The 67,645-nt window shown below is 47.7% G+C and overlaps 3 protein-coding genes and 1 pseudogene across 3 annotated transcripts; 2 read left to right on the forward strand and 2 right to left on the reverse strand.

Moving 5' to 3' along the window:
* Window positions 1-9,302: 9,302 nt before the first annotated feature.
* Window positions 9,303-9,755, forward strand: LOC102560581 (olfactory receptor 14A16-like; the record flags this gene model as incomplete). The annotated part of the gene is made up of 1 exon (XM_014607762.3): window positions 9,303-9,755. A coding segment is annotated over one exon (453 nt), but the record flags the coding sequence as incomplete, so codon positions are not given.
* A 44,980-nt stretch (window positions 9,756-54,735) lies between these two features.
* On the forward strand, window positions 54,736-55,440 carry LOC132251307 (olfactory receptor 14C36-like; the record flags this gene model as incomplete). The annotated part of the gene is made up of 1 exon (XM_059730357.1): window positions 54,736-55,440. A coding segment is annotated over one exon (705 nt), but the record flags the coding sequence as incomplete, so codon positions are not given.
* A 4,234-nt stretch (window positions 55,441-59,674) lies between these two features.
* LOC132251684 (olfactory receptor 13H1-like) lies at window positions 59,675-60,611 on the reverse strand (annotated as a pseudogene).
* A 1,674-nt stretch (window positions 60,612-62,285) lies between these two features.
* Window positions 62,286-63,215, reverse strand: LOC132251832 (olfactory receptor 6F1-like). The gene has a single exon (XM_059731754.1). It carries the CDS (start codon window positions 63,213-63,215, stop codon window positions 62,286-62,288), a length of 930 nt encoding a protein of 309 aa, XP_059587737.1.
* Window positions 63,216-67,645: the final 4,430 nt, after the last annotated feature.

Genomic DNA, 67,645 nt, shown 5'->3' on the forward strand with positions numbered 1-67,645 from the left:
AAAGAAACTGGTTACAGATCCAACCCCTGTAGCCACTCCACTTGATACTGGCTGCCAGACTGACATGGAGGAAGGGGTGCGGGGTGGGGAGAAACCTCGTTCTTACCTATCTAACCATGAGTTGAAATTCCTTCCTGATCCCAAGTACAGGGTTTTGTCTGACCTAGAGTGGTGGGCCAAGACTCCCTAGCTCATGATCTTGGGAGTTTAGTCTGACAGGAGCTTTGGCATATCAGTCAGAATCCCCAACCTTGATTTCAGTTAACACCCAATGCCTTTAAAGGTAGAAGAAACCTCCCCACCCCATGATTCATGTAGCAAAAGGAGAGGGGAGAAAATCCTTTTTTAGCCTGGGCAGCAAACAGCAAAGACCAGAGGAATTGGAAATAACCAGAGATGAACATGGATTTAGCTATTCCTAGATCATGCCTGACCAATGCTCATCCATTCCCTTGAACACCTCCAATGATGGAGATCGCACAACATCCCTAATCAGTCTAGTCCACTACCCCATTGGTCCATCAGAGAAGACATTCTCCTCATAACGAATCTAAAACTATTTTATTGGGGTTTTGGATTTTCTCTCTTCTCCCTGTCTCTGCTCCCCTCTGTCCTTCTTCCCTCTGGCCCTTGCTCCCATTTCTTCAGACCTCCGATGTTAAAGTGTATGTGGAAATCATTGCACTTTTCCCCCAAGGTAAAGTCAGTATGTGTCAGCCTCATCTGCTCATCTACCGCTTGTTACCATGTCATTTGTCCCTCTCTTTCTACCCATGCACCAACCTGGGCTGGTGTACTCTCCTTCATTGCAGTACTTAGGAAGAAAGAGCAGACAGGACTCTAAAGAGGAATAGGATCTTGCTTCCTAGGGAAGTCTTAGTTACAGTTCAAACCTGGGAGCTGAGCAGGGGATGGGCCCACGTACAAGAAAGAGAAAACAGAAGTGTAAACAGGAACACCATTTGGCTCCATGGGAAAGTCCTAGTTAGTCTGTCATTTATCACACTTGCCTTGAGCATGGGACTTTTCCCCAGTCAGTTGCTCGGTTTGGACTCGAATAGAAAAGTAGGACCGGAAGTAGCTTCTGGAGGTCCAGACTCCTGCTCAGGGCACGATCTCACCTCTCCAAACTATCACGTATGCAACCTTGTTTAAACTGGTTCTAAAACTGTGCAGTCACCCCATCCCACTATATTGCCCACTGGAATGGCTGCTTGAGCACTCTTGGTGCTCGAGTCAGGTCCCAGAGGACTGGAAAAGGGCCAATGTCGGGCACAGTTATCACATGAAAGGATAGGGATCAAATCCAGGTGGATCTGGACAGGTTGGGAAAGTGGGTGGAACAGAAGAGGATGCAGTGCAATAAGGACAAATGCAAAGTGCTGCACCTAGGGAAAAGGATTCACCAACATGCTTACTGGCTTGGGGGTGACCTTTGCAGCAGCAGAAAGGGATCTCGGAGCTGTTGTTGATACCAAGATGAACATGAGTTGTCAATGTGATGAAGCAATCAATTAAGTTAACCGCACTTTATCATGCATTAGCAGATGCATGACAAACAGGTCCAGGGAGGTGATACTTTCCCTTTATGCAGCATTGGTTAGGCTGCATTTGGAGTATTGGGTCCAGTGTTGGGCACCAAGTCACATGGACCTGCCATGAACCTACACCTCGTGTGAACTGACATGGCCTCTTGGACTAGAAAGGAGCTAGCCTAGTGTATGCCAGTGTGATAGTGCACTGATAATTTCTCCATTTTCACAGACATGGGAAATGTATAAGGTTTACTCAGGCATAGAAAAAAGGTCTCTGGAAAAGTACTGACAAAATACTTTTCCTGTCTGCTTTTTAGATGAAATGGCTCACTATTTGATTTTTTCAAAAAGGTTCACAAAAAATGTCATCACTTTAGGAACCCTGCTTTTTCATGATTTTCTTTTTTAGAGAGCCACCTTATTTTTCATTGAAAGGCAGTTTTCACAAGTCATGTATTAGTGTGGGCAGAAATGGTGGGGTTTTTCTCTTGCGTGCTCTTCTCCTGACACAGTCATTCCCTTTCCCTTCACAGGCATCCCAAAAGGCACTGTGGATGATGACGTCCAATTGCACCGCCGTGACTGAGTTCCTGCTCCTGGGGTTCTCCGATGCCCTGGGATTGGAGATCTTGCACTTGGCCACTTTTCTAACAATATACCTGGCAGCCCTGATTGGCAATCTCCTTGTTATCATGCTCATAACCGTTGACAGCCACCTCCATACCCCGATGTACTTCTTCCTCCTCAATCTGTCCATCCTCGACATCGGATCCATCTCTGTCATTGTCCCCAAATCCATGGCCAATGCCATACTGAACACCAGGCTAATTTCCGATTCTGGAAACCCAAGTTTTTTTAGCCCTTTTCTTCATTCCAGCAGACCTCGCCATCCTCACTGTCATGGCTTACGACCGATACATCGCCATCTGCAAACCACTGCACTATGCAACAGTGATGAACAGGACAGCTTGTCTGCTAATGCCAGCGGCGGTCTGGAGCGCTGCTGTTCTGTACTGTCTGCAAACGGGGAACACCTTTAGGCTGCCCTTCTGCCACTCCAACATCATCAACCAGTTCTTCTGTGAAGTCCCCAGCTCCTTAGGATCTCTGGCTCGGATGTGTTTACTAGTGAAATTCAGATTATTATCTTTAGTGCATGTTTAAGTGCTGGTTGCATTGTGTTTATATTTGTGTCTTATTTTCAGATATTCACTACTATACTGAGAATCCCCTCTGAGCAGGCCGGCATAAAGCAGTTTCCACCTGTCTTCCCCACTTCATTGTTGTCACCTTGCTGGGAAGCACTGGGATGATTGCCTATACGAAGCCCACATCTGGGTCCCCATCAGCTCTGGACCTCATGGTGTCTGTTCTCTATTCCATGATCCCACCAATGATGAATCCAGTCATCTACAGCATGAGAAACAAGGACATCAAAGTAGCTCTGTGGAAACTGGTGAGATGGAGGTGGTTTATTCTTCAGAAAAACTCAGTTATTCTCCAGTGACTGTGGTTTTACAGACCATTTTTATAGAAACAGAGTTATTAATATAAAGTTACTCCACCAATGTCAGTAGTGGAGCTTTAATAGAAACAATCAACTGCGTTATTAATAAAGATTTATTGAACCAATGACAGTTGTGCTTCATCCCACCAGTGATGAATCCGGTCATCTACAGCATGAGAAACAAGGACATCAAAGCAGCACTGTGGAAACTGGTGAGATGGAAGTGCTTTATTGTGATGAAGATATCAGTTATTCTGCAGGGATTGTGGTTCCACTCAACATTTTTATAGAAACTGAGCTGTTTTAATACTAATTAACTCTACCAGTGTCAGTAGTGGAGTTTTTTATAGAAACAATCAACTGTGTTATTCATACAGATCTAGTTAACTAATGTCATTTGTGTTTCATTAGGTTTAAATTATTTTAAATAACCTCTCTAATTTTTACCCTATATCTCACTGAACTAGTTAGTCTCTAAGATACTACTTTGATCTCGGTAATCTTTTTGTATCTCTTATATTTTGTCTTTGATGCTGATATTGTCATATGTTAGTGCACTGTTGCAACGGTTTTTACGTACCTTGAATATTAATTAGATGCCTTGGTGGAGAATATCACTGGATCTTTGTCTTGTCTGGGTTAAACAGTTTTCTTGCGTTCTAATAATTTAAGATCTAGAAGGAGGGTATGCGAAGGTTTAAAAGGGAGTGATAATGGTTTTTAGATAGTAGGTGTCAGTCATTACTCAGGGGCTGGTTCTTTCAGTCATGCTTTCCTTGTATGGGTTTTGCAAGAGTGCTAATGGTTTTCTTCCCCACAACACTGAAGAGATGGAAATGATTTCCTGTAAGTGTGTAGACACTAGAGCTCCTGTGCACGTCATGACTGCAGTGATGTTGCATTTTGGCTGTCCTTGTATTCCACTATAGGGAACCTATAGATAGGTAAACCTGGGGATTTAGGCAGCTGATTTAAGTATGTCAAGCCCAAATGATCTTCACGCTGCTAGTTCCTAAATCCTTTCAGGACATGTAGCATCTACTTTCGCCTTCCCAACAAGCAGCCTATGCCAAGAACTTCAGTAAAGCAAATAGTGTGGCCTTGTTTAGAATGGATGTGAAAGGAAACTCAGTAGAGACCCCAATCTGTTACTGTACAACTGTATTGAAATTGGGACTTGTATTCCTTGGGAGATCCAGTCAAGGTATGAAATGTGTTTTTCTTTCAAATCAATAAGAGTAATCAACATTTCCCAGAATGCCCCAGAGGACAGCATCCTCCAAAAGAAAGAAAAATAATAGCTGAAGTTTAGATAACTGTCCAGAACTGACACCCAAAAGGTAATTTTGAGAGGTATGAATTGGTTAGTTTGAGTGATAGTGACTCATACTGTTGGGCAATTTGAAGCTAGTTCAGGCAACGTGGTTTTCATACAAGAAACAGAAGCAAGGAGAAGTCTGCGTCGAGCTGAAAGGCCAAGAGGTGGCACAATCTCCTTCCTTGGAGGGTCTTAAGACTGGGCTAGACCAAGCCATGGTTGGCATAAGCCAACTGGAGACAGTCTTTCTTTGACTGCAGGTATAGGGATTTGTCTGACCCAGAGTGGTGGGGCAAGACTCCCTAGCTCATGATCTTGGGGCTTCAGTTTGAGCAGGAGCTTCGGCATATCATTCAAAATCCCCAACCTTGATTTCACCCAACACCCAATGCTGGACTAGATGACACCCTGAAGTCCCATCCATCCCTAATTTTCTATGCTTCTATCATTGTATGAGAGGAGTGGTGTTGTAACACTCTGAGGGATGTTTTCCCTGTAGCTAACACTGCTCTAAACCAATGACTAATCTTAGGGTCATAGAAAATAAGGGTTGGAACGGACCTCGGGAGATCACCTTGTCCAACACACTCCTCGAAGTAGGGCTGATCTAAACTTGATCATGTCACTCGAGGCTTTGTCTATCTGGGTGTTCAAAACCTCCAAGGATGGAGCTTCCACCACCCCTCTGGGTAGCCTGTTCCAGTGCTTTACCACCTTTCTGATAAGATTTTTTTTCCTAATATCTAAACTGAACTTGAGCCCATTGCTCCTTGTTCAATCATCTGCTACCATGGAGAACAATGGCGCTCCATCCTCTTTGTAACCACCCCTGAGGGAGTTGCAGGCTGGTATTAAACACCATCTTGGTCTTCTCTTCACCAAACTAAATGAGCCCAGTTCCTTCAGCCTCTCCTTATAACTCATGTAACCTGGCACCTTAACCATTTTTCCTGCCCTCCAGTAGACTCTCTCCAGTCTGTCTGCATCCTTTCAGTAGTGGGATGCCGAAAGCTGGACACAGTACTCCAGATGTGCTCTCACCAGTGCCAAACATGGGGGAAGAATCACTTCCTTTGATCTTGTGGTTATGCTCCTGCTAATGCAGCACAACTGCCATTGGCCTTCTTTGCAACAAGGGCACAGCATTGGCTCATATTCACCTTCTGATCCACTTTAAAAACTAGGTCCTGCTCCTTAGCCAGTCAGTCCCCGGTCTGTACCAGTGCATAGGATTGTTCCATGCTACATGCATGATTTTGCACTTGTTGTTACTGCAGCTCATGAGATTGCATTTGGTCCAGTCGTCCAATTTATCGAGGTCCCTCTGAATCAGCCCTGCCCTCAAGCATATCTATTACTGCCCCCAGCTTGGTGTCATTTGCAGACTTGCTCAGGGTGCGCTCTATGCCATCGTCCCAATTGTCAACAACAATATTGAAAATAAACTGGTTCTGGACCCAACCCCTGTCGCCACTCCACTTGATACTGGCTGCCAGATAGACATGGAGGAAGGGGTGGGGGGTGGGGAGAAACCTGGTTCTTACATCTCTAACCATAAGTTGAAATTCCTTCCTGATCCCAAGTACAGGGTTTTGTCTGACCTAGAGTGGTAGGGCAGACTCTCTAGCTCATGATCTTGGGGGTTTAGTCTGACAGGAGCTTTGGCATATCAGTCAAAATCCCCAACCTTGATTTCAATTACCACCCAATGCTTCTAAAGGTAGAAGGAAGCCTCCACCCCATGACACATGTAGCAAAAGGAGTGGGGAGAAAATCCTTCCTTATCCCGGACAGAAAACAGCAAAGACCAGAGGAATTGGAAATAACCAGAGACGAACATGGATGTAGCGATTCCTAGATCATGCCTAACCAATGCTCATCCATCCCCTTGAACACCTCCAATGATGGAGATTGTACAACATTCCTAATCAGTCTAGTCCACTGCCCCATTGGTTCATCACTGAAGACGTTCTCCTGGTAACTAATCTGAACCTACTTTATTGGTGTTTTGGATTTTCTCTCTTCTCCCCATCTCTACTCCCCTCTGTCCTTCTTCCCTCTGGCCCTTGCCCCCATTTCTATAGACCTCCTATGTTAACACGTATGTGGAAATCATTGCACTTTCCCCCCAAGCTAAGGTCAGTATGTGTCAGCCTCATCTGCTCATCTATCATTTGCTACCATGTCCTTGGTCCCTCTCTTTCTACCCATGCACCAACCTGGGCTGGTGTCCTCTCCTCCATGGCAGTACTTAGGAAGAAAGAGCAGACAGGACTCTAAAGAGAAATACCGTCTCACTTCCCAGGGAGTCTTAGTTAGAGTCCAAACCTGGGAGCTGACCAGGGGATGGTCCCATGTACAAGGCAAGAGTGATAAATCACAGACTAATACAAAAGTAGGACTGGAAGCAGCTCTGGAGATCAGCCCCCTAGTCAATGCATCATCTTACCTATGCAAGCTATCCCTTATGAAACCTTGTTTAAACTGTTTCTAAAACGATGCAGACACCCTGTCACACCACTACAAGGTATATTGCCCACAGTCACTAAAACTACCAAAATTTCCTGCAGGGAAAAGAGGGAGATGAAGACTGTCAGCATCCTGCTCCTGCAAGTGTTTTTAATCACATTCAGGATATAGAAATAAGCCACCAGCCCACTCCACCCCATTACAGAGAAAGGACCCTCCTTTTCCCATAAGTCTCTACCCATCTGTCTCTACAGTAAACTTCCTTCCTGCTCCCAAATGTGGTGATTGGTAGGTCCATGGGTAGACAGGGAAAACCCTTTAGCCTGGGCAGCAGCCAACCCCCAGTGCTGCTGAGGAAAGCAGGGTTGTTGGGAGAGAGGGGTCCTGACACTGTTAGCAACAAGAGAGGGGAAAAATTATTCCCAACCCAACATTGCAAAGCCTAGACACATTGGCCCACTGATAGATGCAGCCTGTTACAAGCCACAGCGAGATCCTCTGACATGTGGTCAGCAGTAGGTCCAATGGGAGACTACGGACAGTCCTTCTGGCTTCAAGATCTCTGAATCCAGCGTGTTTGCCCATGGGCTCTGCTTCTGAGCTGTGCAGGGCTCTAGGGAAACAGTCCCACAAGACCTCCCAACATACACATAGACAACTCACTGACTGCGATTTCAGTCCCTTCATTGCAGTACAGCTCCAAGGCAGCTGCACGTCCAGCTCTTCTTCAGGGACTCATCGTTTTGGATCAACTCCTCTCAGTTCTCCTGCACAGCGAGGAGTGCACGCACCCAAAAAACCTTCACCCCTGGCATCTAGATAGCACAGTGATGGGGACACAAGAGATTGGAGGCAGGAGTTAGATAGTCAGTAATCAAGCTGCCCTAGGATTTAATGTGGGAAACTGAAGACAAAAACATTAAAACAAACACAGTAAGTAATTATTAAATTCCATAATGTTTGGATTTTAGTAGAGAGGATCTTTTATAAAAATTATAATGAATTATTTAAAATTATTTTAGAACTTTATTCTCCATTTGATAACATCTCTACAGTTGTTAGAAAAAGTAAGCAGAGAAATATTCTCATGATAAATAGCAGACTTCTGTCCTGAAATGTTTACCTATTCTACAGTAATGTAAGTGAGCGGGGAAGCAGGGCAACAGCCCATGCCCTGTGCATCACAACCTGCCCTGGGCTTGGAGCTGCCCTTCTAGCATGTCTCCAGCTTTATCAGTAACCCCTGAAGTACCAAGAGTCATCTAGTTTGCTGGCCATTGAAGATTTTCAGAATAAACTAATAAAGGTCAAATATCTTTGAAATACATGACTTACAAAATATAGAGACCATGCAGGAATGTTGATAGCCCATGCTTATATATATTTCTGAGATTTGAAGCCAGTTTGAACACACAGCCTTGTGCACATCCTGCCAGCCATTTGATTGCAATCTTTCCAAATGTCTTAGACCATAAGATGCTGGCTGTGTCTAGGCTCTATGTCCCTAGGAAAATGGAAATACTATGGGATGACCTTTTTGATTTCATAATTTCATGCTCAGCTGCCCATGGGCAAGATTCAGGCACCGACATTCATGAAATGATAGGATCTGGGGTTCTAATTATTTCCTTTTCCCAAGTCACATGGACTTGCAATGGACCTGCGCCTCACGTCAACAGACATGGCCTCTTGGACTAGAAAGGAGCTGGAGCAGTTTATGCCAGTGTGACAGTGCACTGACAACTTCTCCACTTTCACAGACATGGGAAATGTCACTGCCACTCACTAGTGCTCATACAAGGTGTCTGCAAAAGTTCTGATAAAATACTTTACCTGTTTGCTTTTTGGCTGCAATGCCTCTATAATCTGATTTTTTTTTTTTAAAGTATCATGAAAAATATTGTCACTTTGGGAACCCTGATTTTTATCACATAACTCCCTTTGAACAGAAAATAAAGCAGACCTCTAAAAAAACTCAAGTCATAGAAAACTATGGATAAGAAATATGGTTCTTTTTGTCTTTCTTCCTCTTGTCCTGACACAGTCATACCCTTTCCCTCTACAGGCATCCCAAAAGGCACTGTGGATGATGACGTCCAATTGCACCGTGGTGACTGAGTTCCTGCTCCTGGGGTTCTCCGATGCCCTGGGATTGCAGATCTTGCACTTGGCCACTTTTCTAACAATATACCTGGCAGCCCTGATTGGCAATCTCCTTGTTATCACGGTCATAGCCGTTGACAGCCACCTAAACTCCCCGATGTACTTCTTCCTCCTCAACCTGTCCATCCTCGACATCGGATCCATCTCTGTCATTGTCCCCAAATCCATGGCCAATGCCATACTGAACACCAGGCTGATTTCCTATTCTGGATGCATCACCCAAGTTTTTCTCGTACTCTTTTTCATTGCAGCAGACCTCTCCATCCTCACCGTCATGGCTTATGACCGATACATCGCCATCTGCAAACCACTGCACTATGCGACAGTGATGAACAGGAGAGCTTGTCTGCAAATGGCTGCCATGGCCTGGAGCACTGCTCTTCTGTACTCTGCCCTGCACACGGGGAACACCTTTAGGCTGCCCTTCTGCCACTCCAACATGGTCAACCAGTTCTTCTGTGAAATCCCCCAGCTCCTTAGGATCTCTGGCTTGGAAGTGTTTACTAGTGAAATTCAGATTATTATCTTTGGTGTATGTTTAAGTGCTGGTTGCATCGCATTTATATTTGTGTCTTACATTCAGATATTCACTACTGTACTGAGACTCCCCTCTGAGCAGGGCCGGCATAAAGCAGTTTCCACCTGTCTTCCCCACCTCTTTGTTGTCACCTTGCTGCTTAGCACTGGGATGATTGCCCATATGAAGCCCACATCTGGGTCCCCGTCAGCTCTGGACCTCGTGGTGTCTGTTCTCTATTCCATGATCCCACCAATGATGAATCCGGTCATCTACAGCATGAGAAACAAGGACATCAAAGCAGCTCTGTGGAAACTGGTGAGATGGAAGTGGTTTATTGTGACAAAGATGTCACTTATTCTCCAGTGACTGTGGTTCCACTGAACATCTTTATAGAAATAACCAACTGTGTTATTAATACAAATTAATTTCACCGATTCCCATTTTGTTGCTTTAGCACTACACTATTTAAAATAATCTCTGTATTTAATTTGAAGCTTATGTCTCCCTGAACTAGTTAGTCTCTGAGATGCTGCTCAGCCCTAGCTACTGTCTTGGTGTCTGTTGAAATTCAGCTTTGATGCTGATAGTGTCATTTGTTACTGCACTATTGCAACACCTTGTACATAACTTATATATCTCAAAAAATCCCTCTTGGAGAATATCGTGAGATCTTTCTCCTTTATGTGTTACAATATTTTCTTGAGGTTCGCTTATCTGAGATCTGGAAGGAGGGTCGGAGAATGTTTAAAGGGGAGTGATAACAGTTTTTAGATAGGAGGTGTCAGTGAGCACTCTGGTGCTGGGAGTCTTAATCATGATTTCCTTGTACAGGTTTTGCAAGGGAGCTAATGGTCTTCCACACCATGCTGAAGGGTTGGAAATGATTTCTTCTAAGTGTCTACTCACTTGAGCTTCTATACAAATCATGACTGTAGTGATGCTGGATTTAGGTTGTCCTTCGATTTCACCACCTGGAAACAGTAGATAGGTGAGCCTGGGGATTTTGGAAGGTGATTTAACTATGTCAAGCCAAAATGGCTTTCAAGCCACCAGTCCCTCAATCCATTATCCCTTCCAACAAGCAGCCTATCCTATGAAGTCCACTAATTCCAGGAGCGTGGCCTTTCTTAGAAATGATGAAGCAGCAAACTCGGTGGAGACCAGAATCTGGTACTGTATAACTCCATGGAAATTGGGATTGCTGTTCCACCCCAAATCCTGCAAAATATGAACTGTGTTTTGCTTTCAAATCAGATAGAATAATCAACATTCCCCAGTGAAAAAAGAATTTCTAACAAAAAAAAGTACAAGAAAAAGTTTCTTCTCCAAGAAAATACTGCTAGCAATTTAGAAAACTGTCCAGAATTGACACTCAAAAGGGCAATTTTCAGAGTAAGGAATTGAATTGTTTTGACTGATATGGAGACACAGTTTCATAGTTTAATAGTAGGTAGGGGCAGGAGGGACCTGAGCAGATCATCTCGCCTGACCCCCTGCCACAGGCAGGAATGAATGCTGGGTTCACAAGACCCCAGACAGGTGAACATCCAACCTCCTCTTGAATTTGCCCAAGGTAGGGGCGAGGACCACGTCCCTGGGAAGTTGGTTCCAGATTGTGACCACCCTTCTGATCTCCAACCTCAACCTATTTTCCATCAGCTTATGACCATTGTTCCTCATCAACTTGGGTGGTGCTGGGGAGAACAGGGCTCTGCCTATTTGCTGTTGATCCCCCCTGATGAGCTTGTAGGCAGCCACCAGGTCTCCCCTTAGACTCCTCTTGCCGAGGCTACACAGGTTCAGGTCCCTCAGTCTCTCCTCATAGGGCCTGTCCTGCTGCCCTCTCACCAAGTGGGTGGCCCTCCTCTGAACCCTCTCCAGGCTGGCCTGAAGTATGGTGCCCAGTACTGGACGCAGTACTCCACCTGTGGCCTGACCAAAGTGGCATAGAGGGGGAGCATCACCTCTCTGGACCGGCTTGAGATGCACCTTTGGATGCATGACAAGGTATGGCTGGCCTTGCTGGCTGTGGTCTGGCATCGGCGCCTCATGTTCGTCTTGGAGTCAATAATGACTCCAAGATCCCTTTCCACCTCTGTGCTTTCAAGAAGGGAACTCCCCAGCCTGTGTGTATGCTGTGGACTCCTCCTCCTGAGGTGCAGCACCCTGCATTTGTCTACGTTGAACCCCATCCTATTCTCATCTGTCCACTTTTGTAGTCTGTCTAAATCTAGTTGCAGCCTCTCTCTCCCTTCAAGTGTGTCCACCTCGCCCCACATCTTAGTGTCATCAGCAAACTTGGACAGTGTGCTTTCCACCCCCTCGTCCAATTTGGGCAATTTGCAGCTAGTTTTGGCAATGTAGTTTACATACAAGAAATAGAAGAAAGGGAACTCCTATCGAGAGGTGAAATGGAGTTAGGCTGTGGAATTGCCATCCTTGAAGGTTTTTAACACCTGGATGGACAAAGTCATGGTTGGCACGATCCAATTGGAGATGGTTCTTCTTTCAGCAGGGGGTTGAACTAGAAGACCTCCTCAACTTCCTTCCAAGCATAATTTTCTATGTTGTCCTTCTGTGCACTTGTCCTTACTGAACCTCATGATATTTCTTTTGGTCCAATCCTCCAGTTTGTCGAGGTGTCTCTGAATCCTTGCCTACCCTCCAGCATCTCTACGACTCCCCCCAGCTTGGTGTCACCTTCAAACCTTATGAGGAGTGACTCCATCACATCTTTCAGGTCTTTGATGAAAATATTGAACTAGGCCCCGGGCCCAACCCTAGGGACAGTCCACTGGATATCACCTGCCACCTAGACAGTGACCCATTGATTCCTACCCTCTGAGCTGAACCAATCAGCCATTTTCAATCCACCTCACAATCCATTCAACCCATACTTCCTTGGCTTGCTTGTAACAATATTGTTGGAGACTGTATCCAAAGGCTTGCTGAAGTCCAGGTATAGAGCATTTGGAGCTCTCCCTACATCCATAGGGGCAGTCATCTCTTCCCTCAGGTTGGTCAGGCATGATTTGCCCTTAGCGAATCCATGCTGACTGTTCCTCATTACCTTTGTCTCCTCCAAGTGCTTACAAACAGATTCCTGAAGGACCCGCTCCATGATTTCTCCAGGGATGAGGTGAGGACAACTGTTCTGTATTTCCCCAGATCCTTCTTCTTCCCTTTCTTAAAGATGGGCACTATACTTGCCCTTTTCCAAATATCCAGGACTAAAACCCAAAAAGAAACTTAAAAGAAGTGGAAATGTGGACAAATGGCAAGGGAGGAGGATAAGAGTATTACTCAGGCAGCTGGGATGAAATCAGGAAGGGCAAAGTGCTGTTGGAGTTGCAGGTAGCCAGGAATGAGGAAGGAAACAAGAAGATTTTCGACAAGTATGTCAGCAACCAGAGGAAGATCAGGGAAAGCGTTGGTGCCCTGTTGAGTGGTGGAAGCAACTTAGTGACCGATGATGTGGAAATGGCTGAAGTGCTCAATGCCTTTTTTGACTTCAGTCTTCACAGGCAAGGTCAGCTCCCAGACTGTTGCACTTGGCAGCACATTTTGGGGAGAAGATGAGCAGCCAATACTGGCAAAAGTTCAGTTTAGGGTCTATTTAGAAAAGCTGGACCTGTACAAGTCCATGGGGCCAGAAAGAAATGCACCTGAGGGTGGGGACGGGGTTGGCTGATGTGCACAGCTGTGCAAAGAAAAAGACTTCCTTGGGTATTTGAATGAAGAGGTGGCGGTCCTAAACGTGTAGTTGTAGAAAGCACCCAAACCGCAGGTGTTGGAAGCTGGAGAAGGAGACAGCCCTCCTGAGTTCCCCTAGAATCAGAGAAAAATAGAGCTGGAAGGGACCCCTGGATGTCATCTACTCCAACCCTCTGCTTGAAGAAGGAGCATCGCTATCCAAAGCCAAACCCTGTCTACATTTTTACTAAAAGTGCACAGGCAATCCCCTTCCATTGGAGGATGGGAAACCCTGCCATGGTCCTCCCCATTGGACCATAAATTGAAATTAATCCCTGATGCCAAATACAGGGATTGGTCTGACCCTGAGTGGAGGGTCCTGATACCCAATCTAAACCTACTTTTACCTGTGTTTTGGATTCACTCTCTTCTCCCCTTCTCTTCTCCCCTCTGTCCTGCTTCCCCCAGCCCTTGCCCCCATGCCTTCAGATCTCCCATAGTAACATGTATGTGGACATCATCCCACCTTTCCCCCCAGCTCCAGTCATTACGTGTCACCCTCATCTGCTCGTCTACCAAATGCTGCCATGCCATTGTACCCTCTCTTTCCACACCTGCATCCTCCTGGGCTTGTGGGCTCTCCTCCATTGCAGTCCTTAGGAAGAAAAAGCAAAGAGAACTGGAAAGATGAACACCATCTCGCTCCCAGGAGAAGTCTTAGTTAGAGTCCACATTGGACAATAGACCCGGGGATGGTCCCATGTACAAGTCAAATGTGATAAATCACAGACTAGCACAAACGTAGGACTGGAAGCAGCTCTGGAGGGAGGTCCAGCCTCCTGCTCAAGGCAGCATCTTCCCTATCCAAACTATCACATATGTAACCTTATTTAAAATGTTTTTAAAACCGTGCAGTCTCCCTGTCACACCACTACAAGGTATATTGCCCACAGACACTAAAACCACTGAAATCTGCCACAGGTAAAAGAGGGAGATGAAGATTGTCCGTGTCCAGCTGCTGCAAGGGGTTTAAAACACCTTCAGGAGATGCACGTAAGGCAGCCATGCCCTGTAGTACAGAGCAAGGACCCCCGTCTCCCCACAAGTCCCCACCAATCCCACTCTGCAGTAAAATGCCCTCCTGCTCCCAAATGTGGTGACTGGCATGACTATGAGTGGACCAGGGGCAGGGAGGGTAGACCTTTTAGGTATGGCTAAATACTGCCAATTAGCAGCCAGTACTGACTGCTTGTGAGAAAAGCAGGGCTGTGGGGTGAGGTGAAGCCCAGCACTTGTAGCAACGGGAGGGAGGAAAAATCCTTACCAGCCCCATGCGGCTATTAGCAAAGCCCAGAAACATTGGCCCACTAATAGACACGGCCTAAGTTAGAAGCCAGAGTGAAGTCCTCTGACGTGTGATCAGCAATAGGTCAAATGAGAGAATCGTGACACTCCTGGCTTCAGAATTACAGATTTCATAGACGTTAGGGCTGGAAGGGACCTTGTCAGATCATCGGGTCCAGCTCCTTGCCCAAGGGGCAAAGGTAGGGGCAATGGATCCCAGCATGAGAAGCATCCAAATGTTTCTTAAAGGTGGTCAGAGCTGGTGCTTGCACCACCTCAGGGGGAGTCTATTCCAGTGACTCGGTGAATCCGTGTCTAATCAGTGAATCCAAGGGTGTTTGTCCCTAGCCTCTGCTTGTGAGCTGTGCAAGGCTCTAGGGACCAAGTCCCACGAGGTCTTAGGAAAGATGCATAGAGAAATCACTGCACTGAAGCTTTGGTCCTTTTATTCCAGCAAGGCTTCATGTGAGCTACACCCAGAGCTCTTTCTCAGAGAGAAATCATGTTGATCTCCCCCTCTCCGTTCTCTCATGGAGTGAGGGGTGGATGACTGCGAATCCCGTGCCCCTGGGATCTCGATAGTGCAGTGATAGGGGGACAAGGGATTAGATACAGTAGAAGACAGTCAGTAACCAAACCGTCCTGGCGTTCAAGGATCTAATATAGAAAACCAAAGGCAAAACCATTAAGACGAGCACAGTAAGTAAAATATTCAATTCAATAAAGTTTGGGTATTGAGACAGAGGAGCATTTGGAACAGAAATATAAATTACAATTAAGAATTGTTTGAGAGTTTTATTCTCCATGTAATCACATTTCTTCAGTTTGTCAGACAAGTAAAGATGTTTTTACAAAAAGAAAAATGCAGATTTTCCATTTTCTACACTAGTATAACTGAGGTGAGCGACCAGGACAGGAGCCCCAGGCAATGCCTTTGCAGAAGGGTGCAGAATTAGAGCTCTCATCTGCATCTCAACTTCCCTGGGCTTGGAGCAGCCTTGCTAACATGTCTTCCTTTTTATCAATAATCCCAGAAGTACTAAGGATAATTTAGTTTCTTGCCCACAGAGGGATTTCAGCTTCAGCAAATAAAGAAAAGATGATCTTTTCATATGATCAATCATGATCATTTTTTTTTTTTAAATAGATGAGTTACAATACTTAAAGCAAAACAGGGGATCTTGATAGCCCATGCATATACAGTATTTGTGAGACTGGAAGCCAGTTTGCAATCAAGTGGCTGGCAGGATGTGAACAAAGCTGTGTGCAATCTTCCCAGATGACTCATAGCTTAAGACATGGGCTGTGTCTATACTATATGTGCCTAGGAAAATGGAAATACAATGGCATGGCCTTTTTGACTTCATACCTTCATGAGCAGCTCCTTGTGGGTAAGACTCGGGCACCAGCATTCATGATATGGGCTTGTAATTGTTCTCTTTTCCAAAGCTATATCATGGAACGGACCTGAACCTGATGGGGACTAACACAGCTCCTCGGACTGCGGAGGAGCTAGGCCAGTTTATGCCAGTGAGACAGTGTGTCAGTGCACTGACAAATGCCAGTGTGACAGTTTATGCCAGTGTGTCAGTGCACTGACAAATTCTGCATTTTCACAGACATGGGAAATGTGCCCGCTCTAGTCGGTGCCAGTGACAGGGTCTCCACAACAGCACTGGCAAAATACCTTTCCTGCCCACTTTTTGGATGAAATGCCACAATATTCTGAAGTGACAAAAACAGTTTCTTAACAATTTTGTTACTTTAGGGGCCCTAATTTTTCTTTTAAACCCCCCCCCAAAACTGTCTTTCAACTGAAAATAAGGTGGCACTATAAAAGAAATAAGACATGCATGATTGTGGAAGGAAAGGTGGGGTTATTCTCTTGTCTGCTTGTGTCCTCACCACAGTCATTCCCTTTCCCTCCACAGACATCCCAAAAGACTCTGTGGATGAGGATGTCCAATTGCTCCACGGTGACTGAGTTCCTGCTCCTGGGGTTCTCCGATGCCCTGGGATTGCACATCTTGCACTTGGCCACTTTTCTAACAATATACCTGGCAGCCCTGATTGGCAATCTCCTTGTTATCACGCTCATAGTCATTGAGAGTCACCTCCACACCCCGATGTACTTCTTCCTCCTCAATCTGTCCATCCTCGACATCGGATCCATCTCTGTCATTGTCCCCAAATCCATGGCCAATGCCATACTGAACACCAGGCTGATTTCCTATTCTGGATGTGTCACCCAAGTTTTTTTTGTCACCTTTTTCATTCCAGCAGACCTCTTCATCCTCACTGTCATGGCTTATGACCGATACATCGCCATCTGCAAACCACTGCACTATGCGACAGTGATGAACAGGAGAGCTTGTCTGCAAATGGCAGCCATGGGCTGGAGCGCTGCTCTTCTGAACTCTGCCCTGCACACGGGGAACACCTTTAGGCTGCCCTTCTGCCACTCCAACATCGTCAACCAGTTCTTCTGTGAAATCCCCCAGCTCCTTAGGATCTCTGGCTCGGAGGTGTTTACTAGTGAAATTCAGGTCCTTATCTTTAGTGCATGTTTAAGTGCTGTTTGCATTGTGTTTATATTTGTGTCTTATATTCAGATATTCACTACTGTACTGAGAATCCCTTCTGAGCAGGGCCGGCATAAAGCAGTTTCCACCTGCCTTCCCCACCTCATTGTTGTCTCCTTGTTGGGAAGCACTGGGATGATTGCATATATGAAGCCCACATCTGGGTCCCCATCAGCTCTGGACCTCATGGTGTCTGTTCTCTATTCTATGATCCCACCAGTGATGAATCCGGTCATCTACAGCATGAGAAACAAGGACATCAAAGCAGCTCTGTGGAAACTGGTGAGATGGAAGTGGTTTATTCCAACAAAGATGTCAGTGATTCTCCAGTGACTGTACTTCCACTGAACATCTTTATAGAATCCATCAACTGTGTTATTAATACGGATTAATTGAACCAATGCCAGTTGTGTTCCTTTAGTTTTAAATAGCCTCTGTATCTAATTTTAAGCTTGTGTCTCCCTGAGGTAGTTGGTCTCTAAAATGTTGCTCTGCCCTAGCTACTGTCTTGGTGTCTGTTGAAATTCAGGTTTGATGCTGATATTGTCATTTGTTATTGCACTGTTGCAACATCTTTTACATACCTCCTATATCTCCTTTAATCCCTAGTGGAGAATATGACTGGTTCTTTCTCTGTTCTGGGTTAAAAAGTGGGGCCTGGATGATTGGCCTGTAAGGTGGATAGAAAACTGGCTGTACGGTTCAGTGAAGGCGTAATAATCAATGGCTCAATGTAGCTGGCAGCCAGTATCAAGTGGAGTTCCCCAGATGTTGGGCCTAGAACCAGTTTTGTTCAATGTCATGATTGACAAGTGGGAAGATGGCATAAAATGCACCCTCAGCAAGTTTGCAGAGGACACCGTGCTGTGGGGAGCAGTAGACACACTGCAGTGTAGTGCTAGTGTTCAGAGTGAACTAGACAAATGGGAGGATTGGACCAAAAGAAATCTCCTTAGGTTCAACAAGGATGAGTGCAAACTCCTTCGGACGGAGCAATCCCATGCACCAGTGCAGGCTGGGGCTGACTGGCTGGGCAGCAGCTCTGCAGAAAAGGACCTGGGGGTGACAGCGGACAACAAGCTGAATATGACCTTGCAGTGTGTCCTTGTTGTACAGAGGCTAACAGCATAATGGGCTGCATGGGTAGGTGTGTTGCCAGCAGGTCAAGGGAAGTGATTGTTCTCTATTCAGTACTGGTAAGGCCACATCTGTAGTCCTGTGCCCAGTTTTGGGGCCCCCGCTACAGAAAGGATGTGGACAAATTGGAGAGAGTCCAGCGGAAGGTGACAAAACTGGTGAGGAGGCTGAGGGACATAACTTATGAGGAAAGACTGGTGGAACTGGGCTTATTTAGTCTAGAGAAGAAAACAATAAAAAGGGATTTAATAGCAGCCTTTGACTACCTGAGGCGAGGTTTGAAAGAGGATGGAGCCAGACAGTTCTCAAAATAGTGGCACATGACAGAACAAGGAGCAACCATCTCAAGTTGCAGCGAGGGAAGTTTAGGTTAGATATTGGGAAGCATTTTCTCACTAGAAGGGTAGTAAAAAAACCAACAAAAAACAGGCTACCCAGAGATGGTGGAAGCTCTATCTTTGGAGGTTTTCAAAACCTGGCTAGACAAAGCTTTGCCTGCGATGATCTAGTTGGGGCTGGTGCTGCTTTGAGCAAGGGGTTGAACTAGATGTGACCTCCTGAGGTCCCTGCCAACTCTAACTTTCTATGACTCCATGATTCTGTGACACCATCTTGTGGCAGGACACTGGGTGCCTGTCACTTTAAGAGCCAAACCAAGCAGCCAGCAGGTGCTTAATTGCGGCAGCCATTTTAGATCCTTGGCTGCCTTTATAAACAGGGCAGTTTGCTGCCAGCAGGCAAGGCGGTAACATTGCCTGGTTGCAAGGCTGCTTGGAGCATCTTGGAGATAAGGGAGGAGCTGTAGGGGATGGTTTGGAGGCTCCTGGTCCTGGGTGTGATCTTAAACTGCACCCTGCTGGGAGTGGGTGGCCTGGTGGGGCTCTGAGTGGTGTGGGAGCCCCCAGGAGATACCAGGCTCATTGCCTTTCACTGGGGAGGCGAGTAGGTGTGCCTAAGCCCCAGCCTTCACCTTCAGGTGGGCCATATAGCATCAATGTAGCGTAGGCCAGGGCAGCCTCCCACGTTATTTAAGGATTTAATTAATTAGCAACAAGGCATGGTGGGTGAGACAGGTGGGCAGTGTGCCCAGAGGCAGGTGGGAAATTAGCCCTGTGGCTAGCTAGGCACTCCCACTTTGCCACACATCTATATACACTGCCATATGACTCTGGCGCACAGATACTTGATCCGTAAGGTGCTGGAACATAATGGCTGCCTATGGAGCCCAGATGGCGTGTGTTTGAAACTTAAAGCATCCCTAGGATGTGGCGAACTGTTCTCTTGAGCCTTTCCTCCTAAGGTACTTACCAATAGCCCTTAGAAGAAGGTTAGAGAAAATTGAATAGGACCAGTACGTAGCCACTTTAGATTGATCTAACATGTTCTGACACCTCCAACCCAGGTCACTGGATACAAGTTAAACTTTTTCCAAACATTGCTATTTCATTTTCCCATCTGATGCCTTAAAATAGTATCACTAAGGGAATTAGTATGGAAAACTGTGAATCACAGGTGAGAGAAAATTTTGGGAAAGGCTAGCTGAGTTAGTCTTCCTTATGCTAACTCAACCTAACTTAACACCATTAAAGGCCTGCTAAAATGACTGTGGTACAGGATAAAAGGATTCAAACTTAACAGGAGGTCTACACTGTGTATGGTACCACTATGGGGCCAACCCAAGGTTTTTGGGTTGCCTAACTGGTTATTTTAGTGTGTAACCAAGTGAAATATTTTCGTTGGTCTCTAATGCTAATACTTGTTTTCTCAAGTATGTCATGATTGGTTTTGAGGAAATTAAAACATCCCTTGATGATTGCTGTTTCTCCAGTCACTAATCCATTGTAGAGGTGTCATACATGACAATATAATTATTTTGGAGTTGAGCCTTGTATTTGGAGCAGGGTTTCAGTCTTTGAACTGCGCATGAGGAGCGAATTGTGGACCCCCCCCCCCCCCCCCCCCCTTCCCCAGACCTTTTTTCTGAGTACAAGATTAATTGTTTGAAATGTTTCAAGATAACCAAGCTGAATTTAGGAGTGAAAAAGGAATGGCCCCCTTAAGGCGTGTACTACCCCTCCCAGAGATCATACAACAACCATGCAAGTGTCATTGTGGCAGGTTACTGCATGTGTGTAATTGCCCCTTAGTTGCCCTTTTCCTTTCTCCTCCTTTTTTCTGGCAGAAAGCTAACCTTTTTAGGAGCCCTCTCTAACAGGAAGCCTGATCAGTTGTTAAATGAAGTGTCCCTAATAAAACTATACATGCTTCCTGATTTCCTGAGTTTTTAATATAGAAAAGAGGGTGAGAAAAAAGGAAAGGAAAAAACAAAGAAGGAAATGAATGGAGTAATCACATTGAATACAATGTTGGAATTTTTGTGATTAATATGACAAATAATGATGAGTAGAAAAAAGAGTGCACAAAAGACTAGCTCAGCTACAGTCACTGAGGGTGAACTTCTATTCCCTTCTTGGGTATGCAGGCAACCTGATTTAGTGATATACATGGCAGATGGGGCTGTCTAAGGGCAAAAAATGCCGCTCAGACACAGGTTGGCATTTATTCGTGGATGTGTAGCTCTCCATGCATGGATTACTATGCATGGCCAAATAGTGGAGCAGATTGGACAGGTGCAAGAGTAGCTCAGGCCTATGTGCACACCCCTTGTGCATGCATAATGGCTTCAGACACTTGTCTGTCTTTGAGCCCATAGAGGAGAGGCTCTGGCACTCATCCAGGGAGCTTGAGTTCCTGGTTTCTAGGCCTTCCTTGGTCATGGGGGATTTGGACCCTGGCTTTGCCAGTCTCTCATTGCACTACTGTAACTATTATAAAAGCCATTCCCAATGCTACTTTTCAAGATGAGCTGCTAATACAGTGATTGATAAAGATGGACAGAGGGCACTATATGGGATAAAGCTTCCACCTCAGTGGGAGCAAGGTTGTAGGCTATAATCTAGGGCCTTCCCCACTCAGGCTAGCGGCCATCTCTCCAGATCACGCACTCTGGCTTGTTCTCTTTCTTCTGACTTGAGGTATTTCCTCCATGACTGCCCAAGAGGCCATATTTGAAAAGGAGTATTGGGGAAAGGGCTGGACAGTGTCTGGCCTATGGTGTAGTGGTTAGACTACTGTTGTGGGGGGTCAGCGATGCCCAGATCCAAACACCCTCTTCTTGAGGAGGACCCAAGATCTCTGGCTGCCCTTGTAAGTGCCCTAGCCACTCAAGTATTTAAGTGAAAAGATGGGGGCTCTTGCACACATTTTTTGCTGGTTCATATGCCCAGTTTGTGAGTATATAGTCATGCATTGTCGTCCACACACCCCAGGTACAGCATGCCAGCGTGCACATAAGTGGTATTTTTGGCCTTGGGTGCCCATGTAGGCAACCCAGTTGGTACAATTAGGGTGATGTTAGTATTGTTTTGAAAAACTGAAAGAACTTAGACCTTCAGGAGAGACTATTATTGTCAAACTCCAGATCACTAATTCTAATGTCCCTGATGTATTGCATTCAAGGAGATCGTGCTCTTTCATATAATTGATTCAGTTCAAAGGAAAGTGAGACCTTTCTTTTCTTTCTGACGGATACCAGACACAAGGGACCTAGAACTCAGGACGGGAGCCCATCTTTTACATTTCACTTTGTAATTTTTAGCTTCTGTTACCAAGAAGGTGAAAGAGTGCTTGGGGGGGGGGGGGGGGGGGGGAGGGAGAAACAAGTGTGAATGCGATTGTATGTCAAGCCTTGAACATGTGGGTGTCTGAACAGGGTTTCAGTGTGGATTTTACTTGGCAATCTCTGCCTAAGTTTTGTTTTCACTTGCATGAATGGAAAAGATGAATCTACTTCCATGGCTTTCATGTGGCTTGCTTAGGAGTTGCAACTCTTCAACTAGGATAATGTCTATCCATGTAGGAGAGCAAGTTGACAGAGGGATCTTGTTGATTTTATGTGATGTTGAGATCTTCTCTGTTTCCAGATGTTGGGGATGGATTTGCTTGTGCAAGAAGAACTCGCATCTAACAAATAATTTCTGGAAGCAAGGTTGTTCAATAGAGGGAAAACTGTTTTATTTTGTGGGAACTTTCTCAAACTATCCCCCTTCCCCCTGCCAATAAAGACAGTAGCCAATAGATATTGGAAAACATTTAGTCGCATATGAATGCTCACAATTCCCTTCAAAAAGCGCTGAAATCTGTGTGGACACTGCAGTCTCTTAGAATTGAACCCCACCATGTTATTTTTAAAGTGGATATTTTAGGGAACAAAGGGATGCTTCTTGACAATGTAACTTGGACACGGCCCCTGTTCTTTGTATTGCTTTTGCTCTTGTATCTTGCCATCCTGGCTAGGAGCGCCCTCCTCCTGCTCACAATTTTTGCTGACCAGAGCCTTCTCACCCCCATGCACTTCTTTTCTTGGAAATCTACCTTTTCTTGAAATTTTCTATGCAGCCAGTATAGTGCCCAAGACGTTAGCCAGATAATTCTTCCAGCGGTGCTCCTGACAGCCTGCTTGATGCACCTGTAGCCGCGCACATGGCATGATGTCTCCATCGCGTAGTGAAAGCAATGCTGCAGCTGGAATCATGTCTAGAGGCCCCAGAGAAATTCAGATGCCTTGACTTGCAGATCTTATAGTAGGATTGAAGGATAAATGTTTTGTTCGTAGATTTTAATGTCTCAAAGCAACCACGACCATCAGCTCCCTGCTTAACGAAGATCAGATGATTCCACCGAGCAAGTCCTGCGTACTGTAAAAAACCATATTTATTGTGTATTGCATATAAATCATTTGTATACGTGGTCACAACTCTTACACAGCTGCTTAGAGGTCCATTAGTAATGAAAGGAAATGAAATGCATTTTTTTTTAATAATTATGTAGATGCTATTAGTTATGTGATTAAAAAGTTGAAACTCTTCTGTGACTTTAAAAAAGTAGTTAAATATTGTTCTGATTGTCCACTTTATTTCCTTGCATATGTATGATCAAAAGTCATTTGAAACCTCTGTGTCTAGCTGAACACATCCATGTATCTCAAGACTGCAGGAACATTTTGATGTGAACTCGGAGAAAAGCATGAAACCATGTACAGAGCAGCCTGAAGAGCAGGGTGTTACCCTGGGAGCGGGAGCCTCCAGAAAGGAGTCTTTATTTCCTTCCTTCTGGCCCCAGACTCCACCAGGGAAGGGGCAGACGAACCCACAACTCCAAGTGCCTGGAGAAGTCCCATAAGCACCAGGTGATGCACTGGACAGGCCTGGGGAGATCTCCATTGCTCCTGTTGAAGCTCGTCCAGTAGCTAGAAAGGACTGCAAGAGTCCAAGCGCCTTGCATTCATATGATTCAACAGAAAAGCAACAAAAAAAAATAGACATCCCTTATTGATCATGATGAAACTGCTTATTTGGGCCAGTCCAAATGATAGAGTTAAAAAAATAAAGGGGGGGGTTGGAGCACATTGAAGTTCTGAAAGAAATGTTGCTTTCGATAAAAGTTTTTTTTTTCCCATTTTCTTGTACCATCTACACGTTTTCCGGAGCCAGACGAAGGGACTTTGATCCCAAAAGCTTGCAGAAAAGGATGATTTTCTTCCCATTTCCCAGTTGGTCTAATAAAAGGTATCGTTTTGGAACCACGAGTTCTGGTTTTTGTAGTTCTTTTTCTATTGGCATTTTGTCCTACCTTTCTGAATGAAGCGTAAGTCTCGTTAGTATTTTAAGCTCTCCTCTCCCATCAACCTGGAAACAAAGTTTGAAATATTGGAATTTACAGTGAGATGTCTATTCCATTTCCTAATCAGCTTTACATTTACTTTTCAGCGGTTGGATGCATGTGGATATCTGGTTTCCAAAGGAGACACAATTATCAGTGGGGATGCACCCCACCGTACCCACAATTAAATATGCACCTCTGTCTTCAACTCATTTATAAGTCTCAGTGTGGACAGTGTTGTATTTCCTTGGTTCCTATTTAATTTTCTTTCAGTCTGCACATGATCAGCTGGGTGTCATGGGTCCAAATCCCACCCTTGCATGGTGAGCTGGTCTCTGGGGCCAGTTCTTTACGCGCGGGGCCCCCCCGACTCTTTCATTGCTGTGGCCAGAGGGGCTGAGTCAAGAGGCCACATGCACCCTCTGGAAGATGCTCTCTGCTTTCCCCAATATCTCCCACCCCCATCTTTCATGCCACAAGGCCGGAACAACTCGCAGCTGCTTGAACTCCACTGGTCTGCTTCGAATCAGGCCCAGAAAATACTCTTATTTGCTATCACGTGGAATTTACTCCAGGAAAGTGGCATCCTCCAGCACAAAATAAAATGGAACTGGAAACCTTGGCTAGTTTGTGAGGATTTATTTCATGGTTCCCCCAATTTTTTAACTTGTTTCCTGCCTCCTGTGCTGTTGGTGGGTCCAGCAGAGGAGCAGGAAGAGGGTAACTTCACTGATGAATGCAGCAAAGGAGAGGCAGGGAAGTGCATCAGCCCAAATGCAGAGCCCCTCAAAGCCCTTGCTCCTAACCGGAGCCAGCTGTATCCAACCAGCACGGTTACAAGCCTCTGAAAGAGCCACTGTCCCTCTTTGGCTCTGACCACAAGTGTCCTGCTTGGCCGGATGCAAACCCAGTTAGCTACCAGCTCTTGGGTGCCCCCAGCATTTCCCTTCCTCCTACTGGGCCCCCAGCATTTCCCTTCCTCCCTAGACCCAAACTGCAGCTGTGCAGCTCATCTGAAACCAGCAGCAATTGCTGCAAACCCTTCTCCCGCTCAGCACACAGGATTGGACTCACTCAGGGGCAAAGCTCACCTCGATGTCAGGGTGCAGCTGAGCCTGGTTCTGGGGGGGCTCGCACAGGCCCCGCTTCTGCAGCTTCAGCAGCACTGATCCCGACCCGGGGCCTTTCCGGTGTCGATGTCTCACCTGGCCGCTGCTGGGTCACAGCTTGGCCTGAGCCCCCAAATCGAAACACCCTGCCCGTGGCACCGGTAGAGCACCCAGCACTGATGGTTTGCACTTGGCTGAATGCTTGCAGCAGGGATTGGGGCTCCCGGCCTGCGGCACTGTGGCTGGCCCTGCACCCCTCACCCTCGACAAGAGCAGGAGGCTTTCTGAGCCCAGCTGGAGGGGACTAGTAGCCGCCCACAGCCTTGGTGTTGGAGGGGCTGAGCTTGGGGAAGTCGTGAACTCTGTACTGGCAGAGACCCGGGCATCTCTAGGCCATATCCTTGCCCCAATAGTCCTCAGTCCCAGTGGTCCTAAAAGGGGACACAGCACCTTGTTAGACTATCACCCCTTCAATACCCTGTGCATCCAGTCCTGGGGCACGTTGCAGAAGCAGTTTTCGAAGGTAACAGCACTGAACTGCTCCTTGCCTCAGTCCCTTCTTGTCCTTAAGGAAACATCCCAAAAGGGATACTGCACTACCCCAATCCCTCAGTCAGGACTGATCGTGCCCCAAGTGCAGGTCATAGCTGTGGAGGATGCTAAGCCCTACACACCCCCAGTGCCTGCCTGGCAGCTGCGTCTCTGCCTTAGCATCCTACAGCAGCATAATCCAAACCCAGCCAGTGAGTTGGTAGCTCAGGGAGAGCTTGGACCTCGGTCCTTAAGATGCATCCTCAGGACCATTTTGTTTTGTGTCAAAAAGCACCCACACCATGCCATTAGAAATAAAGAGCAGGACGTGTACTCAAGGCATTCAGACAAGACGGTCTGAAACAACTGGACTAAAAAAACACCAAGAAGCTCACAAAGTTTTCTGAGCATTTTCTTTTTATTGGGACCATTTTTTTCTATTGAGACAAGGGACAGCTGAACTTCAACAGATCGCACCCACGCACCACAACTTCACTGTACCTTATTTTTTTATTTTGTCAAAGAAATCAGGACTGATTTCCTACAGTGCATTTACAGTTGTAAATTGGTGACTAGGCATCACCTGTCACATTATTTTACCATTTTAAAATCAGAACAGGACATATTTTTATTCAACAAGACAGATCAGATCAGTAGACAAAATGAAAAAGTTTATTATTCCTCCAGCCAGCTCACAACAGGAAAGGGTAATGGCCAAGTCCTCTCAGTGTAGAAGAGCACCAGGTACAAGGTGAAAAGGTTTTTTATACTGTTTATTCTTCGACTGTGCACATCTGGTTTGACGCTGAGCACGCCAACTACCGCTAGGATCATTTGGACACAGGAGATCTTCATGCGTGGGGATGGAGATGAACCCTTTCAAACGCCCATGGAGCTTCAACTTACAGACGCAACCAAATTGCACCACAAACAGCCTCAAACTGGCCCCACAACCTACGGCTAAAGCAAGCTACAGGCAAGCCACTAACCGAACTGAGCACAAACCTGCATTTCCACACCAACACTGACAACCCGGCCCAGAAAACCCTACACGCTACCTTCAGTGACATCTATTTTGATCAACTCCTGAACTAGCAACCGCAAACAACCTGCAAAAACATAGACCGCCACATATCCATATGCACAACTAGCACAACACCTCAACCTCACCGCCTACAAACCTGGGCCAACCCAATACGCACAACGCCTCAACCTCACTGCCTACAAATAGGGCCAACCCAAGACCGAGTCCATGGTGCAACTTGAAGCGTGCAGCAGCTTGCTCCTACTGAGTGTTTGAAAGTGTAGAGATGCACATGACAGTCTCCATCTCCCATAGATTTGTCTTTCAACATGGTAAGTTAAATGCAGTGTCTGCCTCTGCTTATTATAGGCCCTGATAGGAGCAGCTGGAAAGATGGTGCACAAGCAGGAGTCAGCGGACAAGGAGGGAAGAAAACCATGCAAAGGTAAGGGAGTTTCAATGCGGCCCCTTTTTTTCTTTATTTATTTTTGGTCCCTTTGCCAAGCCATAGACCTTGGGGTCGGGGGCCTTGGAAGTCTGGTTTGTTGGCACCTTCTTAGGAGCAGGATTCGTGTCTTAGCTCCATGCCGCGCCGTTCTGCTGCAGCTCACGGGGCCGCGGCGGCATGCCTGTCACGTGCGCGGTCTGGCTGCGCGGCGTCACGTGGTGTCTGGCTTTGCACCCTGCGGGCGGCGCCCGGCGCGAAGCGGGCTTTGCTGGGGTTTGCCGTCCTTCCTGCCGGGCCGCGTTGAAGCGCGAGGCGGGCAGCGCCCGGAAGGATTTTTTCTGGTTCTGATTTGTTGGTGCGGGGGTCTGCTCTGTGTGGGTGCGCAGCAAATCTGTGCTACGGGTCTTGAGGCGTGTTAACGTGCCTGGAGACACACACCTTATTTGTAACTACGCGCATCAAGCCCCCTCTGCTTGCGGGGACGGCCGCGCTGATCTAGCGCGTGTTGTGCACGCGCGCGCACACTCATTGCCACACGCCGCCACCAGTTTCCCGCCACTCCCGCCCCGCTCCTCTCCACAACGCGCCTGTGCGGAGCAACCCCGCGGGTTCTTCCCACCCTTCCCGCCCCGCGGGGTTTCACTGCTGGCTTTCCCGCTTTTTTTCTTTTCCCGCAGTGGGGGGGGGGGGAGATCAGTGCAAATGTTGCGAGCCGGAGAGCCCCCCCGGCCCGGCCCGGCCCCGCTGCCGCAGCCTTGCCCTGCCCGCGCTATGGGACCGCGAAGGATCGCAGGCGGACCAATCGGCGCACAGAACGGCATCCCTCCCAGCCAATCGCCGCACGTCTCCAGGCGGCCGAGGCTCCTGAGGGGACCAGGGCCGGGCTGCAGCTCCGCCCCCCGCGCAGGCACCTGCGGGGCTGAGACTGGCGGGAAGGGGCAAGCATAGCGCTGGGACACTGCACCCCGCACCAGGGCTCGGAGGCACAGCCGGCTCCCGCTTCCCTCCCTCCCCTTCCCTCTCCCTAACAATGAAGGGAACGTCACTAGCAAAGTTCTCGTTTCTGGAAGCTGGCCCCTCCCCTGCACCCACCGACGCCGCAGGATACAGCCCCCCCCCCCCCCCCCCCCCCCAAAAGGTGGTAGGGAGCACTAATAACCCTTTCAACCTAGCACAGGTTTCCAGCTCCACTTTATTGAAAAGCAAAAGGTAATTTTTGAACACAGTGGCTCACCCCAGAGCATTTTCCAGGTGTGATGCAGAGCAGACAAGGATTCCAGCTGGTGTCAGCACTCAGCAATTCTCGTTGTGCTGGTTTAGGGCCCCGCTTGCGTGCAACCACATGGAGCAAGGCTCCAAAGTCTGCAAAGGTGTTTGGGGAATGTTCCTGAATCTCCTTGATGGACCTGACGTCAAACCCAGCATCTTTAATGGCTTCTTCCACTGACTCCTGGTCCAGGTCCAGGCAGGAGAAGCTGCGCTGGTCAACCACGTAGCAGGTTTCTTTCAACACGGTCACCATTACCAGGGGGCCCCTGGCTTTAGCAGGGAGCTGATGTTCTTCAGGGCAGCACGAAAGGTGCCCAGGTCTTTGCAGGCAGCTTCCAAGCACAGCGTGGAGAGCAGGCACTCAGCCACGGGCAGCATCCCGGGGGCCAAAGGGCTGGGTGGGCTTCCTCACATCGCACTTCAGAGCCTGCTTCACTTTCTTCCTCAGTTTCTCTTCCTTCTCAGCCCACTTTTCCCTGGGAAGAAATATTGAGTGCATGAAACCTCTCAGTCAGCTGACTGCCTAGAAGCTTGTGTGGATAGAAAAGGGAGGGCGTTCAATGAAACTGAAAAGCAGTGCCTTGAAGAGGGGATGCTCGCCCCCCATTATACACAATGAGGCTGTAGACCTTACTGCCACAAGAAGCCATTGAGGCCATGGCCAGGCACCCGCACTTGTTCCCAGACAGAGAAAGGCCCCTAACTCTGAGCTCAGGGTCCCCAGAGGGAGACTCGGGGTGCATATGCACTGCAAACTGAAGGAGCAAGGGCATCCTGTGCAGACACCCCCAAAGCTGCTCCCGGGGAGCTCAGATGCCAGCATGAGAAACCTTTAGCTGTGGAAACCCCAGGACCAGAGAGACTCGATTAAAGCTACGTGAGCTGGTCAGCACCCGCTGTATCACATCAGGAGAAACTGCTAGACTTGCTGCATGTAGCTACAGCTGCAGCTGTTTTCCCATTTGCATTGTCTTATTCACATCATGGCCCTTTGCAAGGTGGCAGAGATAAAGGTCCTGTTTGGAGGCCTTCTCCTTCAGGGGACAGAGGCTGGTGGGAGCTGAGCTAGAATGAAGGGCCCACGAGCCCTCTGCTGGAATTGTACAGAAACTCACCCGGAAAGGTTGCATTGTCTGCAAAAATATCTAGTGTGCGGTTGTCTAGGGTTTTCAGAGATTGTCAGGGGCTGCAAGGGACCTGGTAGATCACCGAGCCCTTGATGTACTCCCCGATGTAGCAGTAAGCTGCTACCACGTCCCCTCTCAGCCTGCTCTTCTGTGGGCTGAAGAAGCCCAAGTCCCTCGGCCTCTCCTCGTATGGCTTGTCTTGCACGTCCCTGATCCTATGAGTGGCAGCGTGGTGTTTGCCCTGCGGGCCACAACATCGCACTGCCAGCTCATGTTCGTGCGATGATCTAGCACTACACCTAGGTCCCTTTCGGCCGTGGTACAAGTCTAATTGTTGCCACCGAGCCTGAGGTCAGCTGGGGATTGTTTGCCCTAGATGCGGGTGTTTCAGGCATGCTCAGCAGGAATAAGGAGCCTGTCCCATCTATTCTGACTGTACAGACCTGGGGTCAGGACAATCGCTTCCTGGGTGTTTGCACAGCACCCACTGCTCTGGGGCCCTGGTCTCAGGGCAGGCCTCTAACCACGGTTGGGTTAGTCTTTACCTATCCTAAAGCAGTTCAGCACGGGACTTTGTCCAGACTGATGCAGGACAGGCTTTACCTACTTAGCTGCCTGCTGTATTTTTCAGCTTAGGAAGGGAAACAGCAAGGGAAATCATTTAGGAACAGGATGCAGAGGCTACTTGTACCTTCCTGTGGGGTGGTGTGGCGGGAGAGTGAAAGGTTTAATTGCTGGTGCCAGCACCACCTGCTAATCCATCCCGACCTCTCTTGAATGGAGACTGCCTCCCATGTGGACATGGGTGAAGCCCAGTAAGTAGCCAGTATGCTGGCAACATAGTGACATGAGGGGTTAACAGACTGAGATACTGGCCATGGCTGCAGAGAGGAGTGGGTAGTGCGATTCACATCATGGCCCTTGCTCACCAGCTGTCCTGGCCCCACAGCTGTTGCTACCAGGATGGGGGCGGGGGGTGTTTCCAGGCCCGTAGACATGTGTAGACACACTTGGGAAGTGCCAAGGCAAGACACTTATTGCACATTAGCCTAATAACACTGTGCAGTAGCTTGTCATGGCAAAAAACGTGCTATTAGTCTACTGCGCAGTCTTATTCAGGTAATGTGCAGTTAGCATCACTAAATAACTATGTGCCAGTGCTACTGCACTGTAACTTTAGTGCATTTAGTTAGTACTTTATTAAGGAAGAACTACAATAAATGCACAGTATCTAAGGCGCATTAATGAACATGAACCCGCTGCAGGTCTTCCTACCTTATCCAGCCTTGAATTCCCCATTAGAGACAGTACCTGTGTTAGCTCAGACAACAAGGGAATGGGCCTTCTTAGGACTTGGAAATTATTCCCTGCCAAACACAATGCAGTGTGCTGTGTGACACTCACTGAAAGCGAACATCTCACACAGGCTTCTCAGGTTGTGTGTCAGGATCTTGTTTCCTTTGCAGTGACTTGCACCGAGGCTGTAGTATGTTTCCAGGTAGATCCCGGGGTTGAAATCCATCTGATAAACTTCTCCCTCCGTGAAGCTAGATGGAGCCTCCATGTTGCACATGCAATAATTTTGGGTCCAGCCCTCTGGGTCAGCTGTACCGCTAACTTCTGCTTCCACTATTGTAACCCTTTCCTATGCTGCCAGATTGCAGTCCTCGCCCTGCTGCTCTCATGCCGGAGCTCTCGGACTGAGAGGCTTGCAGAGACCAAAGGTGATAAATCCAGAGCTGAAGCTGCCAGGCACGCACTGGGGAGGTCTCGGGCTTTCTTTGCCCTCGAAGATGTGGTGACTGCTCTGACAATCCTAGATACACCCACTGGATAGATTGCTTCCAAGTTTGGGTTTTCTTAAGGGGGAAAATGGAGTGAGACAGTGTATTTTGGAGCTATAGAGTCATAGAAACCGAGGGTTGGAAGGGAGCTCAGGAGGTCATATCCAGTCCAACCCCTGCTCAAAGCACGACCCTCCCCAACTACATCATCCCAGCCAAAGCTTTGTCAAGCTGGGTTTTAACACCTCCAAGGATGGATACTCAACCCCCCCTCTGGGTAAACTGCTCCAGTGCTTCATCACCCTCCTAGTGAGAGAGTTTTTCCTAATATCCAACCTCAACTTCCCTTGCTGCAACTGGAGCCCATTGCTCCTTGTCCTGTCATATGTCCCAAATGAGAACAGTTCAGCTCCATCCTCTTTGCAACCCCCCAGCAGGCAGCTGAAGGTTGCTATCAAATCCCCTCTCGGTCTTCTCTTCTTCAGACTAAATAACCCTTAGCCTCTCCTCACAAATCATGTTCCTCAGCCCCCTAACCATTTTTGTTGCCCATCACTGGACTCTCTCCAACTTGTCCACATCCTTTCTGCAGTGGGAGTCCCAAAACTGGACACAGTATTCACAAGTGATTCCCTTGTAACACTGCTTCAGCAACTTTCTTAAGGACTGGATACAGAGGCTATGGGATGAGTGTTACTATAACAGCATGCTGGGGCTGCGAGCTATTGCTGGGGAGGTGTTGGAGGATGGAAGTGGCCTACAGATGCCTGTGTGGGTCAGGAAAGCAGTGACATTTCATAGATTTCATAGACATTAGGGCTGGAAGGGACCTCGGAAGATCATCGAGTCCAGCCCCCCGCCCAAAGGGCAGGACGTCAGCTGGGGTCATAGGATCCCAGCAAGATAAGCATCCAGTTTCATCTTGAAGGTGTTCAATGAAGGCGCTTGAACAACCTCCGGCGGCAGGCTGTTCCAGACCTTGGGGGCTCGGACAGTAAAGAAATTCTTCCTTATGTCCAGCCTGAAACGATCTTGTAGTAGTTTGTGACCATTCGTCCTTGTCATCCCTTGGAGCACTCTGGTGAACAAACGTTCCCCCAGATACTGGTGGTCACCCCTGATAAACTTGTAGGTGGCCATCAGATCACCCCTGAGCCTGCGCTTTTCCAGGCTAAAGAGCCCCACGGCTCTCAGCCTGTCATCGTAGGGTCTGCTTTCCTGACCTCTGATCATGCACGTGGCTCTTCTCTGGACTCTCTCAAGCTTCTCCACAACCTTTTTGAATTGTGGAGCCCAAAACTGGACGCAGTACTCCAGCTGCGGCCTCACTAAGGCCGAGTACAGGGGGAGAATGACGTCCCGGGATTTGCTTGAGAAGCATCTATGGATGCAAGCCAGCGTTTTGGTCGCTTTACTAGCCGCAGCATCTCATTGCAGGCTCATGTTCATCTTGTGGTCAATGATGACCCCCAAATCTCTTTCTTCCATAGTGCTAACCAACATAGCACTGCCGAGCCTATAAGGATGCTGCGGGTTTTTTTTCCCAAGGTGGAGAACCTTCCATTTATCGGCGTTGAACACCATCAGATTCTCATCCGCCCACTTGCTGAGCCTGTCCAGGTCAGCCTGGATCACCCGCCTGTCTTCTGGCGTGGATGCTTTGCCCCAAAGTTTGGTGTCATCGGCGAACTTGGCCAGTCCGCTTCTGACTCCAGTGTCCACATCATTAATGAAGATGTTGAACAGTATGGGTCCAAGGACAGAGCCTTGGGGGACCCCACTGGTCACAGGACACCACGATGAGTGACTTCCATCAATTACTACCCTCTGGGTCCGACCCCGGAGCCAATTTTGCAGCCAGTGGATCGTGGGGGACCCAAGGCGACAATTGGCCAGTTTCTCCAAGAGACGATCATGGGACACCAGATCGAAGGCTTTTTTGAAGTCAAGATATATGACATCAATCTCATCTCCCTTGTCCAGGTGATAGGTCACCTGGTCATAGAAGGAAATGAGATTGGTCAAGCAAGACCTACCCGCAACAAACCCGTGCTGGCTATCCCTTAAGATGTTGGCGTCGGCCAGTCCATTAAGGATGGCCTCCTTAATAAACTTTTCTAAGATCTTCCCCGGGATAGAAGTCAGGCTGATGGGCCTATAGTTAGCCGGATCCACTTTCCTCCCTTTCTTGAAGATAGGCACCACGTTGGCCTTCTTCCAGTCTTCGGGCACTACACCAGAGCGCCAAGAGTTTTCAAAGATCCGCGCTAGAGGCTGGGCTATGATGCTCGTCAGCGCCTTGAGTACCCTGGGGTGAAGATTGACATGTGGGATTGCTGAATACTTGTCAAAACTCATCCCTCTTCCAGCACCGCAGCAGAGGACTGTAGGACAGGGCATCGTTCCCTGCTTTTATCATCCTTGTGAGTAACTGTGGGCATCACTCCCTGTGTTTTATCATCCTCATGAGTAACTTTTCATGGCAGCAAAGTGAAGCAAAGTCAGCAGGAGAGGGATTCATTTTGGCTGTAGGAGTGCAACTCACTGAACCAGGAGGGAGATTCAGAAGTCTCTGAGCTCCCTAGGGATGCCTGTGAAGTAGGCACTTGGTAGTTAACATGTGACGGCATTTTTCTTGATGTATCACAGGCTTCAGAACAGGACAGAGAAGAAACTGTGCCCTGTGCGATGGGATGGGTTGCATTGGGTGGGTGAGATGCATTGGTGAAGTGGCATGGGAACTGCCCGCTGGGACAGCAAACAGCGCTATAGCTCGGCTCCAGACAGACTGTGCTGGGGGCACCTAAGGGCTGGCAGCCTTCTCTGGGTTTGCTTCATGCCAAACAGGGCTCTTGGTATTAGTTTAGTTAGAAAGCAGCAAAAAAAAGCAGGGGGGTGTTGCAAAATATCTCCTTCAAACTGGCAAAAGTTTCTAGTTCTTTTTTACTGATTCGTAGATGAGAACTCCACGCAGAAGTAGTTTGCATGTTATACAGCAAGAAAGCAGCAAAAAAAAAGCGGGGGGGGGGGTTGCAAAATAATAATACGGTGCTTATGGAGAAGCTTTGCAATCAAACGTTATCAGGCTTATCTCTGCTACCGTCATCTCCAGCACTAACATGTTCTGGATTGAATTTGGATCATACCCTACCATGTAAATGGCTCTCCAGAGAACTCTGGAACTTACACGTACGGTGCATTTCTTTCCCCTTGGCTTCCCTGTCCACACCCAGCCTTGCACCCTGTATTTGTTTAAAGCTTACAGGGATGCGAGACCTGAGCTCAGCCGCAGCAGAGACTGGTGAATGCCCTTGCTTATGTGACTGTGCAGAAGTGCAGGAGGCTGGCCGCCTTCTTTTAAATCCCATTTGCTTTTGGATCAGGAGGGAAGGGGGCTGTGGGGCCCAAACAAAGATCTTGGGACAGGTAACACATCCTGCAAAGTCCTCTGATGGGTCGATAGCTGCATGCCCTGATATCTGGGGGAAATACAGACACACCAAGAGCATCCTGAGACATGGCCCTGTGCCTGTCACCAGCATGGTATTGGGGACCTGAGCCTCCCAGACTGGGGCAAGGCACCGAGATGCATTTGTTGTCATTAGGGGTGTAGGTTGTAGCCACGTTAGTCTAAGGACACAGGCAGACAGGGTTTTGGGGGTAAGTCTGATATCTTTTAGAATATCAGAAAACTCTTCTTTGCAAGCTTTCAGGTACAAATAATACCCTTTGAGGAAGTGTCTGCAGATGGTCTGTGCTCTTCCTGGATGAAGCAGTAAAGCAGCCAGAGGCTGGCAGTTTGGATCACTTACAAGCACTTTAAGCACCAAGGGCCTTTGTCCTCAAAAGTTTGGCCCCTGGGACTGCACCACGACAGGGGAGAGAAAGAAACGTTATGCAGAGTCGGTCCATGAGCTGCACATGAAGCAGCTGCACTTACCCCGTCTGAGGAACGGGAGAATCCCGTCCGTTCGAGAGATTCATGTCAGACCAGGTGAGGGATAACGCGGTGTGCCGAGGCAAGGTCCCTGATCACACTGCTTCAAGAGGCGTTAGAAATATTAAGCCTTGTTACTGGAGTGAAATACTCACATCCCCCCATTCAGACAGAGTCGTGCGCACGGCGGGGGCTGCCATTGAGACCCTCCGCTCAGACTCCTGGAAGGAGGCTGCCGTGGTTCATGCAGCGGAGGAAGCTGGTGAAGGTCTCTGCCCCCAGCAAACCCCAGTATCTCTCTAGGGCAGAGCTTTCCTGTTTGGGGTGGCCGGGACAGAGAAGACCATTTGGCTGTGGGGCCGGTGTTACTCCAATCTCCAGGCAAGACTGCAGGCTGGTTTATTTTAGGTGCTGATGGATGGGCCTGCCTTAGTGATCAAGTGCACCCATCTCGGCTCATTTCCGGCTTGTGGCACTCTCTGTAGGTAGATGGCTGAATACTCCCAGTTGGACCGGGATAGCACAGCATGTCCCCTTGCAGGCGGAGGGGAAAATCTGCCACGTCCTACTGAGTTCTCATCGTGCTTTCTCTTTTCTGGCCACGAAGAGGCAGTAAAAGCTCATGTGAAACTCCACTGCTCCTTGTTCTGTTATCTGCCCCCACTGAGAACAGCCCAGCTCCATCCTCATTGCAACCCCCTGCAGGGAGCTGAAGCTGAGCGGCAAGGACAATTCTGCTGCTGCTTGAAGGCACCTTGCAAAGAGGAGAACAGGTTTGTGCATGCACCAGTTGGGAAGGGAATTGTTCTTGGGGAAAAAATTCACCAGAAGCCTTTATTCTATTGCTTTTACTCTCAGTTGCATGAAGGGATCTTGCTGCCGCTTTGGCTGTGCATACTTATGTCCAGGAGAATACCCACAGGCCCTCCTCACCCAGTACAGAGGTAACGAGGGTCCTTCATCCGTTCTTCTCCCAGCTGCCAATGCAATTGGTGCATCCAAGGCAGGCTGTGGGCAAGTTGGGGGTCAGGGGAATGGTGGGAAAATGTGGCACCATGGCTAATTTCTGCTTCCAAACCCCTGAGATGGCTCTGCCCGCGTCGGGGGCCAGACAGACCAGTCTGCATGTCCCAGAGTCTGATCAGCACAAATCCCCTGCAATTCTCTAGAGGCTCCTACGCTGCACCGATCTCCGTGGTATCTGCGTGTCCCCAGTTGTGTGATAACTACCACCGTCCTTGTGTTTTTCTCTAGTCCTGCCCCTGGGACAGCAGGGTGGGCACAAGGGGAAGGTTTTAAATAATTTAAATGATCTCTGTTGGTATTTATGCTGCTGATGTGCGCAGCGGTGCCTGCTCAGGCATGTTTCCATAGGCTACATTGGAGAAACCAAAGTCACGAAAACTTGCCAGGCATTTAGAGGGAAAGCTGGCAAGGTTGGATGGTCCTATGCTTTCATGGGGGCCAGCCCCTGAGAGAGCTCTGGAGTTTAAAGCCAGCTTTGCCCTCCCTTCCCCTTCTTCCCTGCCTTGTTCCTGCACCTAAAACACAAGCAGTAACCGAGAATCGGACCCAGAGGTCCAGAGGTGGATACACCTCTATGGCTATCCAAAAGGCTTCCTTTGCCTCAAAACCTCTGGTGGCCTGAACTTGTGGTATCTTTGCTGGCTCACAAACTTTCTCCACAGTCAAGGCCTGATTCCAGCGCAAGGCAGGTGTGAAACTGCAACGTCTAGTTTATAAAAGTGAACTTTTGGGGCTCTTTGCTCGAGCAGTGCTGGGCTTCTGGTGTTACCTGCAGAGTCTCACCTCTTGCACTGGATTCCTCTCCCCTGGGAACAAAAGATCCCGCTTGCTCCCGCAATACAGGATTGTGAAACAAAGGATTTGCATCCTAGTTCACTCTGTCCTTGTCTTGCTCCCTCTCCTTGCTGCTCTCTCTCATACCCTCCGTCGGTGGTTTAAAAGGGTTCTTTTTTTTTGTTTGAATTTCTCTCTGCTGTAACAAGAAACTAGCAATTAACTATTACAAGGCTATTTTACAGTCCTATGGAAACCCCTTTTATCCATTTTGTTTTAAATGGTTATAGCTTTTATTCCTAGTTTTCAGGAATATAAAACTTTACAACATTTGCTGCAAACCTTCATACTTTGCTTTGCAGTTTATGGCTCCCTCTGCAGATATATCTTACACATAAATAAGGCTTTCATCTCTACAGTACTCAACCATGCGCTGCGGTGGCTGGGAGCAGTTTCATTAATGGAAATCTCTCTGCAAATCGCGGCGTGATTCATATCCAGTCTCCACCTAGGCTGGTCCAGTGGTGCAGAGCCTGGAGAAGCGATCCTAGCTGAGCATCTAGTCTATTCGGACTGTCAGTTCTTCAGGGCAGGGACCATCTCTGGTGCATGCGGGCAGAGTGGTCAGCCAAAAATGAGAGCCCATCCCTTCAGTGGCCTGGTGATACAAATAAGCCCTAATGAACCCTCTCTGTAATGAATGCAGCCAGGAGCTCTGCTGATTTCCCCTGCTGCTGCTGATCTGGCCCACAGGTGTTTGTCTGGAGCGGGAAACCCTCTGCCAGTGCGGAGGCCTGGGTGTGCCGTTCCCCTCTGATAAAGGCGTTTTAGGATTAATAAGGGTGTCCCGTGATGCACTCAAGCTCAACAAAAGTTTTGCATGCCCGCTGCCCCGGCCCCATCACACAAACAGCAGTCAGCACTGGTTGCTGCTGGCATCGGGGTAGCCGGCATCGTGAAGCCCATCCCCATGCTCCCACCCAGAACACCCCATGCCAATGCACCTCTCTGCTTCCACCGAGGCAATAAAAGTCACCAAGAGGCTTTGGTGTCCATGCAGATTTGCAGTGAGCTGTACATTGTCAAAGGCAAGAGCAGCTCATGCCTTTGGAGCTGAGCTCCAGGGTTTGATCCCACTACCAGGGGCAGGGTGTGCCGCGAGGGATGGTTTTGGCAAGACTGATGGTTTGGTTCCTGGATGGGGAAGCATCTCCACAGCTGAGAAGGGACATTCCTACAAGAGGCAGATCCCTGTGTAACATTGTGGGTTTTGGATACACGACGGTGGTGGAGGATCGGACGTGTGCGCAGGCAGGTCTGCTGCATGTTGAGGACTTAGCCAGTAATGGGGGTCTCTCTTCGAGTATGGAGAAGCAAGTGCCAATTCAGTTTGCAGACAAGGTTTCATAGTTGGTCGGGTCAGAAGGGACCTGAGCAGATCATCAAGTCCAGCCCCCTGCCATGGCAGGAAAGAGCACTGGGGTCAAACGACCCCGGCGAGGTGCTCGTCCAGCCTCCTCTTAAAGACCCCCAGGGTAGGAGCGAGCACCACTTCTCTTGGAAGCTGGTTCCAGATCCTAGCCGCCCTGCCAGTGAAGTAGCGCCTCCTGATGTCTAGCCTGAATCTACCCTCTGCCAGCTTGTGACCATTACTCCTTGTCACCCAGCGGAGTACACCCTGCTCCTGCAAGGTACGTCCCACCTCTACTGCACTACGTGCTGGCTGTAGGTCGGAGTAGCAGGATGACTGTCGCGTGAGACTGCACCTCTCTTTTCTTTTACAGCAGCAACACGAGCCCAGGCATGCTGTCACCCACGTTTCTTAAGCAGTGTGCCTATATATATATCTTTATCTCTGTCTCTGTATATATATATAAAGCTCTGTATATCTCTGTGTAGGCATATACATAGAGCTATCTCTCTGTCTATCACTATATATCTCTATCTCCATTTCTATAGAGGTGTATTTCTATCTCTATGTCTATTTCTCATTGTGTTTGCTGTGCAAGCCCCAGACCCTGTGAGAGGCCGTTGCTCTCTCTCTGCAGCCCATTTTGTAGCAGTCCTGGCTCTGCGCAGCCGGGGCAGATGAGTCCAAGTCAGAGCCCCTGGCCGTGCCCCGCCGCAGGGCTGGCTGGAAGGGGAGGCAGAGGCCTGAGCCCTCGGAGGGGCGCCCTTGCCTCTGGGGTGTCAGACCCCAGCCCAAGTTGGGACGGGGAACCGGGGCTGGCTCGGGCTCAGCTCCCAGCTCCGTGACACGTGGCTTGTCCTGGGAAGGAGCCTCGCGAGCGCCCATCAGGTGTGACTGCCCATGATCAGCACCTGTCCCACCACTCCCCCAGGGACGCGCAGCTCCCAGCTCCCTGCAGCTTTGGTGCAAGTCCCCGGCCACTGGCCCTGCCCCTGCCCCTGCCGCCCCACATATCATCTAATATAGGCAGAAGGTAACCGAGCGGAGCATAACTCGCCGCTCACACGCAACATCTGGCGTGAGTGCGGTGAGCACTCCTGGCCGTGCAGTGCAGCTTGCCCTGGCCCCGCAAGTGCCACAGCTGGGGCACTGGCGGCTGGGACCCGCAGCCCCAGCAGAGGCCTGTGCAGCTTCCTCGCACCGTACCTCCAGTCGCAGCCCCGCAGATGGATGTGCCCGTGTGCAGCCACAGGCCCTGCCGTGCTCCAGGTAAGTTGGGCACGGAGAGACTGGGCGCAGTGGGGGAGGCAGTCCAGGGGGTACACGAGGCCTTACGGCTGGGGCTTGCAGGAGCTGCCTGAGGCGGGCTCGCGCAAGAGGCAGAGGGCAGGCAGTGCCTGTGCCCACCCCGGAGCCTGGCTCGCTTCTCAGGCTGCCTGACCTGGGCGTAGCACTTTACCACGTCTCCCCAAAGTCAGGGTAGATGTACACCCGATAGCCTGGAGACCTGGGATCACGGCTCTGCTCCAGGTCAGGTCAGTCTAAGTTTCAGCAGCCGAGCTGTCTGCCATGCTGCTGGGCTCCTGGGTGAGATGCTCCTGCCTGCTCTCACCTAGCTGGACCCATTCCCCTGACGGGAAGTGAAACATGGAGGTTCAGACCTGGGACTAAAACCAACAGTCAGGCTGGGGCTGTCACCACTGTGCTTTTTTGAGGCTCTCAGCCGGGGGTACTTAGTGCCTACAAGGAGGAGCGTGCTCAACAGAAGACACATATTAGCCAGCGTTTCCAGGAGCCTGGGGGGGCAGCGTGTTTTCGGGGCTAAGTCCCACGCTGCTCTGTCAGCGAGCCTGGAGGTCAAGTCCTGATACGGGAACAGTGGGTCTTTGGGTGTGAGCAGCGCGACTGTTCATCTCGACTAACACGGGGCCCCGTGCAAAGACACCAAAGCCCCCACTCTTTAATGCTCTCGTTCCACCTCAGAGGCACCGAGTCAAGGGGCGCAGAGCTCCACGTCCAGAGGTGCTTGCTAGCCTGGAGGGCAGAGTGCCTGCCTGGAGCCTCAGTGTTATGGGTTTGAATCGTGCCCTGGCTGGTAAGGTGGTTTCCTGGGTCACTTTTTTGCTCTTGTGGCCTCCTCCTTCTTTCATTGCTGGGGTCGGAGGCACCGGGTCAAGAGGTGCAGCCAACATCCTCTTTTTCAGCAGAGCTAGCTGGCCTGGTGGGCAGAGTGCTTGTCTAGAGAGTTGGTGTCATAGGTTCAAATCCCACCTGGGTACTATGAGCAAGTGCCCTTTGTAAGCTGGTCTCTGGGGCCAGTCTTTTACTCCCAGGGCCCCTGACACTTTCATTGCTGCGGCCAGAGGCATCGAGATAAGGTGCACCCGAAAGATCTCCTGGAAAGAGAGCTTGCTGGCCTTGTGGTTGAAGCGCTGCCTTGAGACACTGGTGGCATGGGTTCTAGTCCTGTGTGTGTCTGGGGTGGTGAGTGATCCTGAGTGAGCCCATGGCCTGGGTGCCCCCCTAGCTGTGCTGTTTGAGTGCACAGCAGCTGGGGTTGGCTCCATACTGCTTCTTAGCATGATTTAGGCTGCTGGTTACTGTTGTTGCAGGTCACGGAGAGGTCGCCTGGGTCTGGGGGCATCCAGTTTTGGCACTCCCGGTGTACATGTCCAGTGTACAGTTGTCCATGTGACTGTAGAAGTACTACCAGTCTGGTTTTGAGACTCCTGGCTTTTTGAGACTAAAAGGCATATACGTAATCAGTAATGCGGAAGTGGACGGCTGTACACTGGACATGTACACCGGGAGTGCCAAAACTGGATGCCCCCAGACCCAGGCGACCTCTCCGTGACCTGCAACAACAGTAACCAGCAGCCTAAATCATGCTAAGAAGCAGTATGGAGCCAACCCCAGCTGCTGTGCACTCAAACAGCACAGCTAGGGGAGCACCCAGGCCATGGGTCTTAGGCTCACTCAAGATCACTCACCAGGCCAGACACAAAGCCAGCAAGCTCTCTTTCCTGGAGACCTGTCAGGTGCGCCTCTTATCTCGATGCCTCTGGCCACAGCAATGAAAGAGTCAGGGGCCCTGAGAGTAAAGAACTTCTCCCAGAAACCAGCTTATTCACAGTGCCAAGGCAGGATTTGAACTCATGATTCCCACTCCGCAGACAAGCACTCTCCCCACAAGGCCAGCAAGCTTTCCTTCTCAGAGACCTGTCGGGTGCGCCTCTTATCCCAACGCGTATGGGCACAGCAGTGAAAGAGTCAGGGGCTCCAGGAGTAAAGAGCTGGCCCCAGAGACCAGCTTATCCAAGCCAGGGTGGGAGTTGAGCCCATGACACCAAGCCTCTATGCTAGCACTCTCCCCACCAGGCTAGCAACCTCTCCTGCCAAGAATGCTTTCGGCTGCGCCTCTTGACCCGGTGCCTCCGGCCCCAGCAATGAAAGGGACAGCAGGTTGACCACACTGCAGTACTCAGTGCCAGGCCTCGGGCAGAGGTGCAAGTGCAGCCAAATCAGGTGGAAAGAGAGAGCGCGTGCAATATAGAAATATAGTGATAGAGAGAAATAAAAAAACCCTGCACTATTTCTCCCTATATTGCGCTCTCTCTCTCTCTCTCTCTCTCTCTCTGTGACACAGGAGGGAGACAGCTGGAGAGACCAAGGGTGCGCCACAGGCCTTGGGCCCCGGCCCTCCGCAGGAGCTGGTTAAATAGGGGGTTGTGTTGCTGTATTAATGCAGACCCTAGGACCATCTTAGACTCCTCTCAAACTTCCCTTGCTTTACTTAGCCAAGGGGTCATCATCACTGCACCCGCATGAAGCAGGGACCTGTTACATGGAGCACCTGGTGTGTGGAAGAGGGGTGCAGACTGAGACTCAGGGCAGAGCCACAACAAAAAAGGACCTTGGGCAGGTGAAGTGGGGCTTCAGTTGCAAGCCGGGAGCCTGAGTCCAATACTGCTACCCGAAAACCCCGACGTGGCTGCTGCCCAACCCTGGAGGTGACCAGACATCAGGGCCTCCTCTATCTCGGACCTTAAGGCTTCCCCGATGGCAACAGCTGCGTCTCAGTGAAGGCCAAAAAGTTTCCCAATCTTACCCGATCAGCAGCCAGGCGCCCAACTCCCCTAAACCCGTCAGCATTCAGAAGATACGCCTATCTCCCCAGCCAGCCCCACTGCCCCCATGGAGCAGCGCCGGCTCACGCCGCCCCGCACCTCTTCTCCGGCCCTGCAAACACCACATCCCGCAGGCCGGGCCCACCACCTCCGCGGCTCCCAGCTCAGCCCTGCCCCGAGCAGGGTTGGCTTTCCCCTGCGGATTGCCAGGTAGAGCCGGCACCACGGGACGGCAGCACTGAGCAGGGGTTTTTCCTTCGGTACATTTTTTTGTTTTTTGATGTGGATCAGCCAAAAGCAAGAGTAGCTTTGTATCCTATGTCAGTCAGAAGCCTCAACTTGGTCAAATGCATTTTTGTTTCAACGGTTTGAAAATATTCATTCCCTCCCTCCAGCCAAACATGCTGGGAAACGTGCTGACCGTCACTGACTCACCATTTCCCCAATAATTAAAATAAGTAATATGGCTGAAAATAAATTCGAAATGAATTTAAAAATTATATATTTTAAAAATATAACGGCAGTGAGAAAATGTGTCTGGCTCCCTCCCAACTCAGTGGCCCCTCAGGGATGAAAATCGGGAGACATGGCTGAAAGCCCGTGGACATTACATTGAACAGGCATGGGGGGCGGAAACCACGGCTGGACTTCAGGGACTCACGAAAACCTGGAGGCGACTGGGTATGGACACAGGCATTGTCCTTCTCGCAAGGGGACAAGTGCATCTCCCCCCTGCCGTGACCCAGCCCGGTACAGAAAGAGCACCCACCGTGCTATTAGAAGTAGCAAGACTCGTACCAGAGCCATTCAGAGACTACGGTCTGAAACACTGGAACTAAAAAACACCAAGAAGCTGGGAAGTTACTCCTAAGTATTTTACTTTTATTGGGACCAGTTTCTCTTTTTAGACAAGGATTGGCTGGACTTCCACAGATCATACCAAAGCATCACTACTTCACCGTACCTTATTTTCAGTTCCTCACAGAATCAGGACTGATTTCCTACAGTGCATTAGCAATTGTGAACTGATGACTAGGCACCATCTGTTACAGTCTTTTACCACTTGTAAGTCACAACAGGAAACATTTGCATTAAACAAGTAAGACCATGGACTGGATCAGTAGATAGAATGAAAAAGTTTATTCCTTCAGCCAGCCTCAGTAGGAAGGATAATGGCTGAATCTTCTCAATGTAGACAAGCACCAGTCACAAGGTGAAAAGTTTTTTATACCGTTGAATATTCGACTGTGTACATCTTAAGCCCACTTGTTCCTACCGGTTAGACAATGACGTCAGTTAACTTTACGATCGGTTGGACACGGGACAAGATCTTTGTCCCAATTGGAGCTGGAGATTAACACTTTCAAACACCCATGGAGCCTTCACTTCCAGACGCAAACAAACTGCACCACAAAGCCTCAAATTGGCCCCGCAACCTCCAGCCGAAGCAGCTACAGCCAAGCCACGAACAGAACCGAGCACAAACCTGCGTTTCTACGCTACCACCGAGACCCGCTCAACAAGAAAAACCTACACGCTGCCTTCAGTCACATCTATTTGGATCAACCGCTTAACTAGCAAAGCCAAAGAACCCACAAAACCCTTGACTGCCGCATATCAGTACGCACAACCGGCACAATGCCTCATCCTCGCCACGCAGTCGGGGCCAACCCAAGACCGAATGCTCGGTGCAACTTGACGCGTGGGGCTGCTTGCTCCTAATGGGTGTTTGAAAGTGGAGAGATGCACACCGTCTCCATCAGGACTCCTCTAAGCATGCGTTAACAATTCCCCTCCCGCCCACCCCAACCCACACTATTTGTTCCCCAGCTTCTTTTCCTACTTCCGTTCGCTCTTGTCCAGCTGCCCTTCAGGGACCTGCAATAGTACACAAGACAGAAGTCAAGCTGACTGGCAATGAATTGCACACCCCCCATAGCATATAAAATAATGTAGCTCACACCGCCTACTCAAGCTTGGTGTCCTTTCAAAACAAGGGGGGTGTGACATAGGTCCGGTTTCCTAAATGAGGAGTACCCTGCTAGCACTCACCCGTGTATGACAACAGGAGGACCTAAGGCAAGAATCCTGTGTATAAGGGGGTCCCACTGCTCCAAACTTTCCACGACATGTTCATCACAAGGTCGACAACTTGGGGATGCAACTTGCAGAGAGGACAGACACCGTGTCCAAACTCCTTTACCTTCCCTCGGGGCGGGCTGGTGTGGGTCTCTTCCCTCCTTGGTGGCTAACTCCTGCTCGTCTGTCATTTCCCTGCTTCTCCTTCTGGGGACTTAGAAAACAGACGGGCACTGGATTTAAGTCAGCACGTGAGAGGATGAGACTACAGGCCCCAACTTCTCTTCTCCTCTTACCTGTAAATGGGCCTGCTGCCACTCCATTGTCAGTTCATGCAAAGTGGGAAGAGCAGACGTCTGCAGGTTCGGCCTCTGACATCCAGCCAGGAGCAGAGCGCAATGGGCCAGGACTCTGGACAGAACTGCTCGGGCGGCACCATGAACGGTGGCCACAAGCACCGGCAACCCTTGTGACAAGGTGATAGCAGTAGCAGAGGTCAGGAGAAAAGGCAGGGGAGACAAGGCGATAGCGGTGGCAGAGATCAGGAGAAAAGGCAGTGGAGACAAGGCGATAGCTGTGGCAGAGGTCAGGGGAAAAGACAGTGGAGACAAGGCGATAGCTTTGGCAAAGATCAGGAGAAAAGGCAGTGGAGACAAGGCGATAGCGGTAGCAGAGGTCAGGAGAAAAGGCAGTGGTGATCAGGTGAGAGCAGTGGCAGAGATCAGGAGAAAAGGCAGTGGAGACAAGGTGATAGCAGTAGCAGAGGTCATGGGAAAAGTCAATGGAGATCAGGCTTTAGCTGTGCCAGAGATCAGGGGAAAAGGCAGTGGAGACAAGGCTATAGCAGTGGCAGAGATCAGGAGAAAAGGCAGTAGACACAAGGCGATAGCAGTAGCAGAGGTCAGGAGAAAAGGCAGTGGCAATCAGGCGATAGCAGTGGCAGAGATCAGGAGAAAAGGCAGGGGAGACAAGGCGATAGCTGTGGCAGGCCACGGTTAGAAGAGAACAGAGCAAGGGTGAAAAGGACCCTTGGCTTGGGGGACCAAGGAGACAAGGGCAAGGAGGTGCCTAAACCTCCCTGCTCTGGGACATGCACCAGCTGCACCAGGGAAATGGCCTCACCTGCCTCTGGAGCTAGATAAAAGGGGATGCTCAGCACACCAAGCTCCAAAGACAGGTGGTGCAGGCACAGTGCTAAGCAGGGCTCGTCTGGGAGTTGAACCCAGGACCTCCCACACTCTAAGTGGGAATCATGCCCCTAGATCAACAAGCCAGGTACTTGTGACTCCCAACCCTGCCCTGCTGCATTTCAGACCCTGCGACACGGGCCCCTCTTGTGCCATGGAAGCGCTGCCGGATCTCCGAGCTCAGGCTTCCAAGCTGTCTTTCCTTGGTGGCTCTTCCCACCATGGCAAGCTCTGAAGAGTTGCTCTCCCCTTTGGGCAGAAGGCCAGAAGGTCCTGTGCAGCCAGGCAGGACTTGAAGGGGAGGCAAAATGCCAGTGGCCGGTAGCCCCAAGAGATGCACTGGGAGGTCAGGCTTGGGGTGGGCAGGAACGACCCAAGTGGGAACGAGGGCCCCGGCTCAAGACGGGTGTAGTTGCACCAGGCCCTGCCTTCTGAAAACCCACATGGCCCTGCTTGATGCCACGATGGCCACTGTCCCCCACCGGCTTGGGGAGCCAAGGAGATGGGCAAGGAGGAGGAGGAGGAGGAGGTGATGCTGGGTGGGCGATCCCTGCTCCCCTGCAGCGCTGCCAGCCCCGGGGACCCGCAGCTCTCCCGTATCCCCGCCCCAGCGCTGCATTACACACACAAGTCTGCACTTGGTTCCTTCTCCCCACTTCCCAGTCCCTGAATCCCTGTTCCTCAGTCCCAGTGTCTTATTCCCAGCTCCCAGTTCCTCGTTCCCAGTTTCCAGTCCCTTATTTTCCCTTCCTTATCCTGTTTAATTTCCTTATTCCCAGCTCCCAGTCCCTTTTTCCCAGTTCCTTATCCCCAGTTTCCAGTTCTTTATTCCCAGCTCCCAGTTCTTTATTCCTAGTTCCTTATTCCCAGTTTCCAGTCCTTTATTCCCAGTTTCTTATCCCGTTTCCAGTTCCTTAATCTCCATTCCTTACTCCCTGTTCCTTATTCCCAGTTTCTTATCCCCAGTTTCCAGTTCCTTAATCCCCATTCCTTATCCCCATTTAACAGTTCCTTAATCCCCATTGCTCAGTCCCAGTTTATTTCCAACTCCCAGTTCCTCATTCCCAGTTTCCAGTCCCTTATTCATTCCCAGTTTCTTATTTCCAGTTTCCAGTTCCTTAATCCCCCATTCCTTAGTCCCAGTTTTTTAGTCCCAGTTTCTAGTCCCTTATTTTCCCTTCCTTATCCCCAGTTTCCAGTTCCTTATTCCCTCTTGCTCAGTCCCAGTTTGTTATTCCCAACTCCCAGTTCCTCGTTCCCAGTTTCCAGTCCCTTATTTTCCCTTCCTTATCCTGTTTCATTTCCTTATTCCCAGCTCCCAGTCCCTTTTTCCCAGTTCCTTATCCCCAGTTTCCAGTTCTTTATTCCCAGCTCCCAGTTCTTTATTCCTAGTTCCTTATTCCCAGTTTCCAGTCCTTTATTCCCAGTTTCTTATCCCTATTCCTTAATCCTTGTTCCTTACTCTCAGTTATTTATTCCCAGGTTCTTATTCCCAGTTCCAAATGCCTTATTCCCAGTTTCCAGCTCCTTATTCCCAGCTCCCAGATCCTTATTCCCAGCTCCCAATTCCTTATTCCCCGTTCCTTATTCCCAGTTTCCAGTTCCTTCTTCCTGATTCCTTATTCCCGTTTCCTTCTTCCTGGTTCTTTATCCCCAATTTCCAGTTCCTTATTGCCAGTTCCTTATTTCCAGCTCCAAATTCCTTATTCCCAGTTCCTTTTTCAAAGCCAATCTGTAGCTAACAAAAGCTTGGTAATCATGAATTAAAGACTGTAGAGAGAGAGAATGCCAACTTCAGCCTCATTGCAGGCAGCAGGGATGGTGGCAGGGGCCCTGGTTTAGGGAGCAACATGGCAGTGAGAATCCCTTTGTAGTGGGTGGAAACAGTTAATCCTCTGGTTTTGGATTCCTGGCAGGATGTGGTTTGGTTAGATTAATTTATGTCCTCCTCCCCTACAATCATCCTATATGCCTCACTTTCCCTGGTGGCGTCTCTCATTGTGATACCATTGGGGAGAACAGCTTAACATTGCCCTGAACCAGTCCTGAAAGGGGGATTTTGGGTTCTGGGTTTTTTTTCCCCATTTGCTAGAGAAATGGTCATCAAGAACAAACTGTTTGCATCTAAAGAAATTGCTTATCTCATTGCTTAGGTCATCAAGAACAAACCACTTTCATCTCAAGCATAGGTGATGTGTAGGGGGGGCACAAGGGGGCATGTGCCCCCCCTAAGATTGGCCACCACTAAAGCCACCACCGGATTTTGTGGGCAGTTGCTGCCCACCCCCCCAGCTCGCTGTCGATGTGGCCACCAGCGTCTGCAGGCAGTCCCCACTCTCCACTCGCCATCCCCACCGACAGCGTGGATGGTGGCTGTGGGCAGTGCCTGCTCACCGCCCGCTGCTTCCCACTCTTCCCCCCCACCTCCCACTGATGTTACCGTGACCATCTGCAAAGAAAATGGTTTGGGGGCTGAGGCACTGGGTGTATTTAGTTTGGAGAAGACTGAGAAGGGATTTGATAGCAGCCTTCAACTTCCTGCAGGAGGGTTGCAAAGAGGACGGAGCTGGACTGTTCTCAGCAGTGACAGACGACAGAACAAGGAGCAATGGGCTCAAGTTGCAGCAAGGGAGATTTAGGTTGGATATTAGGAAAAACTTTCTCATTAGGAGGGTGGTGAACCCCTGGAACAAGTTACCTAGAGAGGTGGTGCAATCTCCATCCTTGGAGGTTTTTCAGGCCTGTCTAGACAAATCCCTGGCTCGAATGATCTAGTTGAAGTGGTCTTGCTTTGAGCAAGGGGTTGGACTAGATGTCACCTCCTGAGGTCCCTTGCAACCCTTAGTTTCTATGATTTTATGACAGCATAACCACATGCAGAGATACAGACTGGCGAGTGACTGGATAGGCAGCAGTACAGCAGAGAAGGAGCTGGGGGTTACTCGACCATAAGCTGAATACTCACCAGCAGTGTGCTCTTGGTGCAAAAAAGGCCTACAGCATCCTACAGTGTTCTGCATTTTCTGTTTTTATTGAATTCACCGATAAATTACTTGATTTTTTGTAAATTGAAGTTATTCGATTTTTACTGATTTACCCCTAATTTTCAGTTCACTCAATAATATTTTACCTGGTATTTCTTTGTATGAAATGCCCTCCTGATAGCTGATTTTGTATTGCAGCACTCAAGCTGAAGCAATTCTTCAATGTAAAACTCACTCCAGACACACGATGGAGCCAGTCAGATTAAACCATGTTAATGTTGCACCATGATTGGCTCATGTGACATAAATCGGCACTTAGTGCTTCCATTTAATGTGGGGCTGAATAAAAACATACACAGGGAAAAAAAGTAAAAGATGCGTAGAAAGTGTAAATCTCTCTGTGACTACATTTGTGAAAATCAGTGTTTCGAAGTTTTCAAACAGAGGAAACAGGAAGGTGAAGAGGCTGCATTGCACTGCAAGTACTGCAGCATTTAAGTCAGTTGTCATGCCGGTTTCTGAAAAAAAAATTGGGAGGACGTTAGGAAAGTAAAGACTATATCATTACGAAATCCACCACAATTATGCAATTTCAAGTCACTGATGTCAATGCCACTGATAGTGATGTGAACAGATAATTAATCAATAAAATGTGGGTGCCGGCTCAGGTAGGAGAAGGGTATATATGGAAAATTCTTACGCTGGAATAATTCCTATTTCTTGGTGCCAGATTCTACTTCACTTTATGAGACGGAACTGTGTATAGGCAGCCACACACGTATAGTTTTTGGCATTTGCACACAGTTTGGGCTTTCATTTCACTCTGTGATGAAACAGAATTGGCTGCCATTAGTACCTAGTGTAGGACCTTCCTAGTCTTTAGCCCTTGCATGCCTTCACACCCTGCCTCTCTCAAAGCCGACCTGCTGTACCTTGGATTTAATACTCTTTGGTTAAGTGGAAGAACAGCACCTATCGGAATAGCTTTTGCTCTGACTAGCAATAAAGGCCTAGGGCAAACGCTTGATAGAATAAGCAGAGAGCCTCTGGAGGAGTTGGGTTGGGGACCTCTAGACAGTGGCAGTCTCTCTAAGACGTTGGATGAGAAAGCTCAGACACAGTGGCTGAGAGAATTTATTCAGTTCATAGTCTCAGCTGAGGCTGGGGTGTGTGTGCGTGTGCATGCATGTGCACATGTGCGTTTTGGGGTGGGAGGGTGAGGGTTATCAGCTGAGAAGAGTTCAGATGGGTGGGAAGTTTTGTGGGTCCTGTCATTCCTTGTCTAGGGGCTTGCTTTAGGAGAATAGCAATCACAGTTCTTTGAACGGACGTGAGCAGGGGCAGCTGCTTTGCCACTGTTCACGTGGGCTGGGTATGAAGAGGTAAGCCAGGTATGAAAAGTGTTGCTCCAGCCTTCATCCCTGAGCTAGTCATCCTCATTGCACATCAGGTTATCTGTATCATTCACACAGATATAGAGCATGAATGGAGACCTCAGGTGTAAAAGTCATGGACTGTTCTGGTCTCTCAAGACAACTGGTGGGATCATGATTTATCTCCAGTTCCCTATGTCTGCATATGGGCATCTTTACACATGCTCTGGGGCAGGGGGAAGAGGGTGGCATTTGAATTAGAGCAGGTCTTGGAAGCCAGTTTAATGAAAAAGTCTGCAATATCTCATGTACCGAACATCCCACACTTCAAAACTGTGGCCATTTTGAAAGGCACGTTTATTGGATAGATGCAATATTTTTATTAGACCAACAAAATCAATGGAAAAATGTTCTTTGCAAGTTGGCAGGCACTGTCTCCACCGCACTTCTCTGCAGGTGTCCCACCTGGACTGGGAGCAGATCCTGCAAGAAAGGACCTGTGCACCACTACTGCTGTTCCTTCCTGAACTTGGCACCCTGTTGAGCCAGAGCCTGCATCTGGAGTGGGGCATGGCCAGCATTGGGGCTCCTGTTGCCTGGGTCTGTTGGGGACAGTGGCAGCAGCAGGAGAAGGGGCTGCAACCATGGGGCACATTTAAGGTCCTTGTTCCTCATGCTGTACATAACTGGCTTGATTAGTGGATCCAGCACAGAACAGAGAATGGCTTCTATGAGGTCAAGAGCTGATGGGGAGCTGGAGATAGGTTTCAGAGGGACAGGTACCCATGCTAATAAGCAAGGAGAGAATAAGGTGAAGAAGGAAGATCAGAAGTCTTTGTCCTGTCCTTGCTCAGATGGGCACAGTGTAGAAAATCTGACTGTATGAGACAATTATGAAAACAAAACAGGTCTAAAGTTATGCAAACACCAACAGTAATTATCGCCAGCTGTGTAAGGTACAAGTCAGAGGAAGCGAGCTTGATTAGCTGAGGGATTTCACAGAAGAATCGGTTGATGATATTAGCTCGGTGGAAAGATACACTAAAGTTGTTACCAGTGTGCAGGGCACAGAATAGAAAACCACAAATCCATGCACTGGTTTCCATTTATCTGCAAGCTTTCCAGTCCATGATCATCTCATAGTGCAGTGTTGTGCAGTTGATAGTGCACCGATCATATGTCAAGATGGTGAGGAAAGGGAAGTCAGGTGCGAGGAAGAACAAAAAGAAAAAGGACTTGTACGACACATCCAGCACAGAACAAGGACCTGGTGTTCAGCAGAGAATTGGCTAAGGATTTCGAGGTGGTGACAGAGATCGTTCCAAGGTCTGGGATAGAAAGATTCATCAGGAAAAAGTGCATGGGGCTGTGGAGATGGCGGTTAAGAATGATAACTGTGATATCAAGGAGATTCCCAATCAGAGATGCCTTCGGAAAGTGATGCCTTCCACATTGGGAAGACAAAACAACCTTTTTTCTTGAAGGTTGCAAGGAGAGCTCATGGGATGTCTCTGTAACTCTATGTAATGGACACATCAGTATGATAAGGCGGGAGATCACCAACGTTTTCCACTTTTAGGTCAGACTGACCCAGCTCAGGGGAAAACTAGGCTGATACCAAACCCAGGTGACTACTACCACTTTTCCCCAGTGCTGCTTCTTTTTGCTGCCCAGCTGCAGTACAGCACCGCGCAGGGTCAGAGAAGGCCTCTGTTACCAAAAGCGGCCAAAGACCTTCCTCCACAGGGTGGATACAATGGGGTCATGGGCTCTAGATTGCCAACTGCTGTGATGAAGCCCAGACAAAAATGATAAGGTCAAAATGAAATATTTTGGGACTGTTTAGTTCATTAATAAAAAAAATAAAAAAAATAAAAAAAAATCCCAATTTGGGGATTGGGAAATGTTAATATTTTTAAATTTCTCCCATGATGGGATCATTGTTTTTGGCCATGGGAACATCCATGAAGAGAGTGAATTCCAAACACCATAAAACTTCTAGCTGCGGGACTCCAACCAACCCCTGTCCCAAGTGGGACCTGCCAGAACAGTAAGTTATCATGGAGGCTGAAGCACAGAGACACATATGGTCACGTCAGGCTCTGGCATCTGGCCGGTTTGGATCAAGAGAAATCAGGTCCATGCACGGTCTCTGATCCCTTGATGCTCCTTGTGCAGCCTGCCTGCCTGGCATGGGCCGTACATGGCTTATGACTGGGCTGGGATGCACGCTACATGCGGCACGTGTGCCAGATCAGCCCTGCGTACTGGACTGAGGGTTTGTCTGGATTGGGCTCGTTGACCCACCCTGCATGCAGGATGCAGTGTGCACAGTCAATGGGTGCATCTACGTGTCCGCCCCACTGGGCAGTTGTTACTGTGCAGACATTTAGTACTAGCTTTAGCAAGTGCTAAATGAATGCTCAGTACCTGCCAGGACTACGGAGTCCTGACAGCGCATGGATCGTTTCCAACCCCACTGCGCACTAGCAATACATGAATGCACACTAGCTCATTGCTACTTCTTATTAGGTAGCAGTGGTGGTGACACGGCTAGTGCCCGCCAACACTACGTTCTCACAGCGATAATCTACATCATCGTAGCTCATCACTGCGGTGATGTAGCATATTATATAGATGCGCCCAGTCTGGTACAAATACTACATGCGGTATGAACCCCAGACTGGCACTGCATCCTGTCCGTAGCATGGCTTCCAGGCTGGCCCCAAGCATCTTATGCTGTGCAGATCCAGAATGCAAGCTGCATGCAGTGCCTCCACTAGGCCATCCCGTGGGATTGATCTGGCAGAGGGGGGCATCTGTATATGAGAAACCTGGGTTTAAGGGGAGCTGGGACCCTGTGTGTATACAAGTCAGGGGAAAGTGGTCTGAGGGTCTGTCATATTTCATAGATTCATAGACATTCGGGCAGGAAGGGATCTCGGAAGATCATCGAGTCCAGCCCCCTGCCCAAGAGGCAGGAAGTCATCTGGGATCAAAGGACCCCAGCAAGATAAGCTCCCAAATTTCTCTTGAAGTTGTTCAATGTAGGTGCTTGAACCACCTCTGATGGCAGGCTATTCCAGGCCTTGGGGGCTCTGACAGCAAAGAAATTCTTCCTTATGTCCAGCCTGAAACAATCTTGCAGGAGTTTATAACCACTTGCCATCGTAATTCCTTGGGGGCCTCTGGTGAACAGTGTTATGTTCTCATACAAACCTGTATAGGAACTAACCCAATTGCAACTTGGCACCTCCCTGTATCCTAAGGTGCCCAGTCTGGCTAACAGGGACAACTGAGCAAGGCAGAGAAGCTCAGGGCCTTCTCAGAGATCCAATGACTTGTGTTGTGAGGGAGATTAAACCAGAGCACAGCTCTGCTGTTCTGCTAACATCTGTACAGCTCGGACTGTGTACATCTGGGCTTTTCCTTCTGAGCTGTGCAGGACTCCAGGGAACAAGTCCCAGGAGCCTTCAGAAGAAAATTACTGCAAAATTGCCGTCTTGCTTCACTCCTTTTCTACAAGGCAGGGTTGAGGTCAGCTGCACACTCAGAAACCTGGTTGGATTCACTCCAGTCGTTCAGTGACAGAGGGAGCAGAGAAAGACCTCTGAGTTATCTGTGCTTCTGGGCACCTAGACTAGTGTTTGGTGCAGAGGAGAGCTGAGAGATCAACTGGACAAGAGCAAAGGATCTCAGCAGGGGAAGTCTGAATGTGACACAGTAGATGAGGAAACTTCCACTAAAACTATTTCAGTAAGTTTTCTGCATCGGTGAAGTGTCCTGTCTTAGTGAGATGCAGAGGAGATTTTAAAACATTAAAAGTTGGCAAACCTGGCTACACAAATCATTCTACATTTTCTGTATAATAGATTCAAAGCTACAAGAGTGAACAAAGACATTTTCAATGTTTTTGCTAAGCATACAGGTAATGTTATGTAGGATATTGGAAGTAGGGTGGGAAGAGGAGAGGGGTGGGATTTGGACCTCTAAGGAATTCATCTTTTTTATATAATATCTTTTATTTCATACATATTTGTTTCCAGCATACATTTTCTAGGTGAGATCTATTGAAAAAATGATAGACTTTCAGATTTAAAGCAAAGGAAAAGAATCCTGAGGTGTGGCTGGGTTAACATTTTCTTCCCTTTCTAAAAGAATATCAAAATATTTTATATTATATTTTATTTTATATAGGGTCTTGCCAGGGAAAAATCATTTATTAAAATCAAACATTTAATGGGAAGGAAAATGGAATATTTACATTCTTAGCATGTAATTTGGAGACAGTATTGATGGGAATATCAAAGCCACTGAATTTGTTACTCTCACCCTTACCCCTGCCCTTGTTTTATTATACCCAGGACTTGTACAGTGCCCTGGGAAGGAGGATGTCCAACTGGACCACTGTAACCAAGTTCCTCCTCCTGGGCTTCTCGGACACTCGGGAGCTGCAGATCTTACACTTTGTCATCTTTCTAGCAGTGTACCTGGCAGCTCTGGTGGGGAACCTCCTTGTCATCACTGTTGTAACTATGGACCACCACCTCCACAGCCCCATGTACTACTTTTTGGCAAATCTGTCCATCCTTGACCTTGGATCCATCTCTGTCATTGTCCCCAAGTCCATGGCCAATTCTCTCTTAAACACCAGGACCATTTCCTATGCTGGATGTGTGTCCCAGGTCTTTCTCGTCTTCCTCTGCTGTGCAACTGATCTTGCCTTCCTCACCATCATGGCATATGACCGGTACATTGCCATCTGCAAGCCACTGCATTATGAGATAATTATGAACAGGAGAGCTTGCATCCAGATGGCTGCCTGTGCATGGGTTGTTGGTGCCATGTACTCTGCAATGCACACTGGGAACACCTTTAGTCTCCCCTTTTGCCACTCAAATACCATCAACCAGTTCTTCTGTGAAATACCCCAGCTGCTCAGGCTCTCCTGCTTTGGCACATACCACAGAGAGCTGGCAGCTCTTGCCTTCAGTGTGTGCTTAGGTTTAGGCTGTTTTGCTTTCATCGTTGTATCGTATGTTCAGATCTTCACCACGGTGTGGAGCATCCCCTTGGAGCAGGGCCGGCAGAAAGCCTTCTCCACCTGCATTCCCCACCTTATCGTGGTTTCCCTGCTTCTTTCCACTGCCGGCATTGCCTACACGAAGCCCATCTCTGACTCCCCGTCCCCTCTGGATCTCCTGGCGGCTGTTCTGTATTCAGTGGTGCCTCCATTGATGAATCCGGTCATGTACAGCATGAGGAACAGGGAGATCCAAGCTGCCCTGAGGAAACTGCTCCACAGGCTGATCCGCTCCAAGAACAATATGTCCATCTTTCTTTCATGACTTCTCTTATATTTTTCTTTTCTAATTTACATATTAACTTAGTCTTTTTTCATATTATTGTGTGAATCTTGCATATTAAAAATGAAGGTGGTAGGTTAATTCTGTAACTTTGTAAGGTCAAAGACTTGGTTTTTGTCATTTTGGTTGACACTGTTGAAGTGGGAAAGTAATGTTTCATGCATCAATTTTACTGTCTTCGCACCATCTAAAATATATCCCATCAAGTGCAAGATAACAAAGAATTAAGGAGTTTTGTTTACTAATTGGTGCCATCAATTATTCAGATGACAGAATCTACAGGCAAATCTCCAGATGGTGTGAAACTGGAGTGAAATGCAAATACTTTAGGGGACAGGAATATAGTTCAGATGGATGCGAATAGATTGGGGAGCTGGGCTTGAAACAATAAGATGAAGGCCATGAAATAAATGCAACTTGTTGCACATAGGGAGAAGAATCAAATGCACAAATACAGCCTGGGTTACAATTCCTGGGTGGTATCATGGTTGAAAAGGTGGGTCACAGACTCAATATGAACATGGAATTTGATGTAGCTACAGAAACATTCATGCAGTTTTGGGCTGCAACAACAGGAGTATTAGATGTAAAACAGGGGTGTAGGTTGTACCCATGTTGGTCTAAGGACACAGGCAGACCAGGTTCTTTGTGTGAATCGCATACCTTTTATTAGATCAACTTAAATCGCCAGAATCATTTTTCTTTCTAGCAAGCATTTGGGTTTAAAAGCCAGGAAGAGGGTATACCAAATGCAGATGCTTTCCCAGCCTGACGAAGGGTTTTTAAACCTGACAGCTTGCTTCATCTTTTGATTTCCTTCGGGCTCTGACTGCAAAGGTTCAGGGCAAGGATGAGAACTATATGTATTAGGCCTCTCAGTCAGTTTGGGCCCACAGTAAACCGTGAATCAAGTCTGTTTTGAACCACAAGGAAGAGGATACACAAGGAGAACATTCATGGAGATTTGGTTATGGAGACATTTTTATTTCTGATGCAGACAGAGGGGTTGTTTTTCCAAATGGCAAAAGAAATGATTCAAGGCTGAGGAAGGCACACCATTGAAGAACAGATTCTCATTGATTTATATTAGAGCACATCATTTTCCACAAAAGCCTTGAGGTCCGGTGTTCAGAGGGCTAGGATGCTGAAAAGTGCTCTAGCATTGTTGGGTGCCTAACTACATTTGCCTGGTTTGCAAACAGCTGTCTCACTAACTCCCAGCCTTGATAGTGTGTTTTGATCATAGTAAGGGAGGTTTACCAGATCACTGGGACAAAAAATTCAGGGCCATAAATATCTGTTCACCCCTGCTTAAACAGGTTGAGGTTGTTGTTGTTTTTTTAAAAAACAACAACAACAACAACAACCCTAAATGAAGTAGGGCGCTTACTTCAAATGATATTAAAGTCCCAAACTCACTTGCCTGTTTCAAAATATTCATAGGATCCTAGGACTGAAAGGGAGAGTATTGCTTTCCCCTATAACATGTTTGGTCCTAATACAACAACGCTGTTCCTTGGGTTCATCTATTCATGCAATGAGCACAGCCGAATGAACTCCAGCACAGTTCTTGCTGGAGTTTCTTGTTCCTGGGTGCAGAATTAGAGTAGATGGCATTAGATTAGCAATCTGCTCCCAGTCACCCTAGGCAGTGGGGGGCCACAGAGGACCGGAGGTGGGTGGGGGGGCCTGTCCATGGCTCCTGTGTGGAGATCAGGATCTCAGTCCAGCTCGATGGTGCTGGCTTGGGATGATGCCTTGTGTTCGAGGAAGGGTGCAGTGGCGGGGTGTAGCAAGCACTTTTGGGACTGGGGAGAGGGGAGACACGAGGAGGAAGCAGCACCAGGACTTTTCTTTCAGCTTTGTTAAGGACACCATCAACATGCCTAGGTGGGAAACAAAGATCACATGTAATGAATAGGATCGAAGGCCAGACCCGAGGAGCGTGAGTGGCTGTGGGATCACAGCCTCGTCCTGATGTATGAGGTCCCCCAACTGGCTGGTGGGTCAGAGCCTGGTTCCTCCTCTCCCCACTGAAGCACTGCTCAATTTAAAGGGCAGTCAGTACGGCGTGTGCAGCCCCCAGCCATTCCCAGCCCGGTTCAAGGGAAGGCTGATTTCGGTATTCCCCTGCAGCAGGGATGTGTGTGCTTCTGCTGCTTTCAGATCTGCTCAGAAGACAAGGGCTTCATAGGGCCTGGGATCCCACGATCCATGCAGCTGGGACGTGTCCCCCGCTTCAGGACAGTTCCAGCCTCTCTCTGAATGGATCCAAATCCAGGTTCAAGAGAGACGGGGGCAGAGGTGCAGCCCCCGCACTGCCCCTCTGGAAAGGGAACTGAGAATGGCCAGCCTCAGCTGGTAGGCTGTTTGGGAGCTGCCAGGTCAGAACCTTGCAGGCATGGGTGACTAGTGCCACCTTAGTCAGGGGGGGGAAATCCCCCCCCCCCCAGTGACTGCATGGGGTGGGGGTCCCCTTGCTATTTGAAGAGTTGTTGAACTCAGGACTGGTCCCAGATGACTGAAAGAGGGCCAGTGGGGTTCCCATGTTTAGGAAAGGAAAGAGGGGTGACCCCACAAACTACAGACTAGTCAGTCTGACCTAGGTCCTGGGTAAAATCTTTGAAAGGTTGGTTAAGAAGGCCATCAACAAAAAGCTGGTAATGGATGGGGTGCTAAACAGCAATCAGCATGGCTTTGTCAAGGGCAGATCATGACTGATGAACTTTGTGTCCTTCACTAACCATCTGGACAAAGGACACAAGTTTGACACCATCTACTTAGATTATACTAAAGCCTTTGACTCTGTCTCCCATGGGATTCTCTCTAACAAACTGGAAAGTACTGGGATGGACCAGTTTACAGTGAGGTGAGTGGACAACTGGCTCAAAGGCTGCTCCCAGAGAGTGGTGATCGATAGGCCTCATCCTGGAGGGCCATCTCCAGTGGGCTTCCCCAGGGATCGGTGCTCAGAATTGTGCTATTTGGATGAAGGGGTAGAAAGTGCAATGATTATGTTTGCAGATGATACCACACTGTGAGGAAATGCAGACACACCAGAAGATAGGTCAAAGATCCAGGAGGATCTTGACAGACTGAACTTATGAGCGGAACAAAATCAGATGAAGTTTAAATGGGAAAAGTGCAAGGTCCTTCACCTGGGTAGGAAGAACCCTCACCACAATTATACAATGGGTCGTAGCCTACTGGCTGGCACAACAGTTGAACAAGACCTGGGGGTCACAATTGACTGGAAGATGGATATGACCCAACAGTGTGATGAGGCTGCCAAAAGGGCAAATAAAAATTTGGCAGGCATCAGCCACTGTGTGGCCAATAGATTCAGGGAGGTACTCTTCCCTCTATTCAGCATTGGTGAGGTGTCAGCTGGAGTATTGTGCCCAATTCTGGACACCACACTTCCAGAAGGATATGGATAAGCTCAAGAGTGTACAAAGAAGGACCATCTGTTTGATTAAGGGCATGAAGGGTAGACCCTAGAAACTCCAGGAACTGGGCCTGTTCAGCTTGAGGAAGAGAAGGCTGAGAGGTGACTTGATAGCTTCCTACAAATACCTTGGGGGGGAGGGGGGGGGGAGCATCAAGAACTAGAAGAGAATCTATTCAGGAGGTCACTTCAAGGGAAGACGAGGACCAGTGGGCATAAACTAATAGAGGGTAAATTCAGGTTGGATATAAGGACAAAATTCTCTGTAAGGTTCACCAGAATCTGGAACACCCTCCCAGCAGTGCAGTCACCCTCTTCGGATGTGTCCAAGACAAGGGTGGACAGGCACCTTGCCAAGCTCCTCTGAGCCCAATACTTCCTGCTCACGTCAGGGGACCAAACTTAATGATCGTACAGATCCATTCCAGTTCTATGATCCTGTAGTTCTTGCATGGCTCCCGTCTCAGAGTGCAGCAAGTCTATGGAGGTTAACCTCACCCCTTATTAAAACATCTACCAATCAAAGTTCCATTTTCACATGAACAGATACAAAATGTTGAAATAGGAAAAACAGTACTTTTAATTTGTAAAAACAGTGTTTGTTCCTGTTACTGGGGATGTCATATGCCTCAGGGTCAACACACCACCCCCCGGATATGAAGGAGCCCCAAAATATAAAAGTCACTCTGAGTCTCCCTTCATGCCAGTCACTTTCCTCAGGGCTCGTTTCACCTCTTTGTTTCTCAGTGTGTAGATTAGAGGATTTATCATAGGAGTCACAACTGCATAGAACACAGAAATGATTTTGTCCTCCTGTTGGGATGACTTGGACTGTGGTTTAAGGTATATGAATATGGCTGTACCATAGAAGATGGTCACCACAGTGAGATGGGACCTACAGGTGGAGAAAGCTTTGGATTTGCCTTCCGTCGAGTGGATGCGCAAGATGGTCATGATGATACGCATGTAAGAGAAAAGGATGAAGGAGAAAGGGGCAAGGAGGTTGAATGTTGCACTGGCAAACATAAAGATTTGATTCTTGGAGGTATCTGAACAAACTAGCTTCATTACAGCAAGGATTTCACACATGAAATGGTCAATCTCATTCTTCCCACAGAGCCATGATGGCATGCAGAAAAACGGGACTATAGTTAGGAGGAAGGTGATGGACCAGGACCCCACTGCCAGGTGGATGCATCTTGTCTTGCTCATGACGAGTGTATAATGCAGTGGGTTGGTGATGGCAATGTAGCGGTCATAAGCCATGACGCCCAGCAAAAGGCACTCAGTAGATCCTAAGAAGAGCGTGCTTAACATCTGGGAAAAAACATCTAGTGTAGGAAATAGTGGGTCTGTCAACTGAAAAATTTATTAGTGCTTGTGGGACAGTGCTTGATGAATAGCAGATGCCCAGGAAGGACAAATTACTGAGGAAAAAGTACATGGGGGTGTGAAGATGCAGATCACACAGGGTTAAGAGGATGATGAGGCCATTTCCAATTAGTGTTACTAAATACACCATAAGGAAGAATGTAATTAGCATCATCGGTGTCGTGGGGTGACTGGAGAAGCCAGTGAAAACAAATTCAGTCACCATGATTTGATTGTCCTCTTCCATGTCTGGTTTCTAGCACTTCCTGAAAGAAGCAAAATAATGGAAAATAGCATTGCATAATATGTATCTAGTGCATGGGCATATTAGATATCATAACCAGAACCATTGTTTCATAAAGAAAGTTGTGTGTGTGCAATGTAGGTAGAGAGAGAAAATATCTGGAGACAGAAATATATAAGTAGGTAAGGAAATACAAATCACTAAGACTGGAAATATATTTATTTTGTGTGTTCTTTTTTTTACTTGTGTTTCAAATATTTATTTACTATTGCATATTATTTAAGAAATTCTCACAGGTATTTTATAATTCATTTTTATAATGCCACATTGTCAGTGGAATAAAATAATGAATTCCTTTCATCAATGTATCTAGCATTCCCTAAAACTTTATCATAAGATAGTACTTAGCAAGAATTTAAGGAAGAAAAATCCTCCAAATTTAATATTTCTCTATAATCTATACATTGTCAATGGAACAGTGCCTTCAACTTGTTATAGGACTACTTCTTGAGCTTTTGGTTATTTTTTGCTTCTGCAGGAGACCCGAAGTCTTGACCCAGCTATAATTAAGATTACCTTCAACTCTCCTGGATGATGCTCATCCTCATATCAAAGGGAACTTTTAGCTCCGGAAAGTCAGAACTATTGCTATATGTCCCTTCATCAGAAAACTTGTAGAAAAACATTTTGATTTACAACAGTTGTGTTTACTGAGAACAGCTGGGTATAGAACATGAGGCCAAATCTGCAGGCATTATTAATCAACTACAGAGGCATAGTTAAAAGTAGAGGCAGGATAAAAATGATAAAAAATGTACCAGAACATGGTACAAAGGGTGAAAACTGGCTATGGAGTGAATTGACCAGATCCCCACAGAGTGGCCATGTCTACACAAGATGCTGACTGTGCAGCTGTTACTGCGTAGTCATTTAGTACTTGCATAACCAAGTGCTAAATGACTGTGCCGTAACCGGTGTTACTGTGCAGTACGGTTGCCTAATGATGCTTATTGTCCAGTAGCTCATTACTGCTGCTCAGTAGCATCATGTCATGGTTTATGCCCAGAAGCACCATACCTAGACTCCTGGCAGCCCTGGGTGACAACGTTTGCCTTTTCTGTGCAAATTTGAATTTTTTCATACTTCTGAAAATATTTCTATGATATCAAATGTTTATCTGTTAGAAAGCTATGATAAGTATTTTACTTGTCTTTACTGAGATTTTATATAATTTGAGGTGTATCCAGAAAATTGGATAGTATTACAAAGGTCACAAAACATTAGAAAAGAATGGAATCCTCTAAAAATAATTTCATTTTCCCCCGGTGCTAATAATTTTCCTATGATTGGGGTGCCTTTCTATTGTCTTTGAAAACATTTTGAAATGAGAATTTCAATAATAAAAATATTTGACATCATTCTGTTAGTATGGGGGAAAAACACTATTTCACTAAAACGACTGATAAGTGTTCATTATGTTTCTAAAGTCATTAATATCACACAGACATGTGTCAAAGTGTATGTCTAAATCTTAGATATAGATGACATCTTCAAGTGGATTTCACATGAGCTGAGGACAGTGGTACAACGTCAACACATCATTAAGTTATCCATGTTGTATGTTTTCTATGTTTCTGCCAAGAAAAAAAGCTCAGCACTGGATATTTGAAAATTAGTTTATGTTTCCCCCCTCAACATCTTTTTCAAGATTGCCTTGACCTCTGTGTTTCTCAGTGTGTAGATAAAAGGGTTTAGCAATGGAGTAACAGCAGTGTTCAAGATGGTGACTATTTTGGTTAGTTCCAGTGAGGCCTCCATTGATGGCTTGACATGCAAGAAAATGGTTGATCCATACCATATAATGACAACAGTGAGATGAGAAGAACAAGTGGAAAAAGCCCTTTGCCGACCTTTGGCTGATGGGATTCTTAAAATTGTGGATATGATATAAATGTAGGAGACCAAGGTTATCACACAGGAGCCCAGGATGACAATGGCAAACATGATGAAACATACCATGTTAACAAGGTAGGTGTCTGTGCAGGACAGAATTATCCAGGGGGATATGTCACAAAAGAAGTGATTAATAACATTAGGGCCACAGAAGGACAACCTGGAGATCAGAGATGCCGGAACAGAAATAACCAGGAAACCACCCACCCAAGAACCCATGGCCATCTGGATGGAAAGGATGCTGTTCATGATAGTACTATAGCGCAGTGGGTAGCAAATAGCCAAATACCGGTCATAGGCCATGACAGCCAGGAGGAAATATTCTACGCAACCAAAAGAGAAGACAAAGTACATCTGCAGGAGGCATCCAGTGAAGGAGATGGATTTGCTTTGGGACATCAGGTTGGCCAGGGTCTTAGGAACACAGGCTGTGGTAAACCAGATCTCCAGAAGGGCAAAGTTGCAGAGGAAGTAGTACATGGGTGTTTGAAGGCGTGGGTGCGTTCTGACAAGGACAATGATGGCAACATTTCCCATGACTGTCAGGGAATACACAAAAAGGAAGAACACGAAGAGGGACACCTGTGAATACCAAGACCCTGGGAATCCCAGGAGGATGAACTCTTCCACACTTGTGTTGTTTTCTACTTTCATTGAGCCGGAGTGTTCTGCCTGCCAAAATACATAGATCAATTTAACAAAGACAATTAAACCCACAGCCCAATTTTGTAATACAGAGGTCATCATAGATTGGGACCTGTTTATCAGGTTTTGTTTCTTTTCTAACATATCCAAGTTGAAGGGTCAAGATGGTTTTTTGCTATTGGAAGTATTTTTAAAAAGGAGCCTACTGGACTTTGGCAACCAACACCCACTGATGTCTGATGTGAGCTAATGTCTAAATACCTTAAATCTCAGAATCTGCAAACAGATGCTTTTCATAAACAAATTCACTTCGTGCCATAACCAACCTACAGTAATATCAAAGACTAAAGCAAAGCTTCATATTCAAACTAGTTACATTTTTTTAACTCCACTACTCGTACGGAGAGGCAGTTTGAGAAGCCTTATTGCTGTGACAGTTTCTATCTTCCCTCTTAAATATCTTCACAAGCATTTTATATCCATTTGTTTTTATACAGCAATGCCCTAGAACTTAAATAGGTCTTCCCCACCTTGTCTTTATATCCTGAACGTGTATATAAACAGCAATTAGATTCTCTCCCCACACTTGTTTTGCTAAGTGGAGACAAGTCAAGCTCTTTTCATCTCTTCGAGTAGGTTTTACGTTCCTTTGGCCATCTAGTAGCCTATCTGTGTACCTGTTCTAGTTTGAATGTATCTTTCTTGAATCTAGACCACTATGGGCATGTATAGGTCACAGCTACTTGTCCCTGGGGAATCCGCATACCATGCACACTTGACTTGTGGCAAATTACCCACAGGGGAGGCTGGGGCCAGCACTGGGGTGGCCCCAGCAGCCTTACCCGGGGTCCTGGGAGCCTCCTGAGGCTGCAGCAGCATCTACTCTGTCACATGGAGCCTGACTGGCAGCTGGAGCATGGCTCAGGGCAGCCCGGCTCTGCTTTTGAGTGGCGCATGCTGCCTGTGTGTGCACTGCTCCGCTTCTTTTTTCTCCATGGTGGGTTTTTTTTAACTTTGGATATCCAAGGGGTCTGGAGAAAAAATGTGGAGCAACGCACACATGGACAGTGTGTCATTGCAGTATGGAGGACATCTAAATGTGAGGTATGTGGCACTGCAGACATATTTGAGGCACCACATACCACACAGCCGTGCTCATCTGGACACGGCCTATGATTACAAACATAAAATATTACCAGTGTCTTGCACAATGGCATTAATACTTCCTTATCTCTATTGAAAATCTCACCTAATACCTTACTTAATTCTACTCTGTCTCACGTATCTCTACTGACTTTAATCCTAAGGATCTCTAATACAGCCTTAGAATTAAATCTGCCTTTTTCCCAGCAATGACCAAATGTTGCCTTTTCCTGTTGGTTGCTCCACTGTGAAAAATTAGTAGACCTGATAGTTTTCCTTCAAAAGAGTTGTATGAATCTTGACTTTTCTCTATCCTGCTGAACAATACTCCTTCAGTTTTTTTGGAAGCTGTGTACTACACATATATATATATATATATATATACAGTGACTTTATTATATATATATATAGAGAGAGAGAGAGAGAGAGAGAGTGTATGTATGTATATGTGTGTAGATAGATAGATATATATCTATACTCAAAAGGAGTTTAGATATATCTATCTACACACACACACACACATAATAGTTTGCTTGCATTTAAAAAATAAGTATCCATGCATGAAATGGCATTTGAAGTGTTTGCAAAGACCCTCTTACAATTTCATATGTCCAGTTTCTTTTCAGCCAGTTGCCGCCTCAAATGTTTCAATTTGAAGGAAACTTTTTTGTCAGTTCATGCACTGACACTTCATTTTTTTTTCCACCAAAAGATTCTTCTAGGTTTGCACCATGAATTAACTGCAGTAAGGATGAGAAGAGAACCTAGGCATGACCACGCTTTTGGTCTACCACCTTTTCTCTAGGCCTCAGGAGAAAAGAAAAAAGCAACCCCTTTATCAGATTCATGAATAAAAATTATACACTGGTAACATATCCTCAGCAGATGTAAATCAGTCATAGCTGCACTTCATATAATAGGGCCAGAATCCCCAGCGGGTGTACCTCCATTGGTATCAAAGGGGATATTTCAGACAATGACCAGATTCCTGGCAGTGGTAAAGCAGTTGAGCTCTACCTAAGTCATTGGGACTATGCAGGTTCACATTAGCTGAAGATTAAACCTAATATCTTTACTACTTTTTAATTAATGCTCACAGACACATCCAATGTATCAACTTATATATTCATTTTGAAATGCAGAATTGTTTTAACATCAATGGGAATTTAGTCAATGGATACATAGGTCTCTAATCTGCTCTCATGTTTGCAAAGTTTCCATCAAAGTTAATTGCACTGACTAGCAAAATAAGCAAGGCTTTTCCAGGCTTGGTTTTTTTTTCCCTTTGTGCAGTCACAAAAGCACTGAGATTCCAGTAAGACTGGGAAAACAAATAGCGTAGAAAAACATACTCACTCTGGTAAGGTTTTCAACTGTCCTGGGAACATTGGATTTGAAATAAAACATAAAACCTGTTCCTTTCTTTTGGTCAGAAAAAAAGGAGAGAACTTTCCTAGCGGCTTAAAATAAAACCTTCTGAAATGGGTTGAAAAGGCATTTATACTGATGGCATCGTCCATACAAGGTAACTGAAAGCATAGCCAATAAAATCATCAGGAGAAAAAAAGCATCTATCTATCTATCTATCTATCTATCTATCTATCTATCTATCTATCTATCTATCTATCTATCTATCTATCTATCTATCTATTATTATGTTATTGGTTAGATTCTAGACTCCTTTGACTTTAACAAAGCTAAATTATATTCTATTTTGTCTCAAAAGTCCATCTCTACAATATACCAGTTTTCAAATGAGGCAGGGCTATTTCATCTGCTCTCACAATGCCCTTGGGCTTTCATCTCCCTCGAGGGTTAGGGTCTTTCCCAGTTATGGTGTCATCAAAACAATGGCACAAGAAGTAACCCAGGAGAGGCGGCTCATAATAGAAATTAATTTGGATTCTCCTATAGAGGCAGAGATTTACCAGATCCTGTATTTATGTTCTTGCATTTCTTTATGTAGCAACTATATACAGAGGGTTGAAATGTGGAAAGACATTGTGAACTGGACGCACATCTCCCTTAGATCTCTTGGAAAATTGCAACACAAAATGCCTACACTGAAATCATTCCATTGATTTTAGTGGGGTTTGGGTCATGCTCTAAATCCATGAGATCTCCTCCATTTTTGCATGGTCTTTCGTTCAGATCCTCAAAAATTCAGAAGCTCGTGTAGCTCCATTAGGTGGACCTCTGCTGATTCACACCAGCTCAGAATCTAACTCTAAAACAGGGTCCTATCAAACCCCATATTTTGTAGTGATATGGTTTCCTGTTGAACTCTAGGCAAGCACTGCAATATAATAGTTGTGAATCCAAAATGGCTGTCTGGCTTGGGTTAATAATGCCTAAAGTCAGAAACAAAAAAGCAACTAAAGGAGGAATTATACTTCCCATTGTACATGTAACTGGACATTTCCTGTCTATCTGCCTAGCTGTTTTTGACCCCTGCTTTATGCTTTAGGCACAGGGGAGCTCACTCAATCCCTAGTGTGGTCCTATATGCTAGATTGGGCTTGCAGGGCAAACCAGGACATCATGGGGCCAGCATGGGGCCAATAAGGGTGGCATGGAGCTGCTTGGGATGGTGTCATGCTTATTGGGGCAGCATGGGACCTTTGCAGGAGGTGTAGGGCAATGTGGGGCTGGGTGCAATGGTGTGGTGCCTGATGCCAGTGTGTGAGACCCAGGTGATTCACAGATTCATAGATGTTAGGGTCGGAAGGGACCTCAATAGATCATCGAGTCTGACCCCCTGCATAGGCAGGAAAGAGTGCTGGGTCTAGATGACCCCAGCTAGATACTCATCTAACCTCCTCTTGAAGACCCCCAGGGTAGGGGAGAGCACCACCTCTCTTGGGAGCCTGTTCCAGACCTTGGCCACTCGAACTGTGAAGAAGTTCTTCCTAATGTCCAATCTAAATCTGCTCTCTGCTATCTTGTGCCCATTATTTCTTGTAACCCCCGGGGGAGCCTTGGTGAATAAATACTCACCAATTCCCTTCTGTGCCCCTGTGATGAACTTATAGGCAGCCGCAAGGTCGCCTCTCAACCTTCTCTTGTGGAGGCTGAAAAGGTCCAGTTTCTCTAGTCTCTCCTCGTAGGGCTTGGTCTGCAAGCTCTTAACCATACGAGTGGCCCTTCTCTGGACCCTCTCCAGGTTATCCGCATCCTTCTTGAAGTGCGGCGCCCAGAATTGCACGCAGTACTCCAACTGCAGTCTGACCAGCGCCCGATAGAGGGGAAGTATCACCTCCTTGGACCTATTCGTCATGCATCTGCTGATGCACGAT

This window comes from Alligator mississippiensis, chromosome 7, assembly GCF_030867095.1.
Source record: "Alligator mississippiensis isolate rAllMis1 chromosome 7, rAllMis1, whole genome shotgun sequence".
Taxonomy (NCBI): Eukaryota; Metazoa; Chordata; order Crocodylia; family Alligatoridae; genus Alligator; species Alligator mississippiensis.

Coding starts and splice junctions, on each gene's coding strand:
- LOC132251832 (XM_059731754.1), bottom strand. CDS start 63,215: ATGAAAGTAGAAAACAACACAAGTGTGGAAGAGTTCATCCTCCTGGGA.